The sequence below is a fragment of the Saccopteryx leptura genome, chromosome 2, assembly GCF_036850995.1.
Source record: "Saccopteryx leptura isolate mSacLep1 chromosome 2, mSacLep1_pri_phased_curated, whole genome shotgun sequence".
NCBI classification, from domain to species: Eukaryota; Metazoa; Chordata; class Mammalia; order Chiroptera; family Emballonuridae; genus Saccopteryx; species Saccopteryx leptura.
In genome coordinates, this window is record NC_089504.1 from 184004867 (window position 1) to 184058740 (window position 53874).

A 53874-nucleotide genomic window follows, 5' to 3' on the forward strand; every position below is an offset into this window, starting at 1 on the left:
TTTCCCTCTTCAATATATTCACAAACCTCTCCAGAAGAAATAGCCTATTCAATAAGATCACACAGCTAAGAAGCAGAAATACTATTATTGGACTGGGGCTTATCTAGAGCCTGTTTTTAGAGTTTGAAACAAAACAAACAGATAGCTCTGCTTTATTAAGGAAGAATCATCTTTTGTGTAAAACTCGTGGAAGGAGGCTGTGGATGAACAAGTGGCCACATGTTGAATCTGACAAGCTCAGGGAAAGCCTGCATGGTGGCTTACAGACTCTGGGACCTAAAGTAACCACAGGATGGTCTGAAATGGAAACTTTTTAACTAAAAGTGGCTTATGGTGGGTAGTCATGTCCTAGGGAGTTATTCTCTATCTGAAGGAAGGTCAAGGTTTGCTTTGAAGCCTATCTATTGCCTCTTACATCTGCAATAATGTACCTGATAACATGCCTTTGAAATGCAGGGGTAATCTTTTTCTGCCCCCTCAGGGCAGGAATCCCACCAGAGCAGGCACCTTAACAACAAACCCTTTCATTGTTGTTATTGTTAATTAACTTACCTATCTTATGCCTCCCTATGTAAAAAAAAAGTATATACACTTCATACACTTTTACTTTTTACCCAGTCTCAGAGATACCTCCCCTCTTTTGCTTTCTCCTGCCTTCCTAATCTATCATCAATTAATTTTTTTTTTAAGTTAGAGGTGGTGAGGCAGAGAGTCAGACTCTTGCATGCACCAGGACCTGGGATCTGCTTGGCAAGCCCCCTACTAAGGGATGCTCTGCTGCTTGGCAACTATTTTAGCGCCTGAGGTGAAGCTATGAGCCATCCTCAGCATCCAGGGCCACCTTGATCAAATGAGCCATGGCTACAGAAGGGGGAGGGGAAGGGATGGAGAAGCCAGTGATTGCTTCTCCTGTGTGCCCTGACTGGGAATTGAACCCGGGACTTCCACATGCTGGGCTGATGCTCTACCACTGAGTCAACCAGCCAGGGCCTATCACCAATCAATTTCATGTAATCTCCTTACACTTCCCCTTTGATTCTGATGTATAAAATAAGTGGTAAAACCCATTTTCTGGAGCACTTTTTCAATCTGTTGAGATTCCACTTCCTGGCAATTGTCGACGGTTTGGCCCCAAAAAACACACAAAAATCCTTACAGGTTTGGAAGTTTTTATTTTACGTTGACAAAGCGTTCCACAAGAACCTACTTCCCCATCTGTCACTGCTAGAGAAATCCTTTTTGGAATTGTCAGTATGTTTCATCCAAGTTCCTATCTAAAACAGATCACAAATCCTTCCTCATGCCAGACAGTTTTAAAACCCAACCCAACCAAACTTGCGAACCACCACACAAAAACTATCCAATCAATTTCTGGGAGATTATGAAGTCTCCTTGCAAGGGCCAACAAGATGATAGCCAGAACTTTGGATGTGTCAAAATCTAACTTATTATAGACACATCACAGTGTAGTCAGCACGGCCCTCACACATTGAAACTCTGGGGCTTAATGAAATATTAGACACAGGTAAAAAGCCCATCTCTTACCTCCATGTACACTTATCCCCCCCTCCAAGCCAGTCTTCACTCCTACATGACCCATACCTAGTTGACAGCTAGAACAATGTCAAGTGTGGGAGAGAAAGTAAATAAAAGACACCTATCCTTGGTTGGAAATATTTAGAGAGAAAGATATCATAAAGATTCTAAACAAGAATAGGGTATTTTGCTCTATAAATGTTATACCCCTGGAGACTCAGTCTAGATCAACAGATGCACTGATCAAATGGGTCCATTCTTACTAATGCTAAAAATAATTTGGTTGCTGTGTTTCAGAGAACACAAATATGCAATTACTTTTTCCAACCCAAGTTTCCTGCCTGTTTTCACTGGATTCTTTAAGATTACTTTAATTATGTTTCATTAATGTGGAATGGGATGTGATTTCTGATCTTGGGACTGCAGGTACTTAACCCAACTATCAAGCTATCTACATCAACGGCTTATTTGAAACAGGTGTGCTAAGTATGAGGGTTCTTTCTTGCTTCAAATGAGTGAGAGCTCAGAAGGCGGGGGAGAAATAAAGGCACTTGTCAGTTTGAAAGTCACAGATAGTTTATCTTTCTATAATAAGATTAGGAGAAAAAAGAAGCAAGAGTCTTCTAAGTTCAGCCATCTGTAAGAAAATGAGAAAAACAATTTAGTTCTTTTCAATGACAAAGGCACCAACTATATATGACAATGGGGCACACAACTACAACACAATTAAAATCTTTGGTCGCTGGAGGAATCTGCTGTTGTTAATCACAGAATACCAAGTACCTTTTGACCCTGAACTTTTTAGTACCACTAAGCACATAGAAACTTGTTAATTGAATTAAAAAAATTCGAGGCAGAGATCAATGTGCACTCCTTGTGTCAACAGTTTCATGACTGAGGAGAAAATCAGAACTGAATATCCCCTCAACTGACTCCTGCAGAGTTCTGGCTTAGTTCCAATTAACTTATATTGATCTTTTTCGTTTCACTCTACTACTTTTAACAATATTTTTTTGAGCTATTACAATGTACATTAGGAGAACACAAATTAACATTACCTGATTTTGAGGCACTATCTAGTAAAAAGTGGAACTGTTGATAAAACACAAATGGCTTAAAGCATACTGAGTATAAGGTGAACAAACCCTTTTTATATATGAGCATTCAAAAAACGTTCCCCCCTAAGTTCCTTAAAGGAGTAAAAAGTCATGTCTTCTATTTTTTCTGTATCCTTCCAAATAAGCTAGAGAATTCTGCAACAACATGCATTCAAAAAAAATGGTGCTTTACTTTTATTAAGAGGATAGAAGGTCTGTTGCTATTTAAGGATTCTGACCTAATCTAGGATAATTTTCTTTTTCTGATTCCTCAGGGGTTACACAGAAAAATAAATTTCAGCATCTAAGGAGTTCAAGACAAAGAGCTAAGTTCCAAAGAAGAAGTGTGTCTTTTCTTAAGTGATAGAAGTTTCTTCTAGGCTTTCACCTTAAGAGCAGCCATTTTTACTAGGTAACTATCCATGCTGTAAAAGCACCAAGCATTTTGCACAGTATGTTAAAAGGATTCGAAATTCATGATTTTTCCAGATCTGTGTGCTTTCCTGACACACCCTAGTGCTATTGTGTCTCCTTCCCTTCTGGGGCCAAATGTAATTTTATGCCTTCCTGATGTATTTAACAATTTGACATCAGAAGCTACTAAGAAAAATGGCTGGTACTTGGAAGCAACTAATAGTTATCACTGTCCACAGTTGAGAGGTGTTTGCTTTTAGAATCTCTTTCTACTTCTCACCAGAAGAAACATCAGTTTTGGTACAAAATGAACCCTAACTCATAGAAGATCCATCTGATTCACTGTACAGAGGAAGTAAATAAACGTAAAGGCAACATTCCAATTACTCATTTATTCACTAAATATTCACTTAGGGGCTTACTATCTGCAAGACTGTGGGGGATATAATCCCATCTGTAGCCTTTATGACACTCCTACTGCCAGGAGCAATGTGTCTGGGCAACCTCTGCCAAGACAGCATTTGAAGCATCAAACTTGGCTCTGTTTATGGGTACAGAGGGTAACCTCGAGGAAAGCCTTTGTCTGTGAAAAGTAAAAGATTTTTGCTCTCTTCATATAGATTTTGTAAGGTTCTGTTCAATCAAATATTCAGATAAAATCAACAATGCAGGACCTTTAGAGACCCCAAACTTGTAAGTGCTCGTTAAAAAGAGTATCCATTTATTTATTTGTTTGTTTGTTTGTTTTTACAGAGACAGAGAGAGAGTCAGAGAGAGGGATAGACAGGGACAAACAGGAACAGAGAGATGAGAAGCATCAATCATTAGTTTTTTGTTGCGCATTGCAACACCTTAATTGTTCATTGATTGCTTTCTTGTATGTGCCTTGACCGCAGGCCTTCAGCAGACCGAGTAACCCCTTGCTCGAGCCAGCGACCTTGGGCTCAAGCTGGTGAGCTTTTGCTCAAACCAGATGAGCCTGTGCTCAAGCTGGTGACCTTGGGGTCTTGAACCTGGGTCTTCCACATCCCAGTCCGATGCTCTATCCACTGCGCCACCACCCGGTCAGGCCATTTTTTAATGTATTAAACTATACTGCACAGGCAAAGAACTGCACAGCAGCAAAGCACAGCTGTCTGGTTAATCTCAGTCCATTAAAGAGACATGATAGATCTAGAATGCAACTTTGATGAAAGGATGGAAGGAAGGAAGGGAGGACAAGGAAAAAAGCAATGTGAACTAACTATAGGGAAAGTAACTTGAATGTCAACTGAATACAAAAATTTTTTTTTTTTTTTGGTATTTTTCTGAAGCTGGAAACGGGGAAGCAGTCAGACAGACTCCCGCATGCGCCCGACTGGGATCCACCCGGCATGCCCACCAGGAGGCGATGCTCTGCCCATCCGGGGTGTTGCTCTGTGGCGACCAGAGCCACTCTAGCGCCTGGGGCAGAGGCCAAGGAGCCAGCCTGGGCCATCTTTTGCTCCAATAGAGCCTCGGCTGCGGGAGGGGAAGAGAGAGACAGAGAGGAAGGAGAGGGGGAAGGGTGGAGAAGCAGATGGGCACCTCTCCTGTGTGCCCTGGCCGGGAATCGAACCTGGGACTTCTGCACGCCAGACCGACGCTCTACCACTGAGCCAACCAGCCAGGGCTGAATTCTAATTTAACCAGTAAATGCCTATTCATTAGCAAATAAAGCCATAACAGAAGGTATACACTTAAAAAACATACACACAAAGTTTTGGTACCATAATCTGAAAGAAAATTGAACCCAAACTACTTTATGTTCAATTAAATCTTGCTACCATCTGAAGAGAGTGAAATAAAACTGAAACACTTACTTGATGAGATATTCAGTTACTGTGCATTTCCATCTACAGAATAAAAATATTTCAAAATAAATATACCATATCAACTGAAATGCACTCCATCTTCTATTCTTACTAAACAAAAATGACTTATTCTGAAGTATAATGAATTACAGTATAAATAAGTAGAAGAATTCAAAAAGTAATTGGAATCTACTTAAAAGCATGAGAAAAGAAAATAGTCCTTTACCTATCAAGATTTTCAGTAAATGATTTGGTGATTTCATTTTTTGGGTAAGTATCCAAAGGGAGAATTTTTTAAAGGAAATCCTCTAGCTACCTGAAAATTAACTCAAACAGTAGCAAAGACTGAAACCAAAGGAATCTGAGTTTGAGGACAACATTCGGAAAAGAAAGTCCATATTAAATATGACAGTATCGCCTGAGCAGGCGGTGGTGCAGTGGATAAAGCGTCAGTCTGGAATGCGGAGGACCCAGGTTCGAGACCCCGAGGTCGCCAGCTTAAGCGTGGGCTCATCTGGTTTGAGCAAAAAGCTCACTAGCTTGGACCCAAGGTCGCTGGCTCGAGCAAGGGGTCACTCGGTCTGTTGAAGGCCCGCGGTCAAAGCACACATGAGAAAGCAATCAATGAACAGCTAAGGTGTCGCAATGAAAAACTAATGATTGATGCTTCTCATCTCTCTCTGTTCCTGTCTGTCTATCCCTCTCTCTGACTCTCTGTCTCTGTAAAAAAAAAGGAAATATGATGGTATCTTGGGTGTTCCCTATATGGGTGGTATGACACAAATTTATTATCTGTTTGCTCAGTATGGCCTCTGACATATAGGAAAGACATTTAAATACTATTTTGATGCCAGTTCTTTTTTTTTTTTTAAGATTTTTATTTATTTATTTAATTTTTAAAAAATTTTAAAAAAATATTTTATTTATTGCCTGACCAGGCGGTGGCGCCGTGGATAGAGCGTTGGACTGGGATGTGGAAGACCCAGGTTCGAGACCCTGAGGTCACCAGCTTGAGTGGGGGCTCATCTGGTTTGAGCAAAAAGCTCACAAGCTTGAGCCCAAGGTCGCTGGCTCAAGCAAGGGGTTACTCGGTCTGCTGAAGGCTCACGGTCAGGGCACATATGAGAAAGCAATCAATGAACAATTAAGGTGTTGCAACGCGCAACGAAAAACTAATGGTTGATGCTTCTCGTCTCTCTCTGTTCCTGTCTATCCTTCTTTCTGACTCTCTGTCTCTGTAAAAAAAATAAATAAATAAAAATATATATTTTATTTATTGATTTTTTAGAGAGAGGGGGGAGAGAGAGAGAAGGGGGAGGAGCATGAAGCATCAACTCCCATATGTGCCTTGACTAGGCAAGCCCAAGGTTTCGAACCGGCAACCTCAGTGTTGCAGGTCAACGCTTTATCCCACTGCGCCACCACAGGTCAGGCCAGATTTTTATTTATTGATTAATTTTTAGAGAGAGAGAGAGAGAGAGGGAGAGAGGGAGAGAAAGAGAAAGAAAAGGGGGGAGAAGTTATGTGCCTTGAGTGGGCAAGTCTGGATGGAGTTTTGAACTAGCAACCTCAGCATTCCAGGTCGATGCTTTATTCACTGTCCCACCACAGGCCAGGTTTAAGTTGGTTCATATGACTCATAACTTCCAAGTTCTTTCTATATATTTCCTTTTAGGCTCCTGAAATCCAATTTTTTATCCCAATTCCCTATTGTTCTTATGCCTTAAAACTCAGGAATGACTTCCTCTTAGCCAAAGTCTATAGTTTTTTTATTGGTCCTCAAATTTACTCATGGTATTTGATGTGAGTGGTCATCCCATCTTGAAAATATTCTTTTGGTTTCTGTGATCTTGTACTTTCCTGTTCAGAATTTCCTGTTACTAATGAGGGCCAGAACCAGTGTGAAGTGAGAGGTGCTTAGGGTGTAAAATTTGAGGAAATACTCATTTTCAGGCTTATGGGAGCCTAAGGTATTCAGATTAAACATGTCTCTGAATATCAAGACTAACTGTATTTATTAGCACAAAGAAAAGGAGAAAAGCATTTTGCCTCCTTGCACTTACTCTTTTTCCATGGCAGAACATACGGCAGAGACTTGGGAACACGAATACCTGAAGCTAGGTTATTCTTATGTTCCGTAACTATGTTGCTTGCAGGGCTGCAAAAGAAGAAAGATAAATTTGACTATACCAGCATATCTGTATACCTCAGGTGGACACACATCAAAATGTGTTCTGTAATTTGGGGGACAACCACCTATATTATAAAATGTAAACACATTGCCATCAAAACATTCTTGCAATTAGAATGATTATAATTTCTCTGGAAAGCTCACTGTTCTGTACAAGTATTAACATGAGGCTAAGCATTCTCATTTTCCAGAAATTGAGATAAACAGCAATGCCATCTACTGTTCAGTTGTATGACAGGCTCATCAACTCACTCAATAAACATGAAATAATATAAAATGCCAAGACAATTAAAACCCAAGGCAACAAATCTCACAGAACTGAGACAAAATTAAAATTGTACAAATGAAATTCATATTTAAGTTTTTCTATCTTAGTACACACACAAAATAAGGTACACTCACAATTACTAATTGACCTCATCAGGAGCTAAGAAATAAAAATTGATTAAGTATTTTATTTAGGGAAAAAAATCCAGAAAGATTCTCATTTAGATCTGAAATTTGATCTTCTAAGGTTTATAACAATGAGAAATCTTATAGATGTAAAAATTATATGCAAAAATTAGTGGGAAGAAGAGATGCATTTTTTTGCTATTCAATAGGTACTCTGGATTCCCCAATCTCAAATAAAAAACTTTTAAAGATTATTTTTTCCTTAGACAGTTATCAGGAGTAAAAATGATCCATGTGGGATAGCTGGAGAATGTTCTGAAAGCATTAAAATAATAAAAACCTAGCAAAAACCCAAGTAAGAAATTAGACTGTCTGGCATCACCGTCTTCTTTGCTAGACTATAAGCTAGTATTTCTGTGTTCCCACAGCAATTAACACAAAGCATGTTTATTTTTTATGAATCAAGGAAGAAATAAGGAAGAAATCCACCAAAACAATTATTTAGACTAAATTATTACCAAGTAACATCATCAAGGAAAGAGGTCAATTCATGCATTGGTGGCTTTTTTTTTTTGTAAAAAAGGACTCTGCTTTTGGGAGGCAGTGCTGGGAGTGAGAACATCTCATTTACCTGTTCTTTCCAGAGTAGTTGCCTGTGCCCCAGACAAATGGGGTGCTGGTCTGTTCCAACAAATCTGCCAAAGGAAGAAAACATGCTAGTTTGTGGTATAACATACCAGTTCATGCTAGTTGAATTTGTAAGATCAGAAATAATATACTTAAGTTTAGAGAAGGAAGTAAAAATTGATCAAGTACCCTGCATAAGTGACACAGCAGCAGAATTTAAATGAAGGATATAAACACAAACAACATAAATAATAATAAACGTGCCTACTAACAGCCAAACACAGATGGCATAATACAATTTATGGAAAAAAACAGATGTAAAGAAGTGCTTTTTCCAATTAAGGAAAATAAGAATAGCCTTATTCTACATGTCTGTACAGTGATATAAATGCGCTCACTTTGGGGCCCAATAAAAATAATAAAGCATTCTGAACAACATGGTATGTTCATAAAAAAGGAAAATTTTCCTCTTGTCTAAAGCAAGTGACTTGAGATTTAGATATTGTAAAGAAAAAGACGCAGGAGCACTTACCCTTTTCCCAGTCTTCATCACAAGGAGGGCACTGCCATGTGCTCTCAGCCAGAGTCTCTTGTCCAAGGTTCCTGGTTTGGCTAACTGCAAGACAACAGAGATTCTGCCATAAGAACAGGACATTGCTAAGTTATGTTTAAAGGGGTTAGTGCAGGGGTCAGGAAAATTTTTGGCTGAGAGAGCCATGAACGCCACATATTTTAAAATGTAATTCCGTAAGAGCCATACAACAACCTGTGTACATTACGTATTATCCAATAAAAATTTGGTGTTGTCCCAGAGGACAGCTGTGATTGGCTCCAGCCACCTGCAACCATGAACATGAGTGGTAGGAAATGAATGGATTGTAATACATGAGAATGTTTTATATTTTAATGTTGTTATTTTTTTTAATTAAAGATTTGTCTGCGAGCCAGATGTAGCCATCAGAAGAGCTACATCTGGCTCGCGAGCCATAGGTTCCCGACCCCTGAGTTAGTGGCTAAAGAGTTTGTAGGGTAGCCTAATGGGTCATTGTTCCTGAAAAGTGAGTGGTATTAAAGATAAACACAGCAGTCTTATCGCCTTGCTGACAGAGGACATGAAAGAGAAGCAGAAACAAAGATGTTTACCATATTTACGGCAATAAAAGGATTTTTTAGTTAGATGAATTATTAGTAAAATGAATCAGGTTGTTTAGAAGAGAAAGCATTCTGATAATCTTTTCCTGCTAAAAGTATTATTCTTAAATGATGAAAGCCAAAAATCAAGGTGATAATGTAGCATAATACAAATTTAAAGGGGCTGCCCTGCCCAGACAGCTTGGTTGGTAGAGCATCATCCCGAAGCATGGAGGTGGCCAGTTCGATCCCTGGTCAGGGCACATAGAGGAATAGGTCAATGTTCTTGTCTCTCTCTCTCTCCCTCCCTCCCTTCCTTTCTTGCTAAAATCAAGAAATTAAAAAAAAAAAAGTCAAAGGGGCTAACCTCTAGCATCGAAACATTTTAGCTAGTCACCTTACCAATGTCTTGCTCTATACAACATTTGTCATCACAACTTGAGATATGATGACGCATTTCAGTCCGAGGAACTAGATGGCGAGCATTGAAGGGACAAGAAGCCAGTTTGTTTGCGACATCAGGATGATTCTGTGGAACAAAAATGAAGACTTATCTTTTATAGACTTATCTATAAACTGTTTTATCAATTCTATCGATCTCTTAAAAGTCCAAGGGGACCTGACCAGGCGGTGGTACAGTGGATAGAGTGTTGGCCTGGGATGTACAGGACCCAGGTTCAAAACCCCAAGGTTGCCAGTTTGAGTGCGGGTCACTAGCTTCAGCGTGGAATCATAGACAAGTCCCCATGGTTGCTGGCTTAAAGCCCAAAGGTCGCTGGCTTAAGCAAGGGGTCACTGGCTTGGCTGCAGGCCCCCCAGTCAAGGCACATATGAGAAAGCAATCAATGAACAACTAAGGTGTTGCAATGAAAAACTGATAATTGATGCTTCTCATCTCTCTCCCTTCCTGTCTGTCTGTCTCTATCTGTCCTATCTGTACCTCTCTCTGTTTCTCTTGCTAAAAGAAAACAACAACAAAAAAAGTCCAAGAGGGAAAGGCCCTGACCAAGTAGTTCAGGTGTTAGATACATCAATGTTGCCAGTTCAATCCCTGGTCAGGGCACACACCAGAATCAACTAATGAATGCATAAATAAGTGGAACAACAAACTGGTGTTTCTCTTCCTTTCTCTCTTTAAAATCAATAAATAGCCTGACCAGGCGGTGGCGCAGTGGATAGAACGTCGGACTGGGATGTGGAGGACTCAGGTTCAAGACCTCGAGGTTGTTAGCTTGAGTGCAGGCTCATCTGGTTTGAGCAAGGCTCACCAGCTTGAGTCCAAGGTCGCTGGCTTGAGTGAGGGGTCACTCGCTCTGCTGTAGTCCCCTTGTCAAGGCACATATGAGAAATCAATCAATGAACAACTAAGGTGTCACAACGAAGAATTGATGTTTCTCATCTCTCTTCCTTCCTGTCTGTCTGTCCCTATCTGTCCCTCTCTCTGACTCTGCCACAAAAAAAATAATAAATAAAAGTTTTAAAAAAATCAATAAATAAAAATTAAAAATAATTTCAAGGGGAAAAAAGTAAGAGAGAAAAACTTAAATGGTTCCCCTAAAATCTTTCAATAAACTTGTGGCTTAGCTATGCTAGTTAAACTCAAAGTAGAAAATCAGGTGAACATTATCACTTATATAGACCATATAGTACCTCAAAACCACCCAAATGTTAGCCTCTTTGTTATGAGTACAGAGACTGATAACATAGATACTGGTGTTAAAGTGGCTTATATGGAGGTAAACAGAAAATTCAGAATTTGGTATTTGAACCCATCTTCTCCCTCTGTTCTTCAGAGTCACAAGATTCAAATGGCACAGCATGTAATGGTAGAGCTCTCCGGATATCTCTGCAAGCTGATAATCAGGATGAATAGTAATACTAAAACATATTCTTAGTCTGCCCTGCAGTAGTGCCCCCACTATTGCAATAGAATAGGGCCGGAAAATATTTGGAAGGGAGCTGCAGAAGCAGCAAAATCAATGATTTTTCAGATTAACATGGGAACATTTAAAGTAATGATGCCTGAAATGAGGCTCTAAACAACTAGTATTTTATTAAGGAAACACCCAAATGATAGAGTCTACTCTGCTGATCAACTTCTGTATTTTAAAACAAAACGAAGTGTTTAATGTCACGGGAAATCTTATGCTAAATATACCAGTAATTAGGAAATTTATTTAATAGGAGAAGCAAAGGATATATCACAAACAATATGCAAAATAGTAAAAATAATGTGAAGAGGGGAGAAGGCTGGAAAAAAATAGAGGATGGAGAAAAGTGTGAGGGTATTTATCCCCATGATTTTCATAAGGGATATCATGCATTCCAATGCAAAAGTTTTATGGCCAAAGACTAAGAGCATTAGAACAGGGAAATTATGCCAATGTCTTTACACTGCTTGGCTCCCCTTCCCAACCTTTATCCTTGACACTTTTGAGAGCCTAGGGGCAGAAACTGTGGTGGTTTCAAATTTAAGGCATCTTTGCTCAAAAGATTAAAAGGAGCTGGAGAAATAATAAAGAATGGCATTATAATTCTATATCTAGGACTGCAAGATGAACACCCTTTAAAGCAGGGGTCTCAAACTCAACTCAGCATGTGGGCCGCAGAGCAAGATCACAGCCTTTGGCGGGCCGCACTAGGTCTACAAAAGGCAACTGTTACGCAACACTTTTTTCACTGCAGTTGAAAACAAAAAAAAATCAGTACAACAAGCACAATCGTACAATGCAGTTTATTGCGGGCCGCGAGTTTGAGACCCCTGCTTTAAAGGATGTTAATGCATATATAAATTGTATGCAGTTTGGATTAAATACCAAAATTGTTTTCCAAGCATAAATTCTGGCAGAATTTTGGCATCTGCATTTGACATCTGCACTCTAACAACCTTTTAAAAGTGCCTCAGTTAATATACCAGTATTAAAACAGTTTATAGATAAACCTACAAAAGAATGACAGGAGAAGACACTTTAATAAGTTGTTTTTTCCCCCTCAAAGATATTTACTGTAGCCCTGGCCGGTTGGCTCAGCGGTAGAGCGTCGGCCTAGCGTGCGGAGGACCCGGGTTCGATTCCCGGCCAGGGCACACAGGAGAAGCGCCCATTTGCTTCTCCACACCTCCGCCGTGCTTTCCTCTCTGTCTCTCTCTTCCCCTCCCGCAGCCAAGGCTCCACTGGAGCAAAGATGGCCCGGGCGCTGGGGATGGCTCTGTGGCCTCTGCCTCAGGCGCTAGAGTGGCTCTGGTCGCAACATGGCGACGCCCAGGATGGGCAGAGCATCGCCTCCTGGTGGGCAGAGCGTCGCCCCATGGTGGGCGTGCCGGGTGGATCCCGGTCGGGCGCATGCGGGAGTCTGTCTGACTGTCTCTCCCTGTTTCCAGCTTCAGAAAAATGAAAAAAAAAAAAAAGATATTTATTGTAGAAATTTGGAAAAACAGTTATTTTTAAAGAAATAATCTTTTCTTGGGCTAATGCTCTGTTTCAACCTCTTTAAAATTGATAACCAAAAATATCAGAAATCAATGTAAAACAGACTCAATCTTTATCAGGACAATGAACACCTCAAATTCACAAGGCAAAGGGGATTTTCTCACTGCTAGAAAAAATTAGTGTTTCCTTTGTTTTACAAAGGGTGAAAAGACTCCAGAGAAGTTGTCTATAAATGCTTGTCACTATTTGAGGGGAAATAAAGCAAAACAGGAAAGAGCTTATGTACCCAAGACAAACTCCTTTCTATAAATATTGGTATTTAATATAAAGGTAGATTCCTAAAACAATACTGGCATTCAATTGAAACATTTATGTTAAAATTATTTGCCATTTACAAAATTCAGCTTTTAAAAATATCTCAAAAGGGTATTATAGGGCAAATTATGAAAATAATACTTTACCTTTCTGCATTTAATAAGATGATAAGGAAACCTGCAGGCCCTGATCTGGTGTTTTTTATCATAGGGACACTGTAACAGCTTTTCATGGTCCAGGGGATCAACTGAAAGAGAGAGAAATAGGTTAAGTATAAAGCTTAATAGGTCTCTGGAAAACTATGGCATTCCAGGCACACTGTATTTTCCAACAAAATCAGTAACAATGGAATAAGACAGTGTGACAAAAACTTGAAATTTTAAAAAAAGGGTGACTTAAACATTTGAAAATGAAAATGTAACCCTGCAAAGATAAAATTGTATTATCAGCCTGACCAAGTGGTGGCGCAGTGGATAGAGTGTTGATCTGGGATGCTGAGGACCCAGATTCAAAACCCCAAAGTCACTGGCTTGAGCACGGGCTCACTAGCTTGAGTGTGCAACCATAGACATGACCCATGGTTGCTTAGTTGACCCCAAAAATGTTGCTGGCTTGAAGCCCAAAGTCACTGGCTTGGCTGGAGACCCTCCCCCAAGCCCCCTCCTCGTCATGGCACATATGAGAAGCAATCAATGAACAACTAAAGTGCTGCACCATGACTTGATGCTTCTCACCCCTCTCCTTTCCTGTCTCTATTTCTCTCTTGCACACACACACACAAACACACAAAATAAAATAAAAATTTGTGTTATCACCAAATCTTAGTAAGTCTAGCAAAACCAGTAATCATGGGATGAGGTCTTAGTTCATATTTGGTTATACTTAAGTACTGCTGTTTTTTTTTTAAGGGATGTTTATTTATTTATTTATTTAATTTTTTTCAGGGACAGAGAGACAGAGAGAGGGATAGATAGGGAGAGACAGGAACGGAGAGAGATGAGAAGCATCAATCATCAGTTTTTTTGTTGCGATACCTTAGTTGTTCACTGATTGCTTTCTCATATGTGCCTTGACCACAGGCCTTCAGCAGACTGAGTAACCCCTTGCTTGAGCCAGCGACCTGGGGTCCAAGCTGGTGAGCTTTTTGCTCAAGCTGGCAACCTCGGGGTCTCGAACCTGGGTCCTCGGCATCCCAGTCCGACACTCTATCCACTGCGCCACCACCTGGTCAGGCTGTTTGTTTGTTTTTGTATTTTTCTGAAGCTAGAAACAGGGAGAGACAGTCAGACAGACTCCCGCATGTGCCCAACCGGGATCCACCTGGCACGCCCACCAGGGGCAACGCTCTTTCCTACCAGGGGGTGATGCTCTGCCCCTCCGGGGCATCACTCTGTCGCGACCAGAGCCACTCCAGCGCCTGGGGCAGAGGCCAAGGAGCCATCCCCAGCGCCCGGGGCCATGTTTGCTCCAATGGAGCCTCGGCTGCGGGAGGGGAAGAGAGAGACAGAGAGGAAGGAGAGGGGGAGGGGTGGAGAAGCAGATGGACGCTTCTCCTGTGTGCCCTGGCCGGGAATCAAACCTGGGACTCCCGCACGCCAGGCCGACGCTCTACCACTGAGCCAACCGGCCAGGGCCTTGTTTGTTTTTTTAAACACTGCTGTTTTCATTGTTGGTTACTATAAAACAAAAAGTTAAATGAAATGACATGCTCACTTCCTTTTATTTATTTATTTAGTAAATGAGAGGTGGGGAGGCAGAGAGACAGACTCCTGCGCGTGCCCTGACTAGGATTTACCCGGCAAGTGCCCTATGGGGTGATACTCTGCCCATCTGGGGTGATGCTCTGTTGCTCAGCAATTGAGCTATTTTAAGCATCTGAGGCAGAGGCCAGAAAACCATCCTCAACTCCTGGGCCAACTTGCTTGAACCAATTGAGCCATGGCTGCAGGAGGGGAAGAGAGAGAGACAGAGGAAGAGAAGAGAGACAGAGGGGGGGGGGGAGAGAGAGAGAGAGAGAGAGAGAGAGAGAGAGAGAGAAGAGGAGTGAAAGTGGTTGAAAAGCAGATGGTCACTTCTCCTGTGTGCCCTGACTGGCACTGAACCTGGAACTTCCACATACCCAGTGGACGCTCTATTACTGAGCCAACTGGCCAGAGCCAGCTCTTATCCTTTTCTAAAAGTGCTAATTTGGGGTAATTTCTATTCTAGCTAGCCCAACCACAGCTTCGCAACCAGTATGCTGAAGGCTGGAATGCTTGGTATGCCAATATATCAATACAGATGTCCAATGCGTGTGTGTCCCCATCCTCCACCAGTCCTAGGGCAAGTTGAAGGTAGTTAATCCCCTTCACCAACATCCCTGTCTATTTACTATAATGCCACGACATGAAAAAAGTTTGTTAGCACTGGTCTGTATCAGTGGTATGTTCTATAGAAGACTGAGAAATATTCATTGATTAGAAGCTTTTTTTATTCAGTGAGAGGAGGGGAGGCAGAGACAGATTCCTGCATGTACTCAGACTAGGATCCACCCAGAAAGCCCACTAGGGGGTGATGCTCTGCCAATCTGGGGCACTGCTCCATTGCTCAGCAACCAAACTCTTCTCAGCGCCTGAGGTGGAGGCCATGGAGCCATCCTCAGCATCCACAGCCAACTTGCTCCAATCGAGCCATGGCTGCAGGATGAGAGAGAGAGAGAGAAGCTAGAGGGGGAGGGGTGGAGAAGCAGATGGGCACTTCTCCTGTGTGCCCTGGCCGGGAATCACATCTGGGATATCCATATACCAGGCCAACGCTCTACCACTGAGTCAACAGCCAGGGCCTAGATGATTTTTCATCTGTATGCTTTAACTTACTACTACTTACTATAAGTAGTTCCTGATCTTGGTTACTCTAATTACCTCTCAAATGAAACCAACACCTTTACCAGAGGTGGTTTTACTTTTCATATTTTGAAACACAAATGAGAAAAAACCAGAATTCCTCAATCTAGTGATCATCAAATTTGCCAGATTAAAAAACCAGAATAATCTGCAAACATGGAATCTGCTGAGATGAAGACAACTGCAGACATATGAAGCTGTACTGCTATATCATTCTATTTATTTATTTATTTATTTATTTATTTTTACTGAACTTATTAGGATGACACTGGTTAACAAAATTATACAGGTAAATCAGGTGCACAATTTCCTAAGACATCACCTGTACACTGTGTTGTGTGTTCACCACTCCAAGTCAAATCTCCTTCCGTCAACATTTATCCCCCTCCACCTTTCACTCCCACCCCCACCAGCAATCACCACATATATCGTATTTCCATAGCCTGGAACAAGGGAAATTTTTCTGAACGTTTCTTTCAGAGAAGTTTCTCTGAATGTGTAAAACTACCCTTAGGCTTTACAAGATGCTCAGGGCCACGGCCCAAATCTTAACAAACCTGGTAAAGGAAGGGAAATTAAATGGTTGAGTACATTCCCAGTATATTATGAGGACAAGAGCAACCTATTAAAATGCTTCTGCTCCCACTGAATGTAATGATAAAAATGAAATAAGATAAACAACTCACATTTGATAAGAAGATTATAAACCAGGAGACTGCTATGAAAATCAGAAGCCAGCGGGGAACTGAAACAGACAGTTTCACTGAAGAGTGGTAAACATGGAATAAATTGCTAACCATGGTTGTGATGCAAATAAGCCAGAAAAGTAACTTGAAGGACAGAATGAATAGGGAGGAAAAATCTTAGAGGACAGGCAAGCTTATTATGCCAACCAGGCACATGCTGACCAGCAATCTTTTCCTATTTCTGAAGCGTCAGGCCACCCACGGCGAGTTTACAGATGAAATTCTTATGAGTTTTCTCTCATTTAATCCACTCCTTCACTAGCAAACATTAGGCCATGTCAGCAGCTGACAGACTGGACGTACCTTATGATTCATACACTCTGTACTGCCCATACAGTGGCATACGTCAGAGTGGATAATGAGTTTCCTGCCATAATGCTTTACATTTTAGTGTCTAGTTATTTTAGGTCAATTCTAACCTGTCTTTTTAGATTAAATTTTTTAAATTTTCTTTTTAATTAAGTTTTTTTTTTTTGGTAAAGACTGCTTTATTGATGGCAGTTAGTACATGTCAATAAATATTGATCCCCAAAGAACTCAGTTATTTATCAGCTTACTGGTCCATAGAGAGTTGAATGAAATTGAACCAACTGATTACTGGGAGAATAAACTGAAGTCAGTCCTGCTTCTTGGGAAATGAAGCCATGGCCAGCTGATATATGGCATATGCTGTTCCACCCACTGTAAGAATCATGGTAGCTCTATACAGAAGGGCATCAGCTACTCTACCCTTTAGATGCACTGGAATTCCATTATCCTCCTGAAATAGCTTTTGCTTCTCTGGAACTTTATTTTCAATCTGCCTGCGTGAAGCAGTACTTATGGTCCTCTGGGCAATCTGACGAAGAGCCAGCATGTTCTGCAGCATGTTGGCTCAGTTAATGCCCACCAACCAACTAGGACAACAGGGAGAAGAAAAAATCTTAATTAAGAAAATTTTAATGGTGGTATATATATATACAACAAAAAATTTATCATCCATGTCTGACTGGTAGTGGCACAGTGGATAGTGTTGACCTAGTACGCTGAGGTCCCAGGTTCAAAACCCCAGGTGTTGGCTTGAGCGTGGGCTCACCTGGCTTGAGCATAGGCTCACCAGCTTGAGCACAGGGTTGCTGGCTTGAGCCCAAAGGTTGCTGGCTTGAAGCCCAAGATCGCTGGCTTGAGCAAGCAAGCGGTCAATGGCTTGGCTGGAGCCCCCCAGTCAAGGTCCGTATGAGAAGCAATCAATGAACAAGTAAAAGTGCCACAATTACAAGTTGATGCTTCTCGTCTCTCTCTCTCTCTCTCTCTCAAAAAAAAAAATTCCATCTTAACCGTTTTTTAAAAATGTTTATTTTGATTTTAGATAGAGGAAAGGAGGGAGAGAGAGACAGACAGAGACGACAGGAACATTGATCTGTTCCTGTATGTGCCTTGATCAGGGATTGAACTGACAACCTCTATGCTTCAGCATGATGCTAGCCAACCAAGGTATCTGGTCTGGGCCTATCTTAACCATTTTTTTTTTATAAATAAATTTTTATTTTAATGGGGTGACATCAATAAATCAGGGTACATATATTCAAAGAAAACATTTCCAGGTTATCTTGTCATTTAGTTCTGTTGCATACCCATCACCCAAAGCGAGATCGTCCTCTGTCACCCTCTATCCAGCTTTGTACCCCTCCCTCTCCCCCTTCCCCTCTCCCTCCTTCCCTCTCCCCACCCCCCCATAACCACCCCACTCCTGTCCATGTCTCTTCGTCTCGTTTTTATGTCCCACCAATGTATGGAATCCTGCAGTTCTTGTTTTTTTCTGATTCACTTATTTCACTCCGCATAATGTTATCAAGATTCCACCATTCTGCTGTAAGTGATCCGATGTCATCATTTCTTCTAGCTGAATAGTATACCATGGTGTATATGTGCCCCACCTTCTTTATCCAGTCTTCTATTTTTTTTTTTACAGTGATTAAAAGCCTTTAGGCAAACTCTTGGCCAATACAGCAAGAATCCATAAAAGAGTAGTGTCCTTAATATGTTCACCAAGTCCAAGTTGGCCCCATCACCATGCCAAATTCCTGAAAAATGCAACCCAACCACAGTTCAGTCTGTTAGGAGCTGTCACAGGGAGCAGGAGTCCAGGAAAAGTCCACATCCAGGAAAAGTCCTCATGGTACTGGAATTGTTGTCACCATTCTATACTTTGCAGCTCATGTCCAAATCCCAATGACCGCTGCTTCTAGCTGGTAATGATTCAGGTACATATCTTAACCATTTTTAAGTGTACAGTTTAGTAATGTTAAGTATATTCACACTGCTTGTGAGAATTCTCACACTGCATCAATCCCCAGAATTTTTTCATCTTGCAAAACTGAAACTCTTTATCTATTAAACAACCCCCCATTCCCTCTTCCACCCAACCATGGCAACCACTATTTTGTTTGAGTTTGACTGACTACTAGTGTAGATACTTCACCATACAGTGAAATCATACAGTATCTTTTTGTAACTTATTTCACTTAGCATAATGTCTTTAAGTTTCCTCTATATTGTAGCATGTGATGGAATTTCCTGTACCTATTTTTATATTTGCTTTAAAAAAATTTCATTTACTTAATATCTTGGTGCTCTTTCTATTAGAGCTAGTACATATAAGGAGTATTTCATTGCTGCAAATGGAGGTGCCATACATTTCTAACCCATTTATGCCTCATGTTCCACCACTGGAATGGTAGTGACGTGGGAGTTACTTATATCCTACCGCTCAAGGTCATTGCAAGGTCTGATTTTCATACGTCTGCCTCCTGAGGGTACATGTTATCACGTGGTCCACAGAATTAGTCACTGCTGCAGATACGGGTGTGCTGGGAGTTTGTCAAAAAGTGATGTGAATTTTCAGAAAATTTTTGAAGAACTAAATTTCAAAGCTTTCAACCTCTGGCACAAATGGGTTAATCATTTCCCGTACAGATGGACATGGAGACTGTTCTCATTGTTTTACTATTATATACAGTGCTGTGACTAACAATCTAGTCCAGTGGTCCCCAACCTTTTTTGGGCTATGGACCGGTTTAATGTCAGAAAATGTTTTCATGGACCGGCCTTTAGGGTGGCATGGATAAATATATCACGTGACCGAGACAAGCATCAAGAGTGCGTCTTAGACGGATGTAACAGAGGGAATCTGGTCATTTTTAAAAAATAAAACATCGTTCAGACTTAAATATAAATAAAATGGAAATAATGTAAGTTATTTATTCTTTCTCTGCGAACCAGTACTGGTTCGCGGCCTGAGGGTTGGGGACCACTGATCTAGTTTACACTTTGTGCATAGTATGAGTATTTGTCTTTGGCAGATACCTAAGAGTGCTACAATGAAGAATATGTACATTTAAGGTTATATATAATAAATACTATCAAACTGCTTGACAATAATTTTATTTAGATTTTTGGAAATATAACTTAATTTGGAAAACAAAATTGGCCCTATTGAGATAGAGGGAGAGGAGAAGAGAGAGAAGCATCATCTGCTTGTTTCACTTAGTGGTTCCATTTAGTTGTGCACTGACTGCTTCTTGTACATGCAGTGATTGGGGTTTGAACTTGCGACCTCTGGTGTGCTGGGCTGATGCTTTATCCACTGAGCCACCTGCCCGGGGTTCTTGGTGATAAAGATTCTATTGCACTCTTCCTTGAAGACAGAATGGGACTAAAATATCCTTCTGCTAATATCTTATTAATTATAGAGATCCTGAACAAGAAAGCAAAGTAGAAAACAAAGGAGGCTTTGTTGACAAGTTTCATCTACTCAGCAGTTCAGATGTTCCTCAAACTGGTCAGGGCCTATAAACCATAGTGCCTTGTGGTATCAAGTAGGTCACTCTCCATATACGATGTATAAGACTCTGGTTCTCACTATGTCTCTAACTAACTATGTAACACTGAAGAAATCAATTAATCTAGGTTTTGTTTTTCAGTGTAAAATTTGAGTCAAATGAAGTGAATTTTTCAGGTCTCATTTGCTTCTACATTTATGTAATTCTAATGCTGGCTCCCTTTTGATTTCTTGGGCCATCTAATGTTCCTGGATTACTTGAGAAATAATCTTCCCTAAGATTGTTTAATCCTAAACACTCAACATACATCAACAATATTATATACCATATTTCCCCATGTATAAGATGCACCCTTTCCTGAAAAATTTGGGGTCTAAAAACTGGGTGCATCTTATACAGTGGTTGTAGATTTTTTTACTTGCATTTCCCGCTTTTTCACACTTGTTTTTGCGCTCATTGTTGAAGACAGTGATTTGTCATCAGACCCAGATGAGGACAAGCTAATGGATGGGAATTCTGACAGTGATGAGGAGCTGTATAAATTTTATGATGAATAAAACTTGAGTTCAATAACTTTATGTAGTACATTTTTTTTCCTTCAAATTTCAGGCCCCAAAAGTAAGGTGCGTCTTATACATGGGGAAATATGGTATACCATATCATCCTCAAAATAGAAAGAAAACAGAGGTTGCTATAGTTGTGTCTTTAACAGGAGAAACACAAGTTCTGAGAAATTAAAATGCTTCATTTGCCTGACCAGGCGGTGGCGCAGTGGATGGAGCGTTGGACTGGGATGTGGAAGGACCCAGGTTCGAGATCCCGAGGCCGCCAGCTTGAGCGCGGGCTCATCTGGCTTGGGCAAAAACTCACCAGCTTGGACCCAGGGTCGCTGGCTCCAGCAAGGGGTTACCCAGTCTGCTGAAGGCCCGCGGTCAAGGCACATATGAGAAAGCAATCAATGAACAACTAAGAAGTCGCAACACGCAACGAAAAGCTAATGATTGATGCTTTTCATCTCTCTGTTCCTGTCTGTCTGTCCCTGTCTATCCCTCTCTCTGACTCTGTCTCTGTAAAAAAAACAAAAACAAAAACAAAAAAACCCCGTTTCATTTAATAAAAATATATTTTAACATAGGTGTCCCAATTGCAGCTTTTTAAAAGCTTGATGACTTTTCATACTTCTTTATTTATTTTTGTGACATAGATAGAGACAGACTGAAAGAGGGAGAGATGAGAAACATCAATTCTTCGCTGCAGCTCCTTAGTTGTACATTGACTGCTTTCTCATATGTGCCTTGATGGGGGGGGAGGGGTGAGACCTAGAGTAAGTGACCCCTTGCTCAAGCCAGTGACCTTTGGGCTCAAGCCAGAGACCATGAGGTCACATCTATGATCCCAGGCTCAAGCCAAAGACCCCACGCTCAATCTGGTTAGCCTGCGCTCAAGCCGATGAGCCCATGCTTAAACTTTCAACCTCAAGGTTTCAAACCTGGGTCCTCTGCATCCCAGTGCGATACTCTATCCATGGCTCCACCACCTGGTCAGGCCCTCTTTAACCATATATTTAAATTTTAAATCTCTTATTTCAAATTTGGCACTTTTCTACACAATTATTATACAGGCCGTTTCTCTTCAGCAGTTTAGGAGAAATGTGAATCTTTGCCATACATGAAAAGTCCAGTCAGACATAAAGTTGTACATAAGTTAACTTATTTTCTAAAAGCAATAAGTAATACGTACTGTAATTTTCTTCCATGTTGGAAATGAAGGAGCTGATTGCAAATGCTGGGGGATAAAAAGCAGAGGTTCAGTGAATCAGAAATGAAATGTATGTGAAGCTTGCCCTAAATCTGACCGTGGTCGGCAAACTCTTTAGTCAACAGAGCCAAATATCAACAGTACAAGATTGAAATTTCTTTCGAGAGCCAAAATTTTTACACTTAAACTATATAGGTAGGTACATTGTTATTAACTTAATTAGGGTCGTCCTAAGCTGGCCTTTGCTAAAAACGTCGCATGCTATTAGGTTGCATGTGGCTTGTGGGCTGCAGTTTGCCGACCACTCCCCTAAGAGGCAGAGTCAAATTGGAATTGAAGCTACTCAAATTCAATATAAGAAACCCTTAGTGACCTCCTCCCTCAAATATTTTTTCCCCTTTAAAGTTTTTACTGCTTTAAAACATTTCAACATCACTGCTTAATAAACTCTCTTGGAATAAATTCTAGGGCTCCCAGTTAAGTTAAACCACATATGACTACTAATTTAAACTGTACCTAGGTGATGTGGTGATGTCAATCAACTCTATTTATTTATTTATTTATTTTTTTACAGAGACAGATAGAGAGAGGGACAGACAGACAGGAACGGAGAGATGAGAAGCATCAATCATCAGTTTTTCGTTGCGACACTTTAGTTGTTCATTGACTGCATTCTCATATGTGCCTTGACCGCAGGCCTTCAGCAGACCGAGTAACCCCTTGCTCAAGCCAGTGACCTTGGATCCAAGCTGGTGAGTTTTTGCTCAAACTAGACAAGCCCGCGCTGAAGCTGGCAACCTTGGGGTCTGGAACCTGGGTCCTCTGCATCCCAGTCCGACGCTCTATCCACTGCGCCACCGCCTGGTTAGGCGATGTTGGTCTACTTTAAATGCCATTACAATGGCCAGTCACTGTTCACCATTAGGGTTTGATGCTGTTTAACATTAGAGAGGGCAAATCAAGACCACAAGAATACTGTTATTTAAACTTCAGGATAAACATGGAAATAAGGCACAATTTTAAAGCTCTCCTCTCAAGTTCTTTATTTTTTTAAGATTTTATTCTTATTCACTTTATAGAGGGGAGAGAGAGAGAGAGAGAGAGAGAGAGAGAGAGAGAGAGAAGTGGGGAGGAGCAGGAAGCATCAAGTCTCATATGTGCCCTGACCAGGGAAGCAGGGCTTTGAACTGGTGATCTCAGTGTTCCAGGCTGACGCTTTATCCACTGAGCCACCTCAGGTCAGGCTATTTATTTTTTTCAGCAAAAGAGACAGAGAGAGGGACAGGTAAGGACAGACAGGAAGGGAGAGAGAGATGAGAAGCATCAATTCTTCATTGTGGCACCTTAGTTGTTCATTGATTGCCTTCTCATATGTGCCCTGACTGGGAGGCTCCAGCAGAGATAGTGACCCCTTGCTTAAGCCAGCGACCATGGGGTCATGTCTATGATCCCACACTCAAGCCAGCAACCCCACGCTCAAGCTTGTGAGCCTGTGCTCAAGCCAATGAGCACTCATGCCAGTGACCTTGGGGTTTCAAACCTGGGTCCTCCATGTCCCAGTCCAATCCTGTATCCACTGCAGCACTGTCTGGTCGGGCAGGCTATTTATTATTTAAAAAACAAACAAACTTTATTTAGTGATTTTACAGAGAGAGGAGTCGGGAGAGCGAGAAGTTATCAACTCATAGTTGCTTCACTTTAGCTTTTCATTAATTGCTTCTTGTATGTGCCTTAATTGGGCAAGGCCAGGGTTTTGAACCAGCAACCTCAGCATTCCAGGTCAATGCTGTATCCACTGTGCCATAAACTTCTTAAAAACACAAGATGGAGGCCCTGGCCTGTTTGCTCAGTGGATAGAGTATCGGCTCCGCATGTGGATGTCCTGGGTTCGATCCCTGGTCAGGGCACACAAAAGAAGTGACCATCTGCTTCTCTTCCCCTCTCGCTCCCCCTTCTCTCTCTCCTCCTTCTCTCTCTCCTCCTTCTCTCTCTCTTCTCCTCTTACAGCCACAGGCTCAACTGGTCCAAGTGTTTGCCTCAGGCACTGATTTGAGCATTGACCCCCAGATGGAGGCTGCCAGGTGGATCCCAGTGGGGCGCATGCAGGAGTCTATCTACCCTCCTCTTACTTAATAATTTATTTAAAAAGAAAAAATAGGATGGAACAATTGCCAGTCTTGCTTCCCCCTGGCACCTGGGAATGCTGGAAGCCTGTATCAGAATCCATCCAATATGCCCAGAGACATTCTTACTATGTCTATGACGTTAAAAAACATTGATTTTTAGCAGGACAAGAAGCGAGGGAGAGACAGGAACACTGATCTGCTCCTGTATGTGCGCTGACCTGGGATGGAACCAGCAACCTCTACACTTTCAGACGATGCTGTAACCAACTGAGCTATGCAGTCAGGGCTCTATGATTTTTTTAAACACGAACAAGAGGTGCCAAACTTTTTCCAGTGATGCTTCACCTTCCCTCTGCAACCCCAATCTCCTATGCTAAAATGAATTGTCCTGGTTATTTAATCTCTCCTGTTAATAATTATTCCCTCTATGCACTGAGGTCAAACTTCTGAATGTTAGGACTCAAGAACTGCCCATTTAATGGATAACACAATCATAAAAGAACAGGTCTGTAACAGAAATGTGGAAGATTAAAGACAAGAAATGTTTTTGTAGTCTGACTTCTCTACTACCAGAGGTAACTCCTTACTGATTACTGTGATTAAATAAACTTATCATTATGGGAAAAAATTAAATTTATATAAAACCATTTCAGTAAGAAACTTCTGAAAATTGGCTAGATTCATAGTTACTGTGTGTACAGGAAGCTCTCCTTTGGCCTCTCATACAATTACACACCCCTTCCCCCCATTCTATGACATAAGCAGCCTTGGAATCTATGATAGGAAACGCAAGTGATCAGCTAGAACTCTAGTTCAGTAATATGCTGCAGGGCCCATTTAATCACAATCATTAGTGAAACTGTCAAAATATATTTTTTATGTCTGGATTAGGAAATTCTGACCTTCTTTTTGACATGATTGTACTTATACATAGTCATTTTATACTTTCTTGATAAAAATAAAAGAGGTTTTTAGAAGGAAGAACCAACTACTATGCTCCTTGATTTTAAGGCATTTAAAAAAGCATGAGGCCCTGGCCGGTTGGCTCAGCGGTAGAGCGTCGGCCTGGCGTGCGGGGGACCAGGGTTCGATTCCCGGCCAGGGCACATAGGAGAAGTGCCCATTTGCTTCTCCACCCCCCCCCCCTTCCTCTCTGTCTCTCTCTTCCCCTCCCGCAGCCAAGGCTCCATTGGAGCGGAGATGGCCCGGGCACTGGGGATGGCTCCTTGGCCTCTGCCCCAGGCGCTAGAGTGGCTCTGGTCGCGGCGGAGCGACGCCCCGGAGGGGCAGAGCATCGCCCCCTGGTGGGCAGAGCGTCGCCCCTGGTGGGCGTGCCGGGTGGATCCCGGTCGGGCGCATGCGGGAGTCTGTCTGACTGTCTCTCCCGGTTTCCAGCTTCAGAAGGATACAAAAAAAAAAAAAAAAAAAAAAGCATGATAAGCATTAGATTCAGCAACTCATAGGATGCCACCCTATCCTTTGGGGGCAAAAAAGACGAATTACTATGGACAAAGGGCACTGAGATCCATAGCCTTATCAGTCAGTTGTTCATTGAAGTATCTTCCACTCAGAAGATCATCTGTTAACAGATGATCTTTATCCTTTCCCCAGGACTAGACTCGGTGAAACGGACAATTTACACACACCAGTCGGGGATGAACGTCATCGTCTGAAGCAACTGGTTAAACTCAACAGAGCGCGGGGGGTGGGGGGGGTGGGGTGGGGGGAACGCTCTGTAAAATAGTTTTTCTTCACTTTGTAGGTAGACAAAGGAGCTGGGGAAGCCCTCGAGGAGAGGAAGAGGGGAGCTGGGGAAGCCCTCGAGGAGAGGAAGAGGGGAGCTGGGGAAGCCCTCGAGGAGAGGAAGAGAGGAGCCCCAGGTGGCCGAAACAGCTGCGTGTAGAGGCGTCAGGCCGGAGGCTATGGGCTCGAAAGGGAAGATAAAAGCTGAAGAAGGTATTCCAGAAAACTAAACATCAGTTGTTTGGACGCCTCAAGCCAGGTCTGGGACGTCTTTCCTACCTGAGTCAAGACACGACCTCCACACACGAACCTCTACCCCACAACCGCGCCGTTGCAACGCTCACTTCCGGTTCCTGTCGTCCTGATGTTGGGGGTGGGGCTCCCACTTCCTGTGACGGAGGCTTGGTTCCGGCACGAGGGTTGAGGCGCTGCGGGCGTCTTCTGGGCGCTAGCTTCTTGATTTTCAGGCCACCCACCTTCTCTCTTCTAGGCCCCTCTTCCTTTAGCCCATCCTCCTCGGGCTCCCTGAATGATGGCTGCCTTGTGTGGTGGACGCCGAGCCTTCCCTGTGCTGTGGGGAGGCCATCTTAGAAAAGAGAAGGAGGGCTTACAAATGGAGGCAACGGGAGTAGTAGGAAGCGGGATGCTGGTGGGCATGAAGCCTTGTTTGTGGAAATGGTCGAGATAGACAGGTATTGAGATTTGGAGGGGGGAGGAAACAGGAAAATTGTCAAGGAGATAAGCTGGCAGACCAGACAACAAAAACCAGTCACCAAGGACAGGAATCTAGTTGCTTATGTTTAACATTATCTTGTAGAATCTCAAAATTAAAAAGTCAGTAGTAGTATCTGAGAATGTTTGGTAGGACGGATGCCCTAGTTGTATTAAAGGGAGTTTTAGAGTTGAGGAGAGAGCTCAACGAAAAGAGTTGGAAAGGTAAAAAGGGTCAGAAATTTATAACGATAGTGGATACCCATATAATTATTGTGAGCTTTTGTTCTGGAAGTTTCTTTTTTTTTTTTTTTGTATTTTTATGAAGCTGGAAACGGGGAGAGACAGACAGACTCCCGCATGCGCCCGACTGGGATCCACCCGGCACGCCCACCAGGGGGCGATGCTCTGCCCCTCCGGGGGTGTCGCTCTGTGGCAACCAGAGCCACTCTAGCGCCTGGGGCGGAGGCCAAGGAGCCATTCCCAGCGCCCGGGCCATCTTTGCTCCAGTGGAGCCTAGGCTGCGGGAGGGGAAGAGAGAGACAGAGAGGAAGGAGAGGGGGAGGGGTGGAGAAGCAGATGGGCGCTTCTCCTGTGTGCCCTGGCCGGGAATCAAATCCGGGACCTCTGCACGCCAGGCCGACGCTCTACCACTGAGCCAACCGGCCAGGGCCTGGAAATTTTTTTAAAAAAAGACTTTATTTACTGATTTCAGAGGGGTAAAGAGAGAAGGGGTGGAAGAGCAGGAAGCATCAACTGGTAGAAGTTGCTTCTGGTATGTACCTGACTGGGCAGTCTGGGGTTTCCAACCAGTGACCTCAGCATTACAAGTTGACACCTTATCTGCTGTGCAACCACAGGTCAAGCTGTTCTGAAAACTTTCATACACACAAAAAAGTGTTAGTAGTAGTTCTTGTCCTTAAATTGGTTAGGCAAACAGGCCACAAAGTGGCTGAAAGGTTAAAGAAATGGAAGTATAACAAATGTCAAAAAAGTGTTTGAGACTATAAATTCATATTTAGAAGGAATTCGTGGGGCCCACAGTGACCAGGGAAGGCTTTATGGAGAAAGGGACTTGTGGCTTTTGAAGATTAGACAGAAAAAAATAGGAAGGTGTTGACTACAGGTGGATCTGGTGATGTTAATTTTTTAATTTATTTTTAGTTTTATTTATTGATTTTAGTGAGAAAGGAAGGCAGAGAGAGAGAGAGAGAGAGAGAGATTGATTGACGGGAACATTGAGCTGCTCCTCTGTGTGTCCTGACTGGGGATAAAACTGGCAACCTCTGTGCTTCAGGATGATCAACCGAGCTATCAGGCCCAGGGGGTGATGCTATTTTTCAAAACCAAGAAGTAGAAATGTGCCTGACAAGGCAGTGGCGCAGCAGATAGAGTGTTGGACTGGGATGCAGAGGACCCAGGTTTGAAACCCTGAGGTTGCCGGCTTGTGCACGGGCTCACCAGCTTGAGCATGGGGCTACTGGCTTGAGTGTGGGGTCATAGACATGACCCCATGGCCATGGGCTTGAGCCCAAGGTCGCTGGCTCGAGCAAGGGGTCACTTGCTCTGCTGTAGTCCCCTAGTCAAGGCACATATGAGAAAGCAATCAGTAAACAACTACGGTGCTGCAATGAAGAATTGATGCTTCTCATCTCTCCCTTCCTGTCTGTCCCTATCTGTCAATCTCTCTATCTCTCTCTCACACACACAGACATACACACAAAATAGAAATGTGATATGACAAAAACGTGTACTGTTTCAGGTGTAAGTGGCAGTTTGGGAGATCAGTCTGGGTGTTGAAATAGTGGATTTTTGGGAACATTTCCTTGGTTATAGAGCCTAAGTGTGACTTAGAAGAATCTATCCTAACAGCAAGAACTGAATGTAACTTTAGTGAAAAGGATCATGGGAGGGAGACATTTCCTTTTTACATAAATTGTAAACAATAATCAGTTTTTTTTTGTTTTTTTTTTTTGAAGAGAAGGAGAGGCAGAAACAAAGACAGGAAGGGAGAGATGAGAAGCATGACCTTGTAATTGCATCACTTTAGTTGTTCATTGATTGCTTTCTCATATGTGCCTTGACTGGGGGGCTCAAGCTGAACCAGTGACCCCTTGCTCAAGCCAGCAACCTTAGAGCTCAAGCTAGTGATCATATGATCATGTCAATCCCATGCTCAAGCTGGTGACCTTGGGTTTTTGAATCTGGGACTTCCAGTGTCCCAGGTCGACATTCTATTCACTGTACAACCACCAGTCAGGCAGTTTTTTTTTCTCCTTAATTATCAGCTCTTGGGCCGAAGAGAGTGTGCTCCACAGTCTTTGATTCATATTAAGATCCTAAGAAGAAACATGTGAATAAAAGCTGGGCCCAAGCCATTCTCATCAGACTGATGGTTCTTAATTTTGTCTATGCATTAGAGCCATCTGGGAAACTTGTAAGACATACTATACTGATTTTCCATCCTAGTCCAGCTAATCAGAAAAGGCTGAGCTTAGCTATACTATTTAAAAAGCTGATGAGTCTGCCTGACCAGGCTGTGGCACAGTAGATAAAGTATTGACCTGGGATGCAGAGGACCCAGGTTTGAAACCCCAAGGTCACCAGCTTGATCCTGGGGCCACTGGCTTGAGTGTGGGGTCATGGACATGACCACATGGTTGCTGGCTTGAGCAAGGGGTTACTCAGTCTGCTGTGGTCCCTCCACCACCAGTCAAGGCACATATGAAAAAGTTATCAATGAGCAACTAAGGAGCCACAACAAAGAATTGATGCTTCTCATCTCTCTCCCTTCCTGTCTGTCTGTCCCTATCTGTCCGTGTCTCAGAAAAATAAAAATAAAAAGCTGATGATTCTCAGTGGCTGAGAACCACTGACCTAAATACTGTTTTAAATTTACAAAAGCTATTCTTTCACTTGGGTGCCCAGGATGATTCCTGTGAAGGAGGAGCAAGCTGTTAAAAGTGCTTCTTGAAAGATAATCGTTAAGAATAAAAGCTTTATTTCAGGCTTTTTGCAAAACATTTTAGAAAAAGCTGCTGTTTTGGCAAATCAGTTTTAGATTGTTAAGAATAAAAGTAATCTTTATGAAATCCTTAACCTCTGAATTTATGACATCATTCATGCAAATTGGTGGAGCCAGTGTGATTTGAAGAGAAATGTGATTGGGGGGGGGGGGGGGTGCCGCGGACCAGCGCAGCTCCAAATAACGGTGCAGAATTAAGGAAACGCACTTTGTCAGAACAAAACCGATGGGACCGGGAGGACTCCTCAAACTGCCTGGCAGCATCTGAGTGTCTCACAGCCCCAGTTCGCTTTATTATATAGACCTATGCAAATCAAGGACCCTGATATAAAGTTGCACATCAAAGGCTAAGACAGGAACTCTCCCAAGGCAAAAACAGGATACATTAGTGAAATTTACAAACATCTGAAACAAACAAAGAGTCAGAGAAAGGGCATGTATATTGCTTCCTGCAACCCAAGGAAGGAAGTGGAGTGGGTGCAAACACTCAGCATCAAAGCCAAATATGGAGATGGAGGGGGGAGAACTTAGCCCCCTGCCAAGCCTCGAATCTATAATGGCTTTTTGCCATTAACGGTCCACAACGGGGGTGGGGGGGTGGGGGGGGTGGGGGGGGCTTTAATTTTTTTTTTTTTTTTTTTTTACTGAGACAGAGAGAGAGAGAGGGATAGATAGGGACACACAAGAACAAAGAGAGATGAGAAGCATCAATCATTAGTTTTTTGTTGTGGCACCTTAGTTGTACATTGATTGCTTTCTCATGTGTGCCTTGACTGTGGGGCTACAGCAGACTGAGTAACCCCTTGCTCAAGCCAGTGACCTTGGGTTCAAGCTGGTGAGCTTTGCTCAAACCAGATGAGCCCTCGCTCAAACTGGCGACCTCAGGATTTCAAACCTGGGTCCTTTGCACCCCAGTTCGACGCTGTATCCACTGCACCACTGCCTGGTCAGGCTCCAGGGGGGGGGGGGGGCTTTAAATTGCAGTAATCTGGTGAACAGTTGACACTGCCTCTGTGACCCATAAGTACTTTTCATTCAGACACCTGCAGATGGGAATTTCTGAGGAAGAAACAGCTAAGGGCTTGAGAGGATGGAGAATGGGTACCACATTAGAATCTAAGGTCAGGCTTCATTCACTGCATTCAGTAATGCCTTGGCAGAATGACAGGATCTTCAACTGATAAAGCTATTCTCTTTAGCACCAGTGAACAAGCCCACCAGCTTTATTTTTATTTATTTATTTATTTATTTATTTATTTATTTATTTATTTATTTCATTTTTCCGAAGCTGGAAACGGGGAGGCAGTCAGACAGACTCCCGCATGCGCCCGACCGGGATCCACCAGGCATGCCCACCAGGGGGCGATGCTCTGCCACTCTGGGGCGTCACTCTGTTGCATCCAGAGCCATTCCAGCGCCTGAGGCAGAGGCCACAGAGCCATCCTCAGTACCCGGGCCATCTTTGCTCCAATGGAGCCTCGGCTGCGGGAGGGGAAGAGAGAGAGAGAGGAAGGAGAGGGCGAGGGGTGGAGAAACAGATGGGTGCTTCTCCTGTGTGCCCTGGCCGGGAATCGAACCCGGGACTCCTGCACGCCAGGCCGACGCTCTACCACTGAGCCAACCAGCCAGGGCAAGCCCACCAGCTTTAAAATTATTTATATATATATATGTATATATATTGTACTGTATATATAATATATAAAAATAAAAAACACAAACTGTCTTTCAGTGGAGAGTTTAAAATTAAATGCACGACACATTTATTTATTTTATTCTTTTTTAAAAACATTTATTTTATTTATTTATTTTATTTATTTTTTACAGAGACAGAGAGTCAGAGAGAGGGATAGATAGGGACAGACAGGAACGGAGAGAGATGAGAAGCATCAATCATTTGTTTTCCATTGCGACACCTTAGTTGTTCATTGATTGCTTTCTCATATGTGCCTTGACCGTGGGGCTGCAGCAGACCCAGTAGCCCCTTGCTTGAGCCAGCGACTTTGGGTCCAAGCTGGTGAGCTTTGCTCAAACCAGATGAACCCGCACTCAAGCTGGTGACCTTGGGGTCTCAAACCTGGGTCCTCCGCATTCCAGTTCGATGCTCCATTCACTGTGCCACCACCTGGTCAGGCTATTTATTCTATTAAATGCTCTGTTTCTTTCCATGCCAGAAAGTTTCCACTTTATCTGAGATCCTTTGCTTAGCTTTCTTTCAGAATGTTGTTTCTTTTTTAATAGGCTGACTATATTTGAAAAGGAAAAAACAATGAGAGACCAAGGAGTTTACACAGGAAGGGCCATTCTAGGAGCTAGCTGGGAATAATACCCTGAACTGAAACTCATCTGTGCTGGTGATGCCTAGCATTATATTTTGGAATTAATTTTTTTTTTTAAAGAAATGAAGTGGAAAGCATGAACTTATAGCAGTTGCTTCTCCTAGGTGCCTTGACCAGGCAAGCCCGGGGTTTTGAACTGGCAACTCAGCATTCCAGTTACACGCTTTATCCACTGTGCCACCAGGTGAAACTAATAATTATTAGTTAAAAACAAAGACTTTGGTCTAGTGAGTAAAATGACAGATCTCTATTCTAGTGATTGAAAAAACAATAACAACAAAAACCTTATTAGAAATCATTTTTCCCAAATGCTACAGAGATGTTTACCTAAAACCTATGTATGCTTAATGATTAATTTCACCTCATAACATTTAATTTCCAAATTAAAAAAAAAGAAAATCAGTCTTCTCAGGTTTTAGAATTGAAGGAATTTCAGTAGTCCTTGAGAGTCTTTAGAGACTTTCAGTCAGCCCAATAAAATTTAAACTTTAACACATCAGAAGACTAAAATATTAAATTTTTTTGTTTTTGGTTTGAATATTGTCAACTAAGTTCTGGTTCATCTAATTATATATATTTTTAAATTTATTTATTAAATTTAATGCAGTGACATTGATAAATCAGAATACATATGTTGAGAGAAAACATCTCTAGATTATTTTGACATTTGATTGGGCTGTATATCACTCCCCCAAAGTTAAATTGTCTTCTGTCACCTTCTATCTGGTTTTCTTTGTGCCCCTCCCCTCCCCCAACCCCTCTCTCCTTCTTCGCGCCATCCCCCCTCCTCCCACCCCCCCACCCCTGTTGCCATCACATTCTTGTTCATGTCTCTGAGTCTCATTTTTATGTCCCTTCTATATATGGATTCATATAGTTCTTAGGTTTTTTTCTGATTTACTTATTTCACTCCGTATAATGTTATCAAGGTCCATCCATGTTATTGTAAATGATCCGATGTCATCATTTCTTATGGCTGAGCAGTATTCCATAGTATATATGTACCAAAGCTTTTTAATCCACTCGTCTTCTGACGGACACTTGGGCTGTTTCCAGATCTTCGCTATTGTGAACAATGCTGCCACAAACATGGGGGTGCATTTCTCCTTTTGGAGCCATTCTATGGTGTCCTTGGGGTATATTCCTAAAAGTGGGATGGCTGGGTCAAAAGGCAGTTCGATTTTCAGTTTTTTGAGGAATCTCCATACTGTTTTTCACAGTGGCTGCACCAGTCTGCATTCCCACCAGCAGTGCAGGAGGGTTCCCTTTTCTCCACATCCTCGCCAGCACTTATTCTGTGTTGTTTTGTTGATGAGCGCCATTCTGGCTGGTATGAGGTGATATCTCATTGTGGTTTTAATTTGCATTTCTCTAATGATTAGTGATGTTGAGCATTTTTTCATATGCCTATTGGCCATCTGTATGTCCTCTTTGGAGAAGTGTCTATTCATCTCTTTTGCCCATTTTTGGATTGGATTGTTTGTCTTCCAGGTGTTGAGATTTACAAGTTCTTTATAAATTTTGGTTATTAACCCCTTATCAGACATATTGTCAAATATGTTGTCCCATTGTGTAGTTTGTCTTTTTATTCTGTTCTTGTTGTCTTTAGCTGTGCAAAAGCTTTTTAGTTTGATATAGTCCCATTTGTTTATCCTGTCTTTTATTTCACTTCCCTGTGGAGATAAATCAGCAAATATATTGCTCCGAGAGATGTCGGAGAGCTTACTGCCTATGTTTTCTTTTAAGATGCTTAAGGTTTCACGGCCTACATTTAAGTCTTTTATCCATTTTGAGTTTATTTTTGTGAGTGGTGTAAGCTGGTGATCTAGTTTCATTTTTTTGCAGGTAGCTGTCCAATTTTCCCAACACCATTTGTTAAAGAGGCTGTCTTTACTCCATTTTATTGTCTTACCTCCTTTGTCAAATATCAGTTGTCCATAGAACTGTGGGTTTATTTCTGGGTTTTCTGTTTTGTTCCATTGATCTATATGCCTGTTCTTATGCCAGTACCAGGCTGTTTTGAGTACAATGGCCTTGTAGTATAACTTGATATCAGGAAGTGTGATACCTCCCACTTTTTTCTTCTTTTTTAAGATTGCTGAGGCTATTCGTGTTCTTTTTTGGTTCCATATAAATTTTTGGAATATGTGGTCTATATCTTTGAAGTATGTCATTGGTATTTTAATTGGTATTGCATTGAATTTATAGATTGCTTTAGGTAATATAGACATTTTAATGATGTTTATTCTTCCTAACCATGAGCACGGTATATGCTTCCACTTGTTTGTATCTTCCTTGATTTCTTTTATCAATGCTTTTGTAATTTTCGAGTACAAGTCTTTAGTCTCCTTGGTTAAGTTTACTCCTAGGTACTTTATTTTTTGGTTGTAATTGTGAAGGGGATTGTTTCCTTGATTTCTCTTTCTGACTGTTCATTGTTGGTGTATAAAAATGCCTCTGATTTCTGAGTATTGATTTTATATCCTTCCACTTTGCTGAATTCATTTATCAGGTCCAGTAGCTTTTTGACTGAGACTTTAGGGTTTTCTATATACAATATCATATCATCTGCAAATAATGATAGTTTTACTTCTTCTTTTCCAACTTGAATGGCTTTTATTTCTTCTTCTTGTCTGATTGCTGTGGCTAGGGCTTCCAGGACTATGTTAAATAAGAGTGGTGAAAGGGGGCACCCCTGCCTTGTTCCTGATCTTAAGGGTATTGCTTTTAATTTTTGCCCATTGAGTAGGATGTTGGCTATGGGTTTCTCATAGATGGCCTTTATCATGTTGAGGTATGTTCCCTGTATTCCCACTTTGCTGAGAGTTTTGATCATGAATGGGTGCTGGATTTTATCAAATGCTTTTTCTGCATCTATTGAAATTATCACATGGTTTTCCTCCTTCTTTTTGTTTATGTGATGAATCACATTGATTGATTTACAAATATTGTACCAGCCTTGCCTCCCCAGAATAAATCCCACTTGATCATGGTGTATGATTTTTTCCATATATTGTTGGATCTGGTTTGCTAATATTTTGTTGAGGATTTTAGCATCTATATTCATCAGGGATATTGGCCTATAATTTTCTTTGTGCTATCTTTGCCTGGTTTTGGAATCAGAATTATGTTCACCTCATAAAAGGAGCTTGGAAGTCTTCCTTCCTTTTTAATTTTTTTGAAATAGTTTGAGATGGATAGGAGTTAGTTTTTCTTTAAATATTTGGTAGAATTCCTTTGTGAAGCCATCAGGCCCCGGACTTTTCTTTGTTGGGAGTTTTTTGATAACTGTTTCTATCTCATTTGGTGTAATCGGTCTGTTTAGGTTTTCTGATTCTTCCAGATTGATTTTTGGAAGATTGTATGTTTTAAGGAATTTGTCCATTTCATCTAGGTTGTCTAGTTTTTTGGCATACAGTTCTTCATAGTATTTTCTTACAATATTTTGTATTTCTGTTGTGTCAGTTGTTATTTCTCCTCTCTCATTTCTAATTTTATTTATTTGAGTCCTCTCTCTCTTTTTCTTGGTGAGTCTAGTTAAAGGTTCATCAATCTTGTTTACCTTTTCAAAGAACCAGCTCCTAGTTTCATTGATCCTCTGTATTGTTTTTTAGCCTCTATGTCATTTATTTCTGCTCTGACTTTTATTATTTCCTTCCTTCTACTAAATTTGGGCTTTACTTGCTGTTCTTTTTCTAATTCTTTTAGATGCAGGGTTAAGTTGTTTATTTGAGCTTTTTCTAGCTTCTGAAAGTGTGCCTGTAGTGCTATGAACTTCCCTTTCAGTACTGCTTTTGCTGTATCCCATAAATTTTGAGTTGTTGTATGCTCATTGTCATTCATTTCTAGGAATTTTTTTATTTCTTTTTTTTTTTAAATAAATTTTTATTTTAATGGGGTGACATCAATAAATCAGGGTACATACATTCAATGAAAACATTTCCAGGTTATCTTGTCATTTAGTTCTGTTGCATACCCATCACCCGAAAAGAGATCATCCTCCGCCACCCTCCATCCAGTTCTCTCTGTACCCCTCCCCCTCCCCCTCTCCCTCCTTCCCTCCCCCCACCCCCCATAGCCACCACACTCCTGTCCATGCCTCCTAGTCTCGCTTTTATGTCCCCCCAATGTATGGAATCCTGCAGTTCCTGTTTTTTTCTGATTCGCTTATTTTACCCCGCACAATGCTACCAAGAGTCCACCATTCCGCTATAAGTGATCCGATGTCACCATTTCTCCTAGCTGAATAATATACCATGGTGTATATGTGCCCCATCTTCTTCATCCAGTCCTCTATTTTTTTTTACAATGATTAAAAGCCTTTAAGCAAACACTTGGCCCATACAGCAAGAATCCCTAAAAGAGTAGTGTCCTAAACATGTTCCCCAAGTCCAAGATGGCCCCATCCCCATGCCAAATCCCTGAAAAATGCAACCCAACCACAGTTCAGTCTGTTAGGAGCTGTCACAGGGAGCAGGAGTCCAGGAAAGTTCCCCACAGGAAAAGTCCGCATGGCACTGGAATTGTTGTCACCATTCTATACTTTGCAGCTCATGTCCAAGTCCCAATGACCGCTGCTTCTAGCTGGTAATGATTCAGGTAGACTGGAAAAAGCCATTTGCAGCATGCGTGGATATGGAGCTTCTGTTCTCCTCTGCCTGGAGAGATGAGACCTGGTTGCTTTTCCCTGGAGCTCTGTGACTGTGGCCTGGTAAAGAGAACCTTGGGATACACTAAGCTGGGTGGCAAAGGTAAATTCATAGTACAAGTTGGCAAAAGGAGGAAAGAGAACTCTAAATTAGGAGTATGTCCCAGCCTGAAATATGAGTGGGGCATTGAGGTAGGAGGGATAAAGGAAACACTATATATTAAGCAAAGCAGCAGAAAATAGGACTATCAACACCCACAACAGAGATCTTTGAGGGAAGAATAAAAAACCTGACTATTCAGGCAAAATATAGTTAAGTGGCCCTTGTGCGAATGAGATCAGTTTACCTGCTTCTTGGAAGAAATACCCTAGGCTCGTCCACAGTAAAGTAGATGGGGCCCACGGCCCTGGGCACTTTCAGCCTTCAGTGGCAAACCCCAGCTTTCTGGGCAAGGTTAGGTCATAGGTGGCTGGAGCAGGGCTGGAAGAGACTGAACCCTCCCTTAGAGGAGCGAGGGGGAAGCCTACCTTCCAGTGTCCCTGTTTCCTCACAGCAGAGGCGTGTAAGCCTGGCAGGCTTTAGCTCAATGACCTTCCTTTCCACTATTGAAGCAGGACCCAGATGGCATCCTATGAGACCCCTTTGGGGTGTTGGAGCCTTTAAGGGTGTATCCTAAAAGCTGGTAGTTCCCCTGATCTCTATTGGGCTTTTTCTGCCTCTAGGTATCTTAAAAGCCATTCTCAGAAGATCTCTCTGAGGGGTTTGAGGATCCCCATCTGCCTATATAAATCTTTTCCATATATCTGGAGCTATTTGGAAAAAAGACAGAACAGTGTTATTAGCTAGATCTAATAAAGAAGGTAGTAGTTTGCAGGCGAAAAATATTTGGTGTCTCCTGTTCAAAAGAAATGTAAATTTTTTTTTTTTAAGTAAAAAGCATGATATGGTAGACCCGTCGGAGTCATTGGCCTGGTGTGCAGGGTTCCCGGGTTCGATTCTTCGCCAGAGCACACAGGAGAAGCGCCCATCTACCTCTCCACTCCTCCCCCTCTCCTTCCTCTTCATCTCTCTCCTCCCGCCCACAGCCAAGGCTCCACTGGAGCAAATCCACCCTGGGCACTAAGGATGGCCCCATGACCCCCGCCCCAGTCACCAGAATGACTCCGGTCCTAACAGAGCAACACCCCAGATGGGCAGAGCATTCCCCCCCAGTAGGCATGCCAGGTGGATCCCAGTCAGGCGCATGCAGGAGTCTGTCTGACTGCCTCCCCATCCCCATCCTCAGAAATATACAAAAAATAAATAAATAAAAGAAAAAATACTAAAAAAAAAAAAAAAAAAAAGAAAAAAAGAAAAAGGTGGGGGGCATTCCCTTGTGCTTAAGCTCCAGGGAGCATAGAGTGAGCTTGAGTATGTCCTATGAAACATGGAGCTCTATGTTGACATATAAGTCTTTGAAGAAGGAGGAACTGCTGAGATAGTTTATCAGCTTTTGTCCCTAAGACAGCAGTCTTTATAGTGGGAACACCATATGTAAATATTTGCTGTCTGTCTATAGATTAAGGGGGGAATATGGCAAATGCTGAAAAGCCATAATCTTTGTGCCCCTCCCCTCCCCCAACCCCCTCCCTCTCCTCCCCCCACCCTGTAACCCCAACACTGTTGTTCATGTCTCTGAGTCTCATCTTTATGTCCCACCTATGTATGGAAACGTATAGTTCTTAGTTTTTTCTGATTTACTTCTTTCACTCAGTATAATGTTATCAAGGCCCATCCATGTTGTTGTAAAAGATCCTATGTCATCATTTCTTATGGCTGAGTAGTATTCCATAGTATATATATACCAAAGCTTTTTAATCCACTCGTCCTCTGATGGACACTTGGGCTGTTTCCAAATCTTTGCTATTGTGAACAATGCTGCCATAAACATGGGGGTGCATTTCTTCTTTTCAAACAGTGCTATGGTGTTCTTGGGGTATATTCCTAACAGTGGTATAGCTGGGTCAAAAGGCAGTTCGATTTTTAATTTCTTGAGGAATCTCCATACTGTTTTCCACAGTGGCTGCACCAGTCTGCATTCCCACCAGCAGTGCAGGAGGGTTCCCTTTTCTCCACATCCTCGCCAGCACTTATTCTGTGTTGTTTTGTTGATGAGCGCCATTCTGACTGGTGTGAGGTGATATCTCATTGTGGTTTTAATTTGCATTTCTCTAATCATTAGTGATGTTGAACATTTTTTCATATGCCTATTGGCCATCTGTGTGTCCTCTTTGGAGAAGTGTCTATTCATTTCTTTTGCCCATTTTTGGATTGGATTGTTTGTCTTCCTGGTATTAAGTTTTACAAGTTCTTTATAAATTTTGGTTATTAACCCCTTATCAGACGCTATGTCAAATATATTCTCCCATTGTGTAGTTTGTCTTTTTATTCTGTTCTTATTGTCTTTAGCTGTGCAGAAGCTTTTTAGTTTGATAAAGTCCCATTTGTTTATCCTGTCTTTTATTTCACTTGCCTGTGGAGACAAATCAGCAAATATATTGCTGCGAGAGATGTCAGAGAGCTTACTGCCTATGTTTTCTTCTAAGATGCTTATGGTTTCACGGCCTACATTCAAGTCTTTTATCCATTTTGAGTTTATTTTTGTGAGTGGTGTAAGTTGGTGGTCTAGTTTCATTTTTTTGCAGGTAGCTGTCCAGTTTTCCCAACACCATTTGTTGAAGAGGCTGTCTTTACTCCATTTTATTGTCTTACCTCCTTTGTCAAATATCAGTTGTCCATAGAGCTGTGGGTTTATTTCTGGGTTTTCTGTTCTGTTCCATTGATCTATATGCCTGTTCTTATGCCAGTACCATGCTGTTTTGAGTACAATGGCCTTATAATATAACTTGATACCTGGAAGTGTGATACCTCCCGCTTTTTTCTTCCTTTTCAGGATTGCTGAGGCTATTCGTGTTCTTTTTTGGTTCCATATAAATTTTTGGAATATGTGTTCTATGTCTTTGAAGTAAGTCATTGGTATTTTCATTGGTATTGCATTGAATTTATAAATTGCTTTGGGTAATATAGACATTTTAATGATGTTTATTCTTCCTAACCATGAGCACGGTATATGCCTCCACTTATTCGTATCTTCCCTGATTTCTTTTATCAATGTTTTATAATTTTCTGAGTACAAGTCTTTAATCTCCTTGGTTAGATTTATTCCTAGGTACTTTATTTTTTTGGTTGCAATGGTAAAGGGGATTGATTCCCTGATTTCTCTTTCTGACAGTTCATTATTAGTGTATAAAAATGCCTCTGATTTCTGAGTATTGATTTTATATCCTGCCACCTTGCCAAATTCTTTTATCAGGTCTAGTAGTTTTTTGACTGAGACTTTAGGATTTTCTATATACAATATCATGTCATCTGCAAATAATGATAGTTTTACTTCTTCTTTTCCAATTTGGATGCCTTTTATTTCTTTTTCTTGTCTGATTGCTGTGGCGAGGACTTCCAGAACTATGTTGAATAAGAGTGGTGAAAGGGGGCACCCCTGCCTTGTTCCTGATCTTAAGGGGATTGCTTTTAATTTTTGCCCATTGAGTATGATGTTGGCTGTGGGTTTGTCATAGATGGCCTTTATCATGTTGAGGTATGTTCCCTGTATTCCCACTTTGCTGAGAGTTTTGATCATGAATGGGTGCTGGACTTTATCAAATGCTTTTTCTGCATCTATTGAAATTATCATGTGGTTTTTCTCCTTTCTTTTGTTTATGTGATGAATCACGTTGATTGATTTGCGAATGTTGTACCAGCCTTGCCTCCCAAGAATAAATCCTACTTGATCATGGTGTATGATTTTTTCCATATATTGCTGGATCCGGTTTGCTAATATTTTATTGAGGATTTTTGCATCTAAGTTCATCAGGGATATTGGCCTATAATTTTCTTTCTTTGTGTTGTCTTTGCCTGATTTTGGAATCAGAATTATGCTCGCCTCATAAAAGGAGTTTGGAAGTCTTCCTTCTTCTTGAATTTTTTGAAATAGTTTGAGAAGGATAGGAGTTAGTTCTTCTTTGAATATTTGGTAGAATTCACTTGTGAAGCCATCAGGCCCAGGACTTTTCTTTTTTGGGAGTTTTTTGATTACTGTTTTGATCTCATTTGTTGTAATTGGTCTGTTTAGGTTTTCTGATTCTTCCAGATTGATTTTTTGGAAGATTATATGATTCAAGGAATTTGTCCATTTCATCTAGGTTGTCTAGTTTTTTGGTGTACAGTTCTTCATAGTATTTTCTTACAATATTTTGTATTTCTGTTGTGTCAGTTGTTATTTCTCCACTCTCGTTTCTAATTTTATTTATTTGAGTCCTCTCTCTTTTTTTCTTGGTGAGTCTTGTTAAAGGTTCATCAATCTTGTTTACCTTTTCAAAGAACCAGCTCCTGGTTTCATTGATCCTCTGTATTGTTTCTTTAGCCTCTATGTCATTTATTTCTGCTCTGATCTTTATTATTTCCTTCCTTCTACTAGCTCTGGGCTTTACTTGCTGTTCTTTTTCTAGTTCTTTTAGATGCAGGGTTAAGTTGTTTATTTGAGCTTTTTCTAGCTTCTTGAGGTATGCCTGTAATGCTATAAACTTCCCTCTCAGGACTGCTTTTGCTGTGTCCCATAAATTTTGAGTTGATGTATGCTCATTATCGTTTGTTTCTAGGAATTTTTTAATTTCTTCTTTGATCTCCATGTTAACCCATTCGTTGTTTAATAACGTACTATTTAGTTTCCAAGTGTTTGAATGTTTTTCAATTTTTCTATTGTGGTTGATTTCTAGTTTAATGCCATTGTGATCAGAGAAAGTGCTCGATATGATTTCAATCTTCTTAAATTTGTTGAGCCCGCTTTTGTGCCCTAACATGTGGTCTATTCTAGAGAATGTACCATGAGCGCTTGAAAAGAATGTATATTCTGCTGTTTTAGGGTGAAAGGTTCTGAAGATATCTATTAAATCGAGTTGATCTAGTATGTCCTTTAAGTCTGCTGTTTCTTTGTTAATTTTCTTTCTTGAGGATCTATCTAATGATGCTAATGGGGTATTGAAATCTCCTACTATTATAGTATTGCTGTTGATCTTGCCCTTTAAGTCTATCAAAGTCTGCTTTATATATTTAGGTGCTCCTGTATTAGGTGCGTAGATATTTATAATGGTTATATCTTCCTTTTGGATTGCTCCCTTTATCATTATGTAGTGACCTTCTTTATCTCTAACTATGGTCTTTGTTCTAAAGTCCATTTTGTCTGATATAAGTATTGCTACCCCAGCTTTTTTTTCATTTCCATTTGCGTGAAATATTTTTTTCCATCCTTTTATCTTCAGTCTGTGTGCATCTTTTGATTTAAGGTGTGTCTCTTGTAGACAGCATATGCATGGGTCTTGTTTTCTTATCCATGCAGCTACCCTATGTCTCTTGATCGGATCATTTAATCCATTAACATTTAAGGTTATTACTGATATGTAATTGTTTATTGCCATTTTTTTTCTTTAATACTGTTTTTCTCTTTTGCTATATTCTTTTTTTCCTTTGATCTGTTTACAACAGGTCCCTTAGCATTTCTTGCAGCCTTGGTTTGGTTGCAGTGAAATCCTTGAGTTTTTTTTTGTCTGTAAAGCTTTTTATTTCTCCTTCAATTTTAAATGATAGCCTTGCTGGATAAAGTAGTCTTGGTTGTAGGTTCTTGTTCTGCATTACTTTGAATATTTCTTGCCATTCCCTTCTGGCCTCAAGTGTTTCTGTTGAGAAGTCAGAAGTCATCCTTATGGGGGCTCCTTTGTAGGTGATAGTCTTTTTTTCTCTAGCAGCTTTTAATATTTTCTCTTTATCATTTAGCTTTGGTAATTTAATTATGATGTGTCTTGGTGTTAGTTTCTTTGGGTTTCTCCTTAATGGAGTTCTCTGTGCTTCCTGAACATGTGAAATGTTTTCCTGCCTTAATTGGGGGAAGTTTTCCGCTATAATATGTTTGAACAAAGTCTCTATCCCTTGTTCTTTCTCTTCTTCTTCAGGAACCCCTATGATGCGGATGTTATTTCTCTTCATGTTGTCACAGAGCTCTCTTAGAGTTTCCTCAGACTTTTTGAGTCTGTTTTCTTTTTTCTGCTCTGCTTCCATGGCTTTATTTATTGTGTCCTCTAACTCACTGATTCGATTCTCTGCTTCATCCATCCTGCTTTTAATTCCTTCCATTGTATTCTTTATTTCAGATATTGTATTTGTCATTTCTGTCTGATTCTTTTTTATTATTTCAATGTCCTTTTTTATATTTGTTATCTCTTTATTTAGGTTTTCGTAATGGCCATCTATGGTGGTTCTAATATCTTTGAGCATCCTAACAATCGTTATTTTAAACTCTGCATCTGGTAATTTGGTTATATCTGATTCACTTAGGTCCTTTTCTGGGGATTTCTCTTGGTTTATTTGTGTTGTATTTCTCTGCCTCCGCATTTTCTCTTCACGGGAGTGGCTGTGATCACGTGCTTGGGTGCGCAAGGGTTGGTGGCCTTGGCCTTTGCCCCGCCCCCGTGTGTGACGTTATGCTTGTTCCTGAGGGCACTGGCGAGCACCTTTGTTCAGCTGCGGGTCTCCGCCTGTTTCTGAGCTTTCGCCCTGCCTTTGCACGATGATCCCACTCAAGGAACAGCTGCTAGTCTTGGCTCTACCACCAGGCAAGGCTGCGTGCCCAAGCTCAGCTCCGTAGCGGAACTCCGCTTCTTCTGGGTTTTTGGCTCCACCCCCGCGGGAGGAGCCGGCTACCAAGTCAGACCGCAAGCCTGGGTTGCATGGGCGGGGCAGGGCTGTGCTCCTCTACCCTTGCTCCGGGGCTGGTTTCTACCCTTTCCAGGTTTCCCGCCCTTCTCCCGGAGGCTGGATTACAGGCTGCCGGCAGCTGAGCTTGGCCGCTTTTGCACGCCCCCTTCTCCCTAGCTGGGCAAGATTGAGCTCACACCTGAGCCCACTGGTGGCCAGCCGGCTTCCAACCCTGCCAGCAGAACCGCGCTTTTGTCTCCCGCTGCCGCCTGCTCTCCGGTGCGCCCTCAGCCGCGTGGGTGGTGGCGTTGCAGCTCGGACCCTAAGACTCACTACAGTAGACCCGAAAGCTCCCTCCTTCTATGCTACTCTGCTCTGAATGCTGCAGGGGAGCTTGTTTGGCTGCTCTCCTGCTTCCCTTTGCTGGTATTGCTGTTTCCGGGGGAAATCTTCACTTCAGCTTTGGGGAGTGGCTCATCCCAGGGGTTAGGATGGCTATCTCCCAAAATGTTTCTCCCTATGCCTCCTAGATTGCACTCTCTTCCTGTTACTGTGGTTCTCTCCCCTCTCCTTCCGTCCCCAGGAGCCCCGGGTTAGTGTTTGTGAGAGAGATGTTCTGCGCGGTCCCTTTAAGAAGGATCCTGGGTCTGAGAAATCAGACTCTCTCTCAAATAGTATCCTGACTTGTTTCCAGCTAAATACTGTCCTTACACTTCTTCTGGGCTCTGAGGCCACAGGCTAGGGCTTTGTTCCTGGGGCTCAGGACCCTTTCCCCTCTGCTAAACTCCCTTCCCGCCACGCAAGCCTCTCCCTGCTGCCGTTAGCTCCGAGGAGCTGGGCAGCCCTCTCCGCGTTTCCGCTTTTCCTACCAGTCTCTGTGTGGCTTCTTCAGCATTCCTTGGTTGAAGAGTCCTTTTAGTTTAGTCCAAAGTTGGTTTTTCCAGCTGATAGTTCATAAAATTAGTTTTTAATCCACTTTGGTTCTGGGAGGTAGATGCTGGTACGTCCGCCTACTCCAGCGCCATCTTGTCTCTTCCTTCTATTTCTTTTTTGATCTCATTATTAATCCATTCATTATTTAACAACCTGCTATTTAGTTTTCATGTGTTTGAGAATTTTTGAGCTTTTCTGTTGTGGTTCATTTCTAGTTTCATGCTGTTGTGATCAGAGAAAGTGCTTGATATGATTTCAGTCTTCTTAAATTTGTTGAGAGCACTTTTGTGCCCTAACATGTGGTCTATCCTAGAGAATGTACCATGAACACTTGAAAAGAATGTATATTCTGCTGCTTTAGGGTGAAAGGTTCTGACAGTATTTATTAAATCGAGTTGATCTAGTGTTTCCAATAAGTCTGCTGTTTCTTTGTTAATTTTCTTTCTTGAGGATCTATCTAATGATGTTAGTGGGATATTGAAATCCCCTACTATTATAGTATTGCTGTTGATATCGCCCTTTAAATCCATCAAAGTCTGCTTTATATATTTGGGTACTCCTATATTAGGTGCATAGATATTTATAATAGTTGTATCTTCTTGTTGGATTACTCCCTTTATCATTATGTAGTGGCCTTCTTTATCTCTTACTATAGCCTTTGTTTTAAAGTCCAATTTGTCCGATATAAGTATTGCTACCCCAGCTTTTTTTTCATTTCCATTTGCATGAAATGTTTTTTTCCATCCTTTTACCTTCAATCTATGTGTATCTTTTGTTCTAAGGTGTGTCTCTTGTAGACAGCATATGTATGGGTCCTGTTTTCTTATCCATGCAGCTACCCTATGTCTTTTTTTTTTTCTTTTCTTTTCTTTTTGCATTTTTCTGAAGCTGGAAACAGGGAGAGACAGTCAGACAGACTCCCGCATGTGCCCGACCAGGATCCACCTGGCACACCCACCATGGGGCGACGCTCTGCCCACCAGGGGGCGATGCTCTGCCCATCCTGGGCGTCTCCATGTTGCGACCAGAGCCACTCTAGCACCTGGGGCAGAGGCCACAGAGCCATCCCCAGCACCCGGGCCATCTTTGCTCCAATGGAGCCTTGGCTGCGGGAGGGGAAGAGAGAGACAGAGAGGAAGGCGCGGCGGAGGTGTGGAGAAGCAAATGGGCGCTTCTCCTGTGTGCCCTGGCCGGGAATCGAACCCGGGTCCTCCGCACGCTAGGCCAATGCTCTACCGCTAAGCCAATGGGCCAGGGCTACCCTATGTCTTTTGATTGGATCATTTAATCCATTTACATTTAAGGTTATTATTGATATGTAGTTGTTTATTGCCATTTTCTTCTTTAAAGGTGTATTCCTTTTCTGCTATATTCTTTTCCCATTTTGATCTGTTTACAACAGGCCCCTTAACATATCCTGCAGCATTGGTTTGGTTGTAATGAATTCCTTGAGTTGTTTTTTGTCTGGGAAGCTTTTTATTTCTCCTTTGATTTTAAATGATAGCCTTGCTGGATAAAGTAGTCTTGGTTGTAGGTTCTTGTTCTGCATTACTTTGAATATTTCTTGCCATTCCCTTCTGGCCTCAAGTGTTTCTGTTGAGAAGTCGGATGTCATCCTTATGGGGGCTTCTTTGTAGGTGATAACTTTTTTTTCTCTTGCAGCTTTTAATATTTTCTCTTTATTGCTTAGCTTTGGTATTTTAATTATGATGTGTCTTGGTGTAGGTTTTTTTGGGTTTCTCTTTAATGGAGTCCTCTGTGCTTCTTGGACTTGTGAGAGTTTCTCTTGCATTAATTTAGGGAAGTTTTCAGCTATGATATGATTGAACAAAGTCTCTATCCCTTGTTCTTTCTCTTCTTCTTCAGGAACCCCTATGATGCAGATGTTATTTCTCTTCATGTTGTCACAGAGCTCTCTAAGAGTTTCCTCTGACTTTTTTGAGTCTCTTTTCTCTTTTCTTCTCTGCTTTCATGCCTTTATTCCAGTTGTCCTCCAACTTGCTGATTCGATCCTCAGCTCTATCTATCCTGTTTTTAATTCCTTCCATTGTGGTCTTTATTTCTGATATTGTATTTGTCATCTCCGACTGATTCTTTTTTATACTTGCTATTTCTTTATTTAGGTGTTCATAATGACCATCCACTGTTGTTCTAAGATTCCCTAAGTGTCCTTACAATCATTATTTTGAACTCCGCATATGGAAGTTTGATTATTTCCATATCACTCAGTTCATCTCCTGAAGGTGTCTCTTGTGGTTTCATTTGGATTGCACTTCTTTGTCTTCTCATTGTCTGTTTTTGGGTGTTTTATTTGTAGAGTTGGTTGAGTCTAGGCTTGGTGTTGTCTGCCTCCATTTTTCAGTTGTGTTATTTCTAGGTCTTCTTGGGTTGGTATCAGCTATTATTTGTAACCCACTTTCAGATTTGGGAAGCTTTGAAGTCTTGATTTGTTTGTTTTCTTAACAGGTGATAGTCTTGTTTACTGATCTCAGCAGGGGGCTTCCTTGAAACTCTATCCAGGAATGCGATGGGTGTAACCTGAGACTCTGAAGGCCTCTTTAGCCAACTAATCTCTCTGGGGGCAGGGTATTTTCTCAGCTTCAGTAGGGGGAGGTGTATCTCAGATCTCCATGGAGACCTGACTTCTGCCCCTCCTCCCCACTTCTTGTTTTCAGCTGTGTCTTGTTGCGCTGATTGGAGCTGGATAGATGTCCGGAGATCTCTGATCCAGAAGCAATTCAGCTCTGTTTTGTGAAAGGTTCAGTCCCTCCCCCAGCTATGGCCACCTCCAGCATGGATGAGTCAGCTTTTTAAGGTTGTCTCCTTCATTCCTTAGCCCCTCACAGTCTGTCCCTCTCTCTTTCCTTTCCACTTGGGAGATAAGCTGGTCTTTTCAACACACCTCGCTCCCTGGTTGCCAGGCAAGTGGCTGTGAACAGTAGTTTCTGCTCTTTTCCCTTGTGTGAGATCCCCTCTGGGCTCTCAGCCTCACCTCCCCCTCCATTCCTGTAAGCAGGGGAGATTCAGGCGCTCCCTACCAGGTTTGTTGTGGCTTCTTCTTTGCTCCTTGGTTTTTGAGAGCTGTTCTTGTGTTCAGAGTTGATTTTTCATGCTGATTTTTCCTAAATTGATTTGTATTCCAGTTTGGTGGTGAGAGCTGGGCATCTGTGTGTCCACCTACTCTGCTGCCATCTTTTCAGTCTAATATAAGGTTTCTTATTGGTAGTTAAGTATATTATTAAAAATAGGAAAATTAGTCAATAAATGCAGTTGCAAACTATTTCAAAATGAGAGATTGAAGGGGGAACAAAATAGATGTTTTCTTTTTTTTTTTAAGATTTTATTTATTGATTTTACAGAGAGAGAAGAGAGAGGCAGGGGGAGTAAGAAGTATCAACTCATAGTTGCTTCACTTTAGCTGTTCATTGGTTACTTATTGTATGTGCCTTGATCAAGCAAGCCCCAGGTTTCTAACCAGTGACCTCAGATAGGAGCTCTATCCACTGAGTCACCACAGGCCTGGCAAAATAGATGTTCTTATTTATGAGAATAGATTGGGAAGTATTGCTTTAGAGGAGGTTAAAAAGTTGGGACTGGTTCCAATTTTTTAGGCAGAGTAAGCAGGGAGGGTTTCTTCCTCTATGATATTTCCATTATGTTCCCAATGGAAATAAATTTATGTTTAAAAAAGAGTTAAGGGGCTTGACCAGGTGATGGCACAGTGGACTCAGCATCAGACGCAGAGAACCCAGGTTCGAAACCCCGAGGTCACCAGCTTGAGCGTGGGCTCATCCAACTTGAGCATGGGCTCACCAGCTTGAGTGCAGGGTTGCTGGCTTGAGTGTGGTATCATAGACATGACCCCATGGTCGCTGACTTGAGCCTAAAGGTCACTGGCTTGAAGCCCAAGGTTGCTGGCTTGAATCCCAAGGTTGCTGGCTTGAGCAAAGGGTCACTTGGTCTTCTGTAGTCCCCCAGTCAAGGCACATATGAGAAAGCAATCAATGAACAACTAAAGAGCTGCAACAAAGAATTGATGTTTCTCATCTCTCTCCCTTCCTGTCTGTCTGTCCCTATCTGTACCTCTCTCTGACTCTCTCACTAAAAAAATAAAAAATAAAAATAATGGGAGTTTGCCAAGAATAGCCAAGAACCAGCTCTAGAAATACAAGATGAAACAGGATGAATTAAAAAACCAGTAGTGATTTATGTTTTGTCTGTAGTTTAAATTCATTCTGTGTCCTAATATGTAAATGTCATAGATCAGTTAATTCACATTGCCTATAATATTTATCATGGTACTTGAGAAATCAGTTTTCTATATTTTTCTTTGTCTTCTAGATAGTTGTTTTCCCTAGGGCTCAGCAACAAATAGCCCCTCACACCCTTTTTTGTGCTTGCTGTTACATAAATATAATTAAATTGCCTTGATAGGACTTTTTTTTGTGTGAAGATGAGTGAATGGTGAACCAGGTTTCTAAAGGTTGATTTATTCAATATAAATATTTGCCCCAGACTACTAAGTCTCTTTTTACCCTACTATGTCTATAAAGTATAGTTTCTCCACATTCAGCAACTTTGATTTTTCTTTTGAGCACATAACTAGTACATAATCAAGATTATGCCTCTTGCCTGACCTGTGGTGGCATAGTGTATGCTGAGGTCTCCAGTTTGAGAACCCAGGCTTGCCTGGTCAAGGCACATACGACAAGTAATCAATGAACAACTATAGTAAAGCAAGTATGAAATGATACTTCTTATCTCCACCCCCTTTTGTCTCTGTAAAATCAATGGGTAAAATCTTTAAAAAACAAGATCATGCCTCTTTTAAAGCATCTTATAGTTTAGTAATAAAAAATCAGAATGAAAGGAGGTTAAATAGAGATACAAGGCACCTGTTATGGGAGTGTAAGGGAGTAGTTAGGACTTGGGAAATCTAAAAAGGCTGATACATTTTTTTGTGCATGTGTGACAGAGACAGAGAGTCAGAGAGAGGGACACATAGAGACAGACAGGAAGGGAGAGAGATGAGAACCATCAATTCTTTGTTGCGGCACCTTAGTTGTTCATTGATTGCTTTCTCATATGTGCCTTGACCATGGGGCTCCAGCAGACCGAGTGACCCCTTGCTCGAGCCAGCGACCTTGGGTCCAAGCTGGTGAGCTTTGCTCAAACCAGATGAGCCCACGCTCAAGCTGGCGACCTTGGGGTCTCGAACCTGGGTCCTCTGAATCCCAGTCCGATGCTCTATCCACTGTGTCACTGCCTGGTCAGACCTGATACATTTTTAAACTTGTTTTTTATGTTTTATTTTTTAAAGATTTTATTGCCTGACCTGTGGTGGCTCAGTGGATAAAGCATTGACCTGTAACACTGAGGTCACTGGTTCCAAACCCTGGGCTTGCCTAGTCAAGGTACATTAGAGAAGTAGCTACTACAAGTTGATGCTCCCCCCCATTTCTCTCTCTTTCTCTCTCTCTCTCTGTCCTCTCTCTAAAAAGTCAATCAATAAAAAAAAAATCTTAGCCCTGTCTGGATAGCTCGGTTGATTAGAGTATCGTCCTAAAGTGCCTCATCAAACCAGCAGAGATTGCTGGTTTGATCCCTGGCCAGGGCACATAGAGAAACAGCTTGATGTCTCTAGGTCTCTTTGTCCCTCTCTTCTTCTTTTCTCACTAAAATCAATAAAAAATTTAAATAAAGATTTTATTTATTTATTTTAGAGAGAAGAGACAGAGAGAGAAGGGGAGAGGAATGGGAAGCATCAACTCACAGTAGTTGCTTCTCATATGTGCCTTGACCAGGCAAGCCTGGGGCTTCGAACAGGCAACCTCAGCATTCCAAGTCGATGCTCTATCCACTGTGCCACCACAGGTCAAGCTAAACACTTCTTTTCTTTTTCTTTCTTTCTCTTTCTTTCTTTCTTTCTTTCTTTCTTTCTTTCTTTCTTTCTTTCTTTCTTTCTTTCTTTCCTTCCTTCCTTCCTTCCTTCCTTCCTTCCTTCCTTCCTTCCTTCCTTCCTTCCTTCTTTCTTTCTTTCTTTCTTTCTTTCTTTCTTTCTTTCTTTCTTTCTTTCTTTCTTTCTTTCTTTCTTTCTTTCTTTCTTTCTTTCTTTCTTTCTTTCTTCTTTCTTTCTTTCTGCCAGAAAGATGGAGAGAAAGAGATGGACAGGAAGTGAGAGAGATGAGAAGCATCAACTCATAGTTGAGTCACCTTAGTTCTTCACTGATTCTTCTCATATGTGCCTTGACTAAGGGGCTTCCCAGATGAGCCAGTGACCCCTTGCTCAAGCCAGCGACCTTGGGCTCAAGCCAGCGACCATGGGATCATATCAATGATCCCATGCTTAAGCCAGTGACCCCACACTCAAGCTGCTTAGCCCACACTCAAGCCAGTGAGCTCAGGTCTTCAAACCTGGGTACTCAGTGTCCCAGGTCGATGCTCTATCCACTGTGTCACCATTGGTCAGGCAAAATTTTGCTTTTTTAAAAAAGTATTTTTTCCTAAGTTTGGTCTTTCTTGAAGCTTTGATAAAACATTATGTTAGGAACCAAAAAAGTGGTGTTTTAGTTTCTATTGTGCCTTTCTCAAAGGGTCTCAAACATTCTTTTTTTTTTTTTTTTGTATTTTTCTAAAGTGAGAAGCAGGGAGGCAGAGAGACAGACTCACATATGTGCCCGACCGGGATCCACCCAGCAAGCCCACTATAGGGTGATGCTCTGCCCGTCTGGGGCAATGCTCCATTACATCTGGAGCCATTCTAGTGCCTGAGGCAGAGGCCATGGAGCCATCCTCAGTGCCCGGACCAACTTTGCTCCAATGGAGCCTTGGCTGCAGGAGGGGAAGAGAGAGACAAAAAGGAAGGAGAGGGGGAAGGGTGGAGAGGCAGATGGGTGCTTCTCCTGTGTGCTGTTACCATTAATCGAACCTGGGATTTCCACATGCCAGGCTGATGCTCTACCTCTGAGCCAATCAGCCAGGGCTCAAACATTCTTAAAGTGAGATTTGAGGAGATCCAGCACCAGTATTTTGAATGACACACCTTCCTAATAAGTGATGTTTTATCCTTTAAAACTAGGGTGACCAACCTGGTTTGTCTGGTTGTCTCAGGGAAATTACTGTTCTTTCTCTCATGCTCAGGAGTGCCCTGGTTTGGAGGAAAATTTAGGTAGTCCCCCAACTGAGATAGCCTGTCCTTCTAGGGATAGATGCCATATATCTAAAATATGATAAAGGAAGACACCTTGTATCTTTTCGGGCTATTATTTTTTACATTCTTTTGTTTTTATACAGTCTGGTGTCAATATACTAAAGTATAACTTAAATAATTAAAAATATATATAAGGCCTTAGTCAAGAGATAAAAGTAAGCCATGCATATATTATGTAAATTTAAGGGAGAAGTCAGTGGCCCTACTTTGTACAAAGTTACTAGGATGTGCTAGATACTAAAAGTGTCTGGTTTTTCTCCTATTTTCTGCTTTAACTGAAGTAAAAGATTATTTGAAAAGGAGCTTGAAAGTACTAGGTAAGGGTAAGACAGAAAATATTTATTTGACTACAACTTTTATTATTATTTTTTTAGATTTTATTTATTGATTTTAGAGAGAGTAGGGAGAGACCAAGGGGGGGGGGGGAGGAGCGGGAAGCATCAACTCAAAGCAGTTGCTTCTCATATGTATCTTGACCAGGCAAGCCCAGGGTTTCAAACCAGGAAACTCAGTATTCCAGGTCGACACTTTCTCCACCACACCACCACAGGTGAGGCCTGACTACAACTCTTAATTGTAAGTCTAAATATACCTGAATTAATTAGTAAACTAGCAACAACCATGCTATTTTAATATTGGGTAGCTGCAATAAAACATTAGAGCTTAAGAGGAACTAATTTTTGGCCTGTTGCAAACTGATCTTCTTTCAGTTTAAGTGCCAAGAGAATATTCACAAGCTGCACAGCACCAGGCCAACAGTGTAGGGAGTACAAGGCGGCATATGATTCTGACTTCCCTCATGAACGTTTGATGTAATTGACAGGGAAGGTTTAAATGAAGTGAAGATTAAGAACTAGACTTAAAAAAGTATAAAAGCTAGAACAGGTACTGTATTTGCATAGTTGAAAGGCAAAGGGGTGACATTATATAATGAACAGACTGACAAAGAATAGGCATATTTAAGTTGGGAGTAAATTGACTTCTACAGCGTGAGGAAGGTATATTTGGAGCTGTGCTCCAAACTCCCTTGTGATAAAAACTATATCCTTTAAGCATGGAAGATTTGTACAGAGAATTAATTGAACAAAGTTGATCTGATGGTCATATAGTAAATGATTTGGAGATAGGAGAAAAAAATAGGAGGATAAAGAACTTAAGTAATACAGTGACTGTATTTCCCCTATGAAGGCAAATAATAGGCAAATAAGCCCTTTATCCTTATGGTTGACAAATGAGGATGTGAAAAGAAAAAAACAAACAAAAGTGCACCATAGGAAAAACATTTAAATAAATAAAAGCATGTTAAAATGGCAACAATAGCAAGAATTGTTAACTAAGACATTGACAATTAAGATTTCTCCAAAGTTTTAAAAAAGATTTAATATATCGTCTGTCTGCTGTTTTTTTAATCCACAACTTCTCCCTTCTCCATCATTTTTCTTTTCTTTTTTTTTTTCAGTTTTTCTGACCTATGAGTAGAAAGAGTACATCGAGGCAGCATAATTTTGTTGATTGGTTGATTGATTTGAGAGAAAGAAATATCAATTTGTTGTTTCACTTAATTATGCATTTACTGGTTGATTCTTGTATGTGCTCTGATCGGGAATTGAACCCACAACCTTGGGGTATCAGGGCAACACTCTAGTCTAACCAACTCAACTATCTGGTCAGCGCAATAGCAAGTGTTTTTATAGAAGACCTAAGCTTGATGTGTATTAATAGCATTTCAAATTGAGTTCTAGACAGCTCTTTTTCTAAATTCTGATTTAAAGCTATCAGGACTTTTCCTGCATTCTATTGTGGAGGGAGGAGGACTCCATGGAGACCTGAGTTACTTCCCCTCCTCCCCACTTCTTGTTTTCAGCTGTGTCTTGTTGCGCTTATTGGAGCTGCATAGATGTCCGGAGATCTCTGATCCGGAAGCAATTCAGCTCTGTTTTGTGAAAGGTTCAGTCCCTCCCCCAGCTATGGCCACCTCCAGCACAAAGAAAACATGTCCAGGTTATCTTGTCATTCAATTATGTTGACTATATCCTTTGTTTTAAAGTCCAATTTGTCTGATATAAGTATTGCTACCCCAGCTTTTTTTTCATTTCCATTTGCGTGAAATATTTTTTTCCGTCCATTTATCTTCAGTCTATGTGCATCTTTTTTTTTTAAGGTGTGTCTCTTGTAGACAGCATATGG

At 41.5% G+C, this 53874-nt stretch overlaps 1 protein-coding gene and 1 pseudogene across 1 annotated transcript; both read right to left on the reverse strand.

Annotated features, from left to right (window-relative positions):
* Nucleotides 1-6743: 6743 nt before the first annotated feature.
* On the reverse strand, nucleotides 6744-22169 carry GTSF1 (gametocyte specific factor 1). The gene is made up of 7 exons (XM_066363531.1): nucleotides 22154-22169; nucleotides 13111-13211; nucleotides 9624-9750; nucleotides 8623-8706; nucleotides 8095-8158; nucleotides 6943-7037; nucleotides 6744-6844 (listed from the first exon to the last, which is right to left on the reverse strand). The coding sequence occupies exons 1-7, from the start codon at nucleotides 22167-22169 to the stop codon at nucleotides 6744-6746; spliced, it is 588 nt and encodes a 195-aa protein (XP_066219628.1).
* Nucleotides 17094-17501, reverse strand: LOC136393247 (cytochrome c oxidase subunit 7A2, mitochondrial pseudogene; annotated as a pseudogene).
* Nucleotides 22170-53874: the final 31705 nt, after the last annotated feature.

Excerpts from the sequence above, each read along its gene's own strand:
- GTSF1 (XM_066363531.1), bottom strand. Across the intron at positions 8,707-9,623 it reads TTGTATAGAGCAAGACATTG|TTAGCCAAACCAGGAACCTT; the intron begins GTAAGGTGACTA and ends GTTGTCTTGCAG. Across the intron at positions 6,845-6,942 it reads TGTTCTGCCATGGAAAAAGA|GCTCCCATAAGCCTGAAAAT; the intron begins GTAAGTGCAAGG and ends TGAATACCTTAG.